At 34.4% G+C, this 69952-nt stretch overlaps 7 protein-coding genes across 13 annotated transcripts; 5 read left to right on the top strand and 2 right to left on the bottom strand.

Moving 5' to 3' along the window:
• The first annotated feature begins 902 nt into the window (after positions 1-902).
• Positions 903-4597, top strand: LOC109014261. The gene is made up of 4 exons (XM_018996654.2): positions 903-1266; positions 1524-1627; positions 1700-1784; positions 4250-4597. Exons 1-4 carry the CDS (start codon positions 1033-1035, stop codon positions 4337-4339), a joined length of 513 nt encoding a protein of 170 aa, XP_018852199.1. The 5' UTR covers positions 903-1032; the 3' UTR covers positions 4340-4597.
• A 3059-nt stretch (positions 4598-7656) lies between these two features.
• On the top strand, positions 7657-10653 carry LOC109014263 (protein BASIC PENTACYSTEINE7-like). Of its 4 annotated transcripts, XM_018996658.2 has the most exons (3): positions 7670-7844; positions 8657-8682; positions 9616-10653. In XM_018996658.2, exon 3 carries the CDS (start codon positions 9695-9697, stop codon positions 10394-10396), a length of 702 nt encoding a protein of 233 aa, XP_018852203.1. In that variant the 5' UTR covers positions 7670-7844; positions 8657-8682; positions 9616-9694; the 3' UTR covers positions 10397-10653. The 4 variants fall into 4 exon arrangements, with proteins under 4 accessions (XP_018852201.1, XP_018852203.1, XP_018852202.1 ...); XM_018996656.2 differs by lacking the exon at positions 8657-8682 and having other exon boundaries at positions 7657-7844; XM_018996657.2 differs by lacking the exon at positions 8657-8682 and having other exon boundaries at positions 9541-10653.
• Positions 10654-12336: 1683 nt separating this feature from the next.
• On the bottom strand, positions 12337-15181 carry LOC109014262 (phosphoribulokinase, chloroplastic-like). Its single transcript, XM_018996655.2, has 5 exons — positions 14332-15181; positions 13727-13811; positions 13544-13628; positions 13181-13425; positions 12337-12813 (listed from the first exon to the last, which is right to left on the bottom strand). Exons 1-5 carry the CDS (start codon positions 14898-14900, stop codon positions 12562-12564), a joined length of 1236 nt encoding a protein of 411 aa, XP_018852200.1. The 5' UTR covers positions 14901-15181; the 3' UTR covers positions 12337-12561.
• A 3433-nt stretch (positions 15182-18614) lies between these two features.
• On the top strand, positions 18615-32876 carry LOC109014264 (secretory carrier-associated membrane protein 4-like). Of its 3 annotated transcripts, XM_035694082.1 has the most exons (13): positions 18615-18826; positions 19894-20007; positions 20192-20254; positions 20498-20531; positions 20673-20795; positions 21686-21748; positions 21846-21939; positions 22691-22736; positions 22832-22899; positions 24212-24260; positions 24639-24704; positions 25274-25296; positions 32506-32876. In XM_035694082.1, the coding sequence occupies exons 1-13, from the start codon at positions 18767-18769 to the stop codon at positions 32612-32614; spliced, it is 912 nt and encodes a 303-aa protein (XP_035549975.1). In that variant the 5' UTR covers positions 18615-18766; the 3' UTR covers positions 32615-32876. The 3 variants fall into 3 exon arrangements, with proteins under 3 accessions (XP_035549975.1, XP_018852208.1, XP_018852210.1); XM_018996663.2 differs by lacking the exon at positions 32506-32876 and having other exon boundaries at positions 25274-25617; XM_018996665.2 differs by lacking the exons at positions 18615-18826; positions 19894-20007; positions 20192-20254; ... (7 more) ...; positions 24639-24704; positions 25274-25296 and adding exons at positions 29693-30082; positions 30912-31088 and having other exon boundaries at positions 32423-32876.
• Positions 32877-38828: 5952 nt separating this feature from the next.
• LOC109014267 (26S proteasome non-ATPase regulatory subunit 13 homolog A-like) lies at positions 38829-44214 on the top strand. Its single transcript, XM_018996667.2, has 6 exons — positions 38829-39098; positions 40340-40786; positions 42126-42206; positions 42752-42948; positions 43078-43177; positions 43656-44214. Exons 1-6 carry the CDS (start codon positions 38946-38948, stop codon positions 43839-43841), a joined length of 1164 nt encoding a protein of 387 aa, XP_018852212.1. The 5' UTR covers positions 38829-38945; the 3' UTR covers positions 43842-44214.
• Positions 44215-47863: 3649 nt separating this feature from the next.
• On the top strand, positions 47864-53958 carry LOC109014266 (26S proteasome non-ATPase regulatory subunit 13 homolog A). The gene is made up of 6 exons (XM_018996666.2): positions 47864-48205; positions 50053-50499; positions 51466-51546; positions 52486-52682; positions 52811-52910; positions 53396-53958. Exons 1-6 carry the CDS (start codon positions 48053-48055, stop codon positions 53579-53581), a joined length of 1164 nt encoding a protein of 387 aa, XP_018852211.1. The 5' UTR covers positions 47864-48052; the 3' UTR covers positions 53582-53958.
• Positions 53959-57998: 4040 nt separating this feature from the next.
• Positions 57999-65529, bottom strand: LOC109014268 (extra-large guanine nucleotide-binding protein 3-like). Of its 2 annotated transcripts, XM_018996668.2 has the most exons (10): positions 65312-65529; positions 64839-64924; positions 63712-64681; positions 63444-63581; positions 62743-62847; positions 62472-62651; positions 61575-61752; positions 59720-59967; positions 59181-59353; positions 57999-58828 (listed from the first exon to the last, which is right to left on the bottom strand). In XM_018996668.2, exons 3-10 carry the CDS (start codon positions 64675-64677, stop codon positions 58237-58239), a joined length of 2580 nt encoding a protein of 859 aa, XP_018852213.1. In that variant the 5' UTR covers positions 64678-64681; positions 64839-64924; positions 65312-65529; the 3' UTR covers positions 57999-58236. The 2 variants fall into 2 exon arrangements, with proteins under 2 accessions (XP_018852213.1, XP_018852214.1); XM_018996669.2 differs by lacking the exon at positions 64839-64924.
• Between the last annotated feature and the right edge of the window lie 4423 nt (positions 65530-69952).

Here is a 69952-nt window from a genome sequence, read left to right as displayed (position 1 = left end):
AGCTTGGGATTCTGCAGCTCGAGGATGAAGCTGACGGTGTTTATTTCATTTCCTGCTTTGCATTTTGTTTCCGTTCTTTCTTTTTTCTTTTTTCTTTCTTTTTTTTTTTTTTTTTTTTTTTACTCTGGAACTCAATGAAGCTAGGGAGAAGACGATCTTTGGGCCAAGACGAGTTGAAGACAAAGCTTGGGATTCTGTAGCTCGAAGACGAAGCTGACAACGTTTATTTTCATTTCCCGCTTTGCATTTTGTTTCCATTCTTTGGTTTTTTTTTAATAAGGCAACTGACATGGCCGTATGCCACATCAGCTGCGGGGACGCACGCGGTTGTCCATAGAATTTCTCTAAAAAATATAACCGATTAATTAGGATTCGGTCAAAAAATATAGAAATAATATTGAAGTAGAATTCTTAAAATTTATATAATAAATTTGGTAATAAGATCATGAAATATAAATAAATATATATATTTAGATAAAAAAAAATTTTATATTCAACAGTAATACACCACACAATCATTTTGAAGTAGAACTCTATTTAAGGGCTAGTTTGGTTGTTGGAATTCATTCAGCTCAGTTCAATTTAATTTTAATTTGAATCTAACATCTAAATATATAACTCTTAAAATTACTAAACTCATCTCAATTCAAAATCTCCTTAAACTTGAGATATATAATATTTTTCAACTCAACACTTCTTTACATTAGGGACCAATAATTTTTTTCAACTTTTCATAAATAATACGAAACTCACCTCACCATCTCAACTCATTTCTATTTATAAAAAATTAAACTCAATTCAGCTCACTTCAACGTCTAAACGCAACCTATATATAAGCTGCGCTTGTACAGACTGTGGACAACTTAAAACCAAAGCAAAAATACTCTTAACGCGGATACTTGAGCACACTAACCAGATCCCCAAACAACTCTCGTTACAGCCCCCAAATCAATTCCGTGTCTTCTTCCAAACAGCGATACATAAAACCGTACCTCGGTAAAACCATTCCTATAAAGGCAATTCCCGACGAAAATGATGCAGAGATGGTGTGCGAAGCTTCGGACTCTGGCCCTTCAGTCGTCCCACACTCTTTCGTCTCTCTCTACATCTACTTCACGTCGCCTTATTCACTCGTCCACACAGCTCCATCAACCCTTCCGTTTTGCTTCGAGTAGATGCAGCTTCAGGCACCTCAATGCATCTTCTACGACCCATTATTCGATAGTTTTGCAGCCCCACTTTGTGTCTCCCCAAGTTTCTCCATCTGTAAGTTGGGTTTGTGTTTATTTTTGTTTTCGGTTTAATTTTTAGCCATTTCCCTTATTGTCTGTTTGATTACTGAAAAAATGCCCCTGATAGGAAGATTCTGAATTTTGAATGCCATCGTTTGTGACAGAAAATATTAATAAAAAAGCTTGCCTTCGTTGAACTGGCCGATTCATTTTCACTATTGAAATTTGAAGTTTGATTGTTCTTGTGCTTGGAATGGAGAATCTTATCTGCAGTTGTTGATATGTGTGTAGGTAATTCAAGTGCGGCATGTCTCTTCCCGAGAGCGGAAGAAGAGGAGAAAGCCAATGACACCGGTCACGTCTAAGATAAAGAAAACTAAAATGAAGTTCTATTCGTAGGTTCACTCTCTTCTAGCCCTTCTAATGAAATGAATGTCATTCTTTAATGGTTGGTATCTCTTTATCAGGTCTTACAAGTCCAGGTTCAGGACAATGAATGATGGCAATATCAGGCGCTGGAAGGAGGGAAAGCGGCACAATGCGCATTTGAAGGTTTGACCGCTTTAATACCATTTAAAATGTAACTATCAACTCTATCTGTTATGGAATTGAATGCCATATAAATCCCATCAAAATAATTAGCACTTGTGAAAATGAATTTACATATAACATTATGCTCCACTTCATTTGGAACTGTATATCGACTCCAGCAGTCTTCTTCAGGGCTGTAGTATAACCGTGTTAAATTTTTATTTCAAGAGGGCTTGTGTCATTATGGTTTCTCTCTTGGTTTTATTGACCCCACAGTATGTGTCTCGTCAAAACAATTGATATGAGTTCGAAGTGTGTTAAAGTCTCTGTGTTTACCCATTCAAGGAAAGTATATTGTAAAATCACCTTTAGATTTATAACCTGCTAATGTCACTTGTGCCTTTTTTTTCTTTAAGGTTGTGTTTGGTTGTTGAACCAAACTCAACTCATCTCAAATCAATTACTGATGGAACCCACTACTTTTTCAACTTATCATAAAAAAGTTAAACTCATCTCAACCTACTTCATACATTTTAACCTAAAAAGTTAAACCCATCTCAACCTAAAAAAGTTAAACCCATCTCAATGGTACCTACAAAATACTACTATTCACAACTCAACTCAACTCATCTCAACTCAACTTAAAAATCTAAGGAGTGATGCTGGATCTCCATTTCCTTTGGGCCTTGATAATTAAGGAGATACTTGTTTTGTAGCTTATATCATCACGTACATGTGACTTTCGAATAATGGTATGCTAGAGTTCAACATCAAGTGCTGCTCACTGATTGGGGCTTATTATGTAAATTGAAAATGAGAAACGCACTGCTCAATCTTGCTGCCTTACCTTTCTAGCTAGCTAGTACTCCAGTGCCCAGTGTCCTTGTGGCCTTTACTAGATTGCTTCAGAAGTCTTATCCTTCAGGCTAGAGCTGGTGTTGTCAGAGGTTGATTTTTGTTCTTGAATTTGGTTCATACCTTTCTCTGCCTTTGGACCAAGAATGCTGAATTTGCTACCTAATCCAAGGATGTTTTTTTTTTTTGATAAGTTACCTAATTCAAGGATGTTTCTGTTAGAATGTTTGTTAGAGTATCTCAAAATTCTATGAATAGTAATGGAATGGTTTGAGTTAAGATGTTTTATTGGGTTTTGGAAAAGGAGAGGGAACAAGTTGGATAAAAATATTATAAAGTTAAAATATTGTTCGAATATAATTTTTTAATATTACTTTTGTTTTGAAGTTTGAAAAAGTTGTATTTTTTTTGTATTTTGTATTTTGTTTTGGAGTTTGTAAAAGTTGTATTCTTTTTTTTTTCTTTTTTTTTTTTGAGTGTTTGGATAATGATTAGGTAATAATTAGATGAAAAAGTTAAGATTTCAAATTGAAAAAGTATTTTGTGTTTAAGTGATGTTTGGGAATGAGATTATGAGAAGTTTTGATAATTTTGAGAATTTCATATCTCGTCTCCATGTCCAAACGTCCCCTTAGTACAGTATTAAGATATTTTATTTACTGTAGCATTTTCTAGGTTGGGGTTTTCCCTTCCTCCAGAGGAGGTGCTGGATATCCTATTTGCTTTTATTTTCTGTGTAGATGGGGAAGGTATTAAGCAGGATTTATGCAGAGAAAGGGAATTGATTTGCAGTTTGAAGGATAGTGAAGGAATACCTGAAATTCAAGTTGAATTTTGTTGGTAGCAATGTGCATGGGAGTGAATCTTAACATTGAACAGTTGCAAAGTTTTGAACTTCAGAGCGAGAGAGTTGCCTTACAGTTATCTCACCTTTGCATTTGGTGCTGAAGTAGATCCAAGATGGTGTGGAAACCATCTTAACGTTTAGAAGTTTTGTCCAGTGTCGGTGGAAGTCTTGCTACTAGTCAAAAGTTGAAAAGAATGTTCTTACTAGGAGCTCCTCGTTGAGTGTTTTTTCTTTCTTTCGTTCTTCTTTTTCTATTTATTCACCTTTTGAAAGAAAATTCAAGAAGGGAGATGAATCTTAATTCTATCTGATTCATCAGTAGGAGACTAGGCGTTTCTTCTGTGAGAAGGGGGTTTGGCCATTTGATGCTATGCGCATTAGAACAATGCATGCAACCCTTCCAAATAAAAGCTTATAGAACGCTGCAAATGAAGATGTGATGTTTTGGGGAAGAATTGTGAAATGTGGGGATCATTAAGAATGTGTGGGATGAATGTGCATGGGAGCATCTGCTCCTTACTCAATGTTCGGAGGGACAATTGCATGAATGCCCTAAAATGCACTCAAAACATTGACCCAATCTTAAGATTGAGACATTGAACTGTTAATAGTTCACTAATGTGTGATTTTACTTTTATATTTTTGCATATTGTTAACATTTGACAGTGTTTCTATCATTCTGCCGATTCAAAAAAGAAAGCTGCAAATCATGGCTTGAAGATATTTGATTTTGGAGCAATGAATTCAGTTGATGAAATTAATGAACTGGTGTTGTTTAATGCAGTCAAAGCAGTCAAAACGCAGACTCAGACAACCTGGCATCGTCCCTGTAGCTTATGCCAAAGTGATGAAGAAGCTGAGCTTTTGTGGTTAACATATCTGGAGTCTTCTATAGGTTCTGCCAGCTCCTTCAATGAAAGAGGAATAAGTTCACCTATGGTCTTTGCATTTTTTTTCCTCCCTTTTTAATATTTGCATCTCAGAATCCATCCCTAGAGCCCGCAGGTTGTGAAACAAGTTTCTGTAGTTGGCTGATTGCTACAATTGATATGTTCAATTTGAGGCTATGGATCAAGATGATTAACGGTATCTTATTTGATAAACTAATTTCTTGAAGAATTGTCTTTGATGGGAAAATTTTTGGGGGATGAAAATAATGTTCAAACTAGATCTGACGGCTGGAATAACATAATCCCTGATATACAACATCAAAAAGGTGTTGGAGGGGATTATACTATGATTAACAGATAGCAGACTAAGCTGTTTCTCTAATGGCTAATATGGTATTTCATCTCTCCTCTTACTGCTGTGGGAAATATATATTTCTCAAGGAAATAGTGAGAGTATGCAAGGGTTCAATGAGCAATGATCATGTGTATTCCACCAATGCCTTGACTTATCCCACCAGAATGAAAAATCAATTAATCACTACCAGTCAAACACGAGATGCGTCAAAAAACTGATATGTAAGAATAAAGGGAGTAGATTAGATTTTAGAAATCTATTTAAGACATGTTACTCTCTTGAATTTTGCTATATATAAGTCGGTGTATTAATATAATATTTGTTATGGAATCGGCCAATTATTATTTTAAAGGGTGCGGCTACTATGCCGCCCCATCTTGACCGTTGGGCATACCGTCAAGCGTAAAAAAGTTTTTATTTTTTATTTTTTTAACATATTTAAATATATTTAAATAAATAAAAAAATACATCAATATATTTAAAATTATTTCTTTAATCATTAAATAAATAAATAAAATTTGACTAGCAGCCAAATAGAAGTATCAAAAGCATAATAGTATTTTCCTGTTTTAAAACAATAAAAAAGACGAATAATTTTTTAAGATAATTGATATAGAAGATTTCCATGTCACGTAAGTGTCTTGAAAATTGGATTTTTTTTGGTGAAGAGCATTTTCTAACTCGAAATCCAATTGGCTTTTGATCCTCAAGTTTCTTGGGCAACCCTCCTAATAAACTGTTTACGACGGTTGGCAGCAAAATGAAACTCCCTTTTATGATTTTTTTTTTTTTTCCTTTTCCTTTCTTAAAATTTTTGTTGAATTCAAAACTCACCTCAACTAATCTCAATTCATCTCATCTCATAATTATAATTTTATCAAATTTCTACATAAAATATAATAAATAATTTTAACTTTTATTATACTATTCACAAACTATTTCAACTCATCTCTGAATCCAAATCACTCATTAAAATTAAGCGGAATATGCATGGGTCTCATATTTTATTTATATGTTTTAAATAAATATAAATATTATTTATGTAAATAGTAATTTGTATGAATATTATTTATCATATATAAATGAATCTCTCGAGATAGATTATTATTATTATTCGTATGCATATTTTATGACTGATTTGTCGCTAACTCCTAATGTTCATATAAGAATTTTAGAAAATTTTGATCGTTGAAATTTTAGGGAGAGCACAAATACTCCTTTCAGCCCACACTCCAGATCAACTGTAGCTTTTGAAAGTCTAGTATGGTATATTAGGTCTCGTTTGATTATGTAAATCATATAAAAATTAAATAAAATATTATTTTTATTTTATAATTTAAATTATTTATTATATTTTATATAAAAAATTTTAAAAAATTTAATAATTAAATAAGATAAGATAAAATGATTTGAAAACAAACTAAACCTAAGATCCAACTCCAAAAATATGTAAATAAATCCTAAATAGTGGTGTAACCTTTACTAGAGAGGCTGTCACTTTCCCATTATGTATCAATCACTAAGGAGCACTATTTCACTAAAAGCCAGAAAATTATTAGATATATATTTACAGCCTTAAATGTACACGTATTTTTTTGTAAACAAATTAATAAATATAAAATCTATATTAAGTGGATCTTAATTATTTTTAAAATAAATATGCAGTACTTACACAATCTATAATTATATATAGTATTACTTTAAAATTATTTATTAATGCTACAAACCACCGTCATGTCACTCTTTCGTTTGATTATGCATTTTTATCACTATTGAATTTTTCTTAATATTTAAAAAAAATTAACGAGTTATGTCGCTTCGTCTAAGCGAAATAGGAGTAAATTGAATATATAGTATATAAATTTTCTCAAAATTATTTTACAAAAAGTTTAGACTTTGTTTGGTTATACAGTTCAGATAAGATGAGATAATTTGTTAAAAATTGAATAAAATATTATTAAAATATAATTTTTATTTTTAGATTTAAAAAATTTAAATTGTTTATTATATTTTATGCGTGAGTTTAAAAAATTATAATGATGAAATGAAATATTTTGTATATCCAAACAAACCTTAGTTTATGATTTTCTATCAGTGAGCTAGACTATTATTATTTTGATTTGTACTATCCACCATATTATATAAACTTATATAAAAATTATATCAACTAAAATATTATTATTTTAAATTAAAATCCATCAAAATTAAATAAAATTCAAATAAATTTAATAAATTTAATATTTTAACTGATAGTTGCGTAAAAGTTATAGGTTGTCTAGATTAGATATCATTTTTGCTATATAATTAATTAAGCTTCAGTTTACTAAAATCACATACTTGATACATCAAACTAAGCTTGTTTCTAAAGTAATTATTTATATTTTTTTAAAACTTAAGATTTGTAATTCCGAAGAAGAATATTAAAAGAGTACTATTACAGTTATAAAGAGATTAATTATATAAAAAATATTTTATAAATTAACGTGACTTTATGTAATTTGTTAATTTTTTTTAAAATAAAAATAATTTTATAATCTAACGAAATATATCATAGCACATCAATTTATGAAATTATTTTATATAATTTATTTATGATTAGAATATTTTTTTCATATTAGAAAAAATCTTATTTTTCTAAAAAAAAAATATACTCATCATTATTGCAATATATATAGCATATGATTTATTTATTTATTTATTAAATATTTAATGTATGAATGATGATTAGAAAATTTTAATTTGTTTAATAAGGATAAAATAAAAGAATATTATGTGTGATAGTGAAAATGACGTGTAGCAAAGTTTACTTTATAATTGCTTTATAAATGAGAGGGCGGTTAAAATACAGGCGCTACTGACTCTTCCTTTTCAGCTGGCAAGATCCCATGCTATTGGAGCGTGTTTCGCACGTACTTATCTGATGGCGTGGGCTGACCAATTCACGGCAGTAAGAACACAGTTCTTTGAGATTTGAGAAACTGGCTGAGTAGTGGAGTCCCGGTCTCTTGAGATATGAGCAACCCATCCCCTGATTCTGAAACCAATATTTCATACACAGGGAGAGAGTGAGAGAGCAAGCATTTCTTTTGGTCAGCTGCTGCAGTGAAGCATAGTACAGGGAACTGCTTTTCCAGGTAAAATGGTTATGTTTTCCCACTTAAAATGCAGCATTGAAAATCTATAAAGAGAAAAAAAAAAAAAAAATGGTTTCCCCTCTGGTAGGTCTTTCTACCGTGTGAGAAGCCCCTCTGCTTGAAGCTTTCGTGTTGATCTTCTTCTTCTTTAACTTTTTCTTTCGTTCCAAAGAGGTAGGGTCTTTACACTATCTACTGTTTGAAGCTTGCTTTGACGTTTGGCCTTGATGGGTTTCCTTATCTCTGTCTAACGTTTTTGAAGACAAGTTTGGGTATGAATGGTGTTTGTGAGTGATGGTACTTTTTTTTGGTGAGGTACTTTACCTTTAATATTCGATCTTAGAGTGGGTTTCTGATATGGGTTTTTTTTCCACATCTTTTCTTTCTTAAAGTTCTTTGCTTTTCGAAGCGTGATTTTGTTGTGATTTTGGGGTTCTTTTCTGCGTGGTAAAGCTTGCAACCTGCTGCATTTGGGCACTTGTTTCTCTTTGAGAAAGCATTCTGGAGAATTTGACTTTCTAATTTTAAGTGCGGCACGAGGGTGGAATAGTGTCTCAAACGAGTCTTCGAGTTGTTTTTCGGCCTGGAGATCCTTTTTGCTCTGAAATTTTCGTGCTTTTCTTCGTAAAATTTTGATGTAATCTTTGGCCCTTTGGGTTGTGTTTTTCTTGAAAAGTTTATGCCTCTTGCTCCTATGGCAGTAGATTTTTCATTCTACTACTTTTGTAAGAGTTGCTCATCAAATTACAGGTTAATTTGTTTTTTTAATAATTTGTTTTTAATATTCTTTTTTCTTTCCATTTTTCTATTAGGGCGCATTTCAATTTGTCGACACAATGTAAGTCATTAGTTAAAGTTTTCAATTTTTTATATTTACGTTGTGTACATGCGCGTGCATGCATGCCTAGTGTGTTTGCCGTTTGTGTCCATGTGCATGTGTTTGTCTGTATGTTTGAGGCTTGAGCACGCTGGCTTCTTCTGGGCTCAGAACTGTTTGAATATTTGTGGGAGTGAGATTGTGGTTGATTATGTGGTTAAATCCCACGTCGAGTAACAGTGATAAGTGTAAGCAGTTGATATAGACCTAAATCCTCTGGCTTAAGATTCTGGGTTAATAAGGTGGCCTCTCATATTGTACCATGCCCTCACAAAGAGATTCTTCATGATGTTAACTCACAAATAAAAAATCCTCTTGCAACTGTCGAATTGAAAACTTCTATTACAGTATAATTCGAACAGTTTGTAAGAAAACTGTGCGGAATGACTTGGGGATTTTACTTATTTATCATTCCAAGTATTTGTAAGGAGCTCGAAATCTTAAGATCTCGTGCATTCAGCTTCCGATGTTTCTTATCCTTAGGAGGTCTTCCTCCACTAGCAGGTTTTTTCAGAAAACTTCATTTATTGTGTTGTGGATGGTAGGCAGGTCTATATTTCATTAATAATATGGTACTTGTAGTAATCGTGCAGAGTTAATATTTGTTATTCAAAGACTTTCTCATATTGTTGTGTGATTGAAAAATCCAAATGCCAACGGTAGTTTCAGTTCCTTTGTTCGAATATATTTTTTCTAGGTTCGTATTTGGGTTGGGTATAAATAATTCTTGATTTGCTTTTGAGTTGCCGATAATTTTTCTCCAACTCTTTGATTCTGCCCTGCTTGTTGATCTAGACTGAAGCATTTATTTTTATGCAGATTTGTGTTTCTTTCAACAAAAAATACTGCCAAGGGCTGGGAATTTCATTATTTTGCTCACTTGTGTTGATACAGATGGCAGATAAGGTACTAGTATTTTCTCAGAGCAGTCTTTGGGTGTAGAGCAGAGCTGATACATCAAGTTGTTGTGAAGATGGGTACCTACTCCAATAGAAACACTATGATACCTGAAGCTACTGCAGGGGCATCTGTTCCACATTTTACCTGGTTTTATCCAGGGAGTTTTCTCTCTGCATCAAAAGCCAGCTCAAATCCTTTTCAAGGAACTCAAACCAACCCTGAACCCGGTCTTCCTGTTGGTCCCATCCGAACAATTGCTGCTACAACTGAACCAATGAAGAATGTCAACTCAACAACTAAAACTGCCAAGGGTAGGAAACAGAAGAATTCTATGAAGGGTCCTAATCAAATTTCATCCAAGGCTTTCAAGCCAAAGCAAGCCAAGAAGACTCCCAAGAAGACAAAGGGACAAAGTATGCCTGACGGAAAACGTGAAAAAAGGATGATGATTAATATTGATATGGACAAAGCAGGCTTTGATTCTTCTGAAGTGCCGCCTCCATACTGTTCTTGTACAGGTGTTGCTAGATTATGCTACAAATGGGGTGCTGGTGGATGGCAATCCTCATGTTGCACCATTAACATATCTGAATATCCTCTGCCTATGAGCTCTACAAGGCCTGGGGCTCGCATGGCTGGGAGAAAGATGAGCAATGGAGCATATGGGAAACTTCTACTGAGACTTGCAGCTGAAGGTCGTGATCTTACTCATCCAGTTGACTTGAAGGACCATTGGGCAAGACACGGTACCAACAAGTTTGTCATAATCAAGTAGATCTGGTTTGTTGCTGTATCTTAAAAATAATCACATTAAGTGGTATGTATATGTAGTTTCTATGATCTTTCCTACTTCTAGAACTTATTTGGAACAAATTGCTGCTTTGAATGGAGGAGCCTTCTTATGACGTCACTTTCTTGCTTTGCCCTTGACTGTTGTTGCTTTCCTTCCATTGTCTTGTTGGCTTGTATTTTCCACGAGATTGTTAATATTCTTTCAAATACAAAATCCGGTAATCAAGATGTATTTCTACTGATTACTTGCACCGTTGGCTTGATTATGTGGACTTAAATTCCATTTATGAATTTGTTTTCATGCTTTTGCTGTGTTATCATTCAAATATAATGTTCTGAGTCCGCGTAGGATATGTATAAATGAGAACTGAACAACACTTTTATCTCCTCAGTTTGTTGCTCAGGTTTCTTTGGAAGGGGAGAAAGGAAATGTCTAAAGACTTCTAGTCCTTTCTTCTCTAGTACACTTCCCTTCCCTCATTTATGTTGACAAACCAAAAAAGTAAAGGTATATAAAGTTAAATCCTTTCTTCTGTAGTTCTCTGACTGCTGTTCTTTGTTTCTTCTACATTCTATAGAACCACTTTTTTTATTTTTTGGGTGCCATCCACTGTTCCACATACAATACTGATTCAACTCTCTGTAGCATGAGTTTCAACAGTAAAAAGCGGGTCGTTTGGCAGTTTCATCTTCAGTGATTTTTATGAGATTTCTTTTACATTTTTAGAAGGTTTTGTCGGTATAGTCTGAATGTATGTCGTACCATATTCACCAGGTTCGAGCTAGTAGGATGATTTAACCGTTAAGCCTATATTCCTCTTACTCTGATCTATGTTACTTAATAGAATGCCTTGGCTAAGAACATAGATTCCTGTAAACGTATCTCTATTGGTTACAAAGATCCTTTACTTCGGCAAAACATAGGAATATCAGTTTAATCTTTTTGAGTTTAAAGCTGGAAAAATAGTTGTTGATTATTTCTTGTTCGTGGTTTTAAACTCAAGCATTAAACCCCAGCCTCTCTGCCTCCAACTTTCAGGTTTTTACACACACAAATAGATAGATAGATAGACAGATAGGCAAACATTGTTTTTCATCTCATAGACCTACACATCGATGCTGAGATTTATTTATTTATTTATTTAAAACTCTTATTATTTCAGATTCACACAAAATCTTAAACAAAGGATGAACTTATTACTTAAAATATTACATGTAATAAACTATGTGTAATTTTCTATTTTCAAGCAGCTTTGCTTGCAAAATAAAAGATTTTACATAAGAAAAGCTGTGCCATGGATTTTGCAAGCATAGGACATTTTGTTTCTTATGACTATTTTTTTTTTCATCCTTTGTTACCTTTATTGTTGTGGTGCATTTCTAGTGGTTTCATGCGTCACTAAATCATTTATATAAAGTCACTTAAAATGTGTTACATAAAATGTGTTACGATGATGTGGTCTCTTATGTTTTCACAACTTCTTTCAACTCATCTCTAATCATTACAATTTTTTTAAATTCTCGCACAAAATAAAATAATTCAATATTTTCAAATTCTAAAATTTTAAAATAAAAATAATATTAAAAAAATATATTCTAATAATATTTTATTTAACTTTAATCTCATCTCGTCTCCGAAAATAAACGAGAAAAGGATTACAAAATTAGAGTACAAAATTAGAGCGAAGAGTAGCATTGTTGTTGGAAGGATATACGGTTTTTTTAGTATGCTAAAATTCCATCTGCCTTCCTTGCCTGGCCATTTCAAACCTCTTGGACCGTCCAAGAAACTTAACGACAATACTAGCTTTTTGTGTCGTGTTTTTGTGCGTGAAAACAAAAGTGAAGACAACCATGAGGTCAACAGGAAAAAGAAAAGAGTGTGGTTTTAATGGTGATGCAGTACAGTATGAGAAATTCATGGGAAAAGCAATGCCAGAAAAGGGTACCCAATCTTCTATTAACTTAACAGAACTTCATGTCTGTGTTCACTTCTCTATAATACACGGCTCCACAGCATTACAATAAGTACTTACGGAGTGTTGTCTCTCCCATCAATAATGGGCTAACACTAAACTGAGACATGGCTACGAAAGTGGAAGATGATTTTAGAGGCTTGCTGCATTGTCCAATACACAAGGCAAGTTTTTAGGCTTTTGTTGCTTCTACGGGAGTTTTAGTCTTGCTGGATATTATCTGCTCGTAAATGTCTCTTATTTTCAACCCGACAATGGTTTGGAAAAGACCTGTTCCATTGTTACTGCCTGGGAAATCTGAAAGCTTCAACATTTGTTGGGTGACTTCTCCATAGAACTTGGTAGAGATGTTGCTTAGATGGCTTTCCACGTAAATTAGCTCATCTAATCTGTCAAATTGGCCATCCATTTCCAGCACTGACACCTAGAAACAGGCACACATTACTGTTAATTAAGTCATTGGCAATATTCTGCAGCATCCATGCATCACAACCAGTTTTATATGATTCTGCTGGTTGATATGCTTTCTTCTGAGTTTTAGCAAATACAATCACTTCATCAAAAGATCATTAGAGAATCAGCCTGTAATTAACTGAGTTTTGACAATGATTTGTGCAAGAAATTAATTAATGGGAAGTGCTAGATTTATAAAGAAAATTATGAAAAGAAAGCTTGCAACTGACGTGGTTTGAGAGAAAAATCTGACGTACTACATCGAGTCCAGTCAGTTTTACAGCATTCTTACTGTAATTCTCATTATGAGCTAAACATTTCACTCAAGAGATGGGTACCTCGTGGCCGAAATAAGAGTCAGGGATATAGGAAAACTTGATGCCAGGGTAGGAGCAAGTAAGCTTTCTTCCACATGGAATCCATGAGATGGAAGAACCTTCATCGAACAGGTAAACTGGGCTGAAAAACTCCACCCCTTCCTTCATTATCAACTTTACTCTCAAAATCTTCCCCTCGTTGTCGTCCGGGATGAGTTTGGTAGGAAGCACTTCAATCACTGCATCTGCATATTGCTTTTGTGGGTCTGCACGCACACCCACCCACCAGGCACAAACACAAACAGTGAGTTTCCTTTTTTTGAGGAATAGCAAGGCAAAGCACAGTTTTGAGCTAAAAAATGTGCACTAGCTAAAAAAGACTACCGATATATGCGTCAAAATCAGGCTTTCTGGCTTCGATACTAGCTTTGATGCTTTCGAGACTGTGTCCTCTCTCTGCCATATCCCTCTGAAATTTACATAACATGGTCGTTCGGTTCAAAGAAATCAATTGAAAAAATTGAAAAGAAACTTTGATACAGATATAGACTTTCAGAGAGTGGTTACCTGAATTTTCCATGCAAACTTAACCTCATTACTGATGTCCAAGTAGATACTGAAATCCAAGAGGTCCCTTACTCGCGCATCATACCTAAATGTGGACAAAGATAACTGATTTATTGATCTGAGGACGTGCACGGACATAATTATCAGAGAACTACTGCTTTCTTCTCATATGTTTCCTTGTTTATTTGTTTGTCAAATGTACAATGTAAACGAAATACAAAACAACAACATTCATAGGCTTCGACACATACGAACTTGGATTACATAGAGTGGCCAGTTCGCAAACTGCTTAGCCCAAACACATAAATGGGATTGATTACTGGAGTTCATGTAAGTTTGTCTATGCCCTGCCTGCCCCCTGCTCGGCAGTTGCCAGGATAAGAACAGAAACTTTTTTAAATTAAAATAATACCATAATGTTCTCCTTTAAAAAAGTAAATAAAAACAGCTTAAAAATTAACCCACATTCTCGTAAATTCCAAGAAAACGACCAAAACGGTTACAGGAATCTTCTTTTTCTAAACGATGCAAGAATAATTCCAGGATTTTGTGAATATGTTTGTGTATGAGAGAGAAAGAGGGAGGGAGATAAATTTTATACTTACATGGGGTGCAAACCTTCAATGACTAGGATCTTGGGAGGCTTGATGAGCTCAGGAGGATCCAAGAGACCAGTAACATGATTATAAATGGGTTTGTCAACAGCAATCCCGTCCTTGAGTGCCTTAACCTGCTCATACATAAGATCAAAGTTGTTGGCTCTTGGGTCAAGTGCAGTGACTCCCTTCTCTTTCCTTCCAGTTCTATCCAGAGAGTGATAATCATCCAAGCATATCACAGTTGTGGTATCACTAATGAGGGTGTTGGAGTCAGGGTTGCCGCCCTTGGGTGGCTCTGCTGCACCTCCAAACACATTGGTCAGCCTCCTCATGAAGGTGCTCTTCCCACAACCTGAGTCTGCTGCCAGACCAATCACTACTGTCTGCGAGTTACCAACCGAGCATGTTATCACATATGGGCTGTTGGTGCTGCCCGATCTCTTGCTGGTTTTCCAGCCACTAGTGGTGTAGAAAACTACCTGTTTTTGGTGAAATCCCAAGTGGGTTTTTGATGGTGCGGAGATTGAACATGTGGAATGGAGGGACTGAGGTTTGTAGACTGCACAAATTGCCATTCTTTTCCCTCTGCACAAGAATTAACAGAGACTCTCTCTGAGAGCGGAAGAGATGGTTGAATTGGCTTTTGGAAATTTTTAGTTGGTTTTGGGAATATACATGAAATGGGTTTGGATTCTTGTATTTCTTCTGATTTTATATGAAAGCTTTGGAACACAACTAGGAGAAAAAGGTAGAGGTTGATGAGAGCAGAAGGCAGTCTAGAAAGGAAGGAAAACGTTGGATTGGAGATGGGAGGCTGATATGTCTTTTTGTTCACAGCCTACAGGTTTATGTGACTACCCCTGGTTTTGGACAAATTTGGAGGTAATTTTAAGGTGGTGTGAGGGAAGACATGGGTGGCCTACACCAATGGGAAGTGGGTAAAATAGTCCAATTTTATTTTTGTTTGCCCAGCAAAACAAAAATCCTGGCTTAAAAAATATTTGAGATAAAAACTGGCATGGAGAAGCTTGGTGGTGATGAAATTGTATTTTGGATGTTTGGAATGCCACGTGGAAACAAGAGAGTGGCTGGTTGAAGATGAGGGGTGGAGGGTGTGGAAAGGAGGAGAGATATGGGGCTTATAATCTTACATTTCAATCTTGGACTATTCTTCTATGAGTGTGTCTTTGTGTGGTCCTCAACATGGCTCACAAACTGTGAGATTAGGAAAAAAAAATGAAAAAAAAAACAACAAATAGACGAGGATATAGAGATAAATAATAATAACGAGTAATGTTATATATAATCGTAGAATGTGTAAGCGTTGTGCAATCGTTTTGAAAAATAGTAGATTTTATTATTAAAAAATTAATTTTTTTTTATGTGAGTTTAGTATTTATTCACATTTTTTAAAATGATTACACGATTCTTGTACACTCACGACTGTAACTATTATTTATAATAATAATAACAGTAATGGTAGATATAATTCTTTTCAGAATTATTACCATTAACATGGAAGACTTCAACGTCAACTATCATAAAAAAAAAAAAAATTGAATAAATCAATTGTACTCTCTGTGAAACTTTGGTTTTAGAATAGAGTTTCGATGCAGTTGTATGGTTATATGTTGGTTTTGGAGAAGTATTGCAGTTGCTGTGGGTGAGGCAGTTCCATGATCCCTCCATTTGCAATAGAAAATTATCTTTGACATTGGCACAAGGTGTGAGACCACTCCTTTGACTACCCACGTAGACGGGGCTGGCCCATTGTCTCGGACCTCTTTTGGTGCGACTCTTTTTTATACCATACCATTTAATATCCCAAATAAAGCTTTATTTCGCATTTTTAGTGATGAGTAAAGTTATATATAATATTATTATAGTTAAATTTTATGCCCTTCCTTTAAAAAACAATAGGATTTATTATTAAAAAATAAAGTTTTTTATGTAAGTATTAGATTTATTCATTTTTTTCAAAAGAAGTTTGCCGAACTTACATATTTTAAAGTTATACAGATCATTTTCGTTCAATGATTCTTTTTTTTTTTAATACTAGGGTGAGAGAGTTCGAACCTAATTCTTTTATTTAAAGACCATATCTTATACCATCTGGTCTAAAAGACGTTAGCTTGCTCAACAATTGATGAATGTTACAAGGAGTATGCCATACCTTACACTATTTCTTTCCCATTTGAAGCTCCATCCGACCGAAACCTCCTAACTATACGTGGAGGTATAGAGCGCACTTTATTGTAATCCAACAAAGTATTCATATGAAGAGCATCTAGATTTAAAGTTTATAAAAATGTCATCCAATCTTGAAAAAATTATAAAATTTTTCTATTAAATAAAACACCTTGAATGAGACAGAATTTAAAACAAAACGGATTGTGAATTGTGAATGTATAGTGTACTGGGTAATACATCGAAACGAATTGATTGGGTGGGCGGTCATGATATTCTAAATTAATAAACATTATTTAAGTTTGTAAAATTTTGAAGTGGCACTTAAAATGATCTCGAGAATAAATGTTTTACTTTTGGGCTCGTTTGTTTTTAAAAATTAAATGAGATGAGATGAGTTAAGATTAAAGTTAAAAAATTGAATAAAATATTGTTATAATATATTTTTTAATATTATTTTTGTTTTAGAATTTAAAAAAATTGAATTATTTATTTTATTTTGTATTAAAAGTTATGAAAGTTGTAATGATTAGATGGAATGAGATGAGATGAGATAAGATAAGATATTTTTCCAAAACAAACGAGATATTTGGTCCAAGGGCACGAAAGCATTGATAAAATGAGTGAAAAGGAAATGGACAAAGGAAAGAGATTGGAGGATTGCTCATTTAGGTCAAATGGTCAATGATCTTTCAACATGATTAAATGTTGTCACCTTATTAATTTCATGAAAAATATCTATATATTGGTTCCGTTTGGATAATAAAAATATTTTATTTCATTCTATTAATATAATTTTTTTAAATTTTTATAAAAAATATAATAAACAATTCAATTTTTTCAAATCTTAAAATAATAATAATATTAAAAAATAATATTTTATTTAACTTTCATCTCATATCATCTCACTATCCAAACCGAGTCTGAATCTCCTCTTATTGCATTCCAATTTAAATGGAAGAATTTACACTTTCGTTCTTACCTCTTTCATTACTCTTTTATCTCTACTATTTCCTCTAAAGACAGTCACCGGAGTTTCCGTTAGTGTATTTTAAATATTTTTTTCACATGTATTTTTAACACTTTAAAATAATTTTTTTTAAACAAAAAAATCCCAGCAGCGGGGGGTTCCGCGGGAATAGCAGCATTTTCCTTCCGCCAAATTTAACGGTGCCAACTGGAAAAGGAATATCCTGAATTATTTAGTTGCCAACCCACCACCATCCGTCGGTTGAGGGGTATCTTTTGCTGAAGAAACATATCTTCTACCGTTTGGTGTGTAAAATTACGACAAACCCAATTTACCATTTTTTTTTTTTTTTAAATTTTTGAATGCAATTTACCTCCTGGCTTCTCAGTTGGCTAACTCTCTTCAACAAAATTCTTTCCTTTTGGTGGGAGATGTTGTTATCTCAGCCAGAGAAAATGTCGATTCTCTCCCCCACCGGCAAATAACTCAAATTAAAATCTACACTTTTGCAAATAAAAAAATCTATTCATCATCTTAATTTTCATCATTCTCCCATCATTTCATGATGTGACATTAAATAATAAGTTCATAAGTAAAATATAATAAATAATCTCTAATCATTTAATGTCACATCATAAGATGATAGGAAGATGATAGAAGTTGAGATAATGAATAGCATTACTCGACCAATATATCATATACTCTTAAATAATATTCTTAAATGTATTTTGTATAATTTGTATTAGTTTTTGCTTTTATTAATACGAAGTTTTTATAAACTATATCGTCACATTTTATCTCAACTAATTTAATTATTATAATTTTTTTAAATTTTTATGTAAAATATAATAAATAATTAAATTTTAAAATAAAATTATATTACAAAATTATATTTTAATAATATTTTATTTAAATCTTTAAACAACGGCTAAAGCGTGCTTATTCCAGTAGAAGTGCAATTCCAGTCTCGTAGCTGAAGCGCAAGAAAGTCAGCCCAATTCCAAAATTCACCGCCAAAACGAGAAAGGGCAGCCAGCGTAAATATTTTGACATCTCGGTGCATATGTTTAAAACCAAACTTCCATTACAAGAAAATTTTCCAAAACTAATCCCGCGTAGTAAACAAGCCGAATTAAAAGTGACAAGTGCTCGCGCACACTCCGGTTGTCTCTCTGTCTCCTTCTGAGAAGTAGTGAGAATTTGGCACTCTATTCGGAGCTTTTCTCTGCAAGATTTTAGTGATCTGAAAAGTGGGAGTGAGAGAGAGGGGGGGAGAGTGACACAATGAATCGGAACCACCACGACCCCAATCCATTTGACGAGGAGGAGGTCAATCCCTTCTCGGTATCTCTCTCTCTGTCTGTCTCCTTTCTTTTCGGGTTCGTTTTTCAGTTTTTGCCTCTTGGATCACCCTCATTTTTATCTCTTCATGACATTTTTCTTTTATCTTAATTCTATAAAAAAAAAAAAAAAAATTCCTTGTTTGCCTGTGTGTGATTGGGCTGGTATTCGGTTTTTTATATGTTTGGAGATAGTTTGGATATTTTTTTTGTTGGCGGTGGGCGGTAGCTTTGATCTGGATCTGGAAGTCCCGGTTTTTGCTCCGTTTGGTTGCGAAGAAAATTGAGGAAAAGAAAAGAAAGCTATATAGATGGGAGGTTTTGTGCTGTTTGAGGTTTAAAACGAGATCGAGGTGCTACTCGGATATTATAGTTGTAAAGAAATAAATAATGTGTACCTGGGGGTTGGCTGAAGTGGTAAAAAGCAGTGGGCTTGGGGTATGCTCGCAGGTTAAGGTTCAAATTCCCTGGTAAAAAATCTTTAGACGCCACGGGATTTTTCTTTGAATTATAGGTGTATTTGCGAAACATAGCTGTTTGGTGGCATTCTGTCCCAGAATTGATCATACAATATGTAACCATTGACTATTGATATAACTGTTTCATTTGAACTCTCTAGACAGATTAATTGATTGTTTAGAAAGTTAGATGAAATGAAAATTTTATAAATAATAATAAGATAGTTTGTGAATATTAGTGATATAATTCGAATTGAGTATTTTTTTAATTTTGAAAAATGAGAAATAAAAAATTAAATAAAAAATATTATAAAATTAAAATATTGTTAAAATATAGTTTTATAATATTATTTTTATTTAAAATTTTGAAAAAATTAGAATTATTTTTATTTAAAAGATTGTAAAAATTATAATGATAAAATTGAAAAAGTTGTAATAATTAATTTAAAAATATTTATATTTAAATTATTTTTAAAAAAAATTATATGAGATAAAATGAAAATGTTAAGAATAGAAGTATTTTCATACGAAATCAAATCACTTTCAGTAAAGAGACGTGGTTAAGTTAATTGCTTATCCATTGTGTCGTCATATGGGACTTTTTCTTTTGCAGAAAGGAGCTCCCGCTCCTGGATCAAAGCCACGCATTCCATCATTGGGACCTGAAACCTTGGGCTTTGGTCAGAAGCATGATGCGACGGTGGACATACCATTGGATACGATGAAAGTACTGAAGTTGCTATTAGCTTTACTATTCTGTTCTGTTCATTGGAACTTTTTGAGAGATTTGAGTTAGAATAATAGATATGATTACTGCCTTATTACTATTTATTTACAATTCTTTTTATATTTATTTATTTTTTTTAATTTTTTATTCTTAAGTTATGTACTTGATGGTATGGCTTACGTAGGACTCTAAAAACAAAGAGAGAGAACTTGCAGCTTGGGAATCAGATCTCAAAAGGCGGGAAAAGGTTAGTGCCGCAGTTCTATGATTAAGGTCTTTTCTGAAAGTGTTTTTTTTTTTTTTTTTTTTTACATTGGAAATAATGGCCTATTAGCCTTCATTTCTAAAATTGAAGATTTTGTTGTCTTAGGTAACAATGATTTTTATAGCTTGTGATATATCATTTTTTGGTTATGGTCACACTTAAATGTGATTTAGTCTTTGACCAATCATTCTTGTATTTGAATGTACTCTAACTTGCCTTTCACAGGAAATAAGACGGAGAGAAGATGCTGTTACTAAAGGTAAACTATGATGCCACAACATTGTTTCTATAAGTAACTACGATGTCATACAGCATCTACAGGTCATTATGCATTTTTAAATCTGTTTTTCTATTCTCTATTTCTCTAATTTGGTAATTCTGCTTTCAATTTTGTGTTCAGCTGGTGTCCCTAATGATGATAAAAACTGGCCTCCATTTTTTCCAATTATTCATCATGATATATCCAATGAAATACCGGTCCATGCTCAAAGGCTGCAGTATCTGGCTTTTGCAAGTTGGCTAGGTATGGGAGGTCATACATTTTAATGCGTAAACTTATGTGTTCTGAAACTATATTTATATGGATGCGTGTCTTGTAAGTAGTATTGTATAGCTCTTAACAATCACTGCCTTTTCTTACATTTAGATCATATTTTTTCATTTATATCGTCTACTAAAATTTTGTTTTTTCCTATAAAAAAAAACTTAGATTGTCTACTGAAATGAAGGAATTGGCAAATGTGATACTTTTTTTTGTTCTTTTCCTTTTTTATATCCATATCACAAAATTTCAATTCTAAAAGAAGTTACAGCAGAAAAGATTTAAACTAATATATCTTGTTTATGACGAGGTGATGTGGAGGCAAACTCCATCCATGGACAACAAATTTCTTTCCAACAAAGAGGATTGTTTTGGTTCCATTTACTGTTTAATTGCTAGCGAATTGTTCTTTTCTTTCTGTATAATTTCTTCATACTTAGTTTGTACTAATTGGCACATTTAGTGGATAATAGAGACTAAATGGTTACTAGAAAAAAGACTTTATTTTTCCACTTGCTTTTGTAATATAAGTAAACGATTTTATTGTTACTAATAGAAGAGTAGGCTTAGAAGTGTAAAACATTTCCACTTGTTCTTTCCAAAAAATATCCTAGTTTCTCTAGTTTTTATATTTGTTTTTAAACTCAGCTTCATTTGTGTCATTCCCTCTTATCTTTGGACTCTTTTTTCTGCTTGTTTTTTTGTGTTATTTCCTGTTTCCACTTGCCAAACTGCCCTTTTTCTTCAGGATCATAAATTCCCATTATAAGGCTCCAGTTGTGGTTTTTTACTTGCTAATAACTTTGCTCAAAAACTATTTATTGTGGAAGCCTGCAGCTATATGTGATATTGTTGTAGTACTCTTTGTGCAGGTATAGTTCTTTGTCTGGTTTTTAACATGATTGCTGTGATGGTGTGCTGGATCAGAGGCGGGGGTGAGCTTCTTTTGTTCAATCATATCTGTGCATTCAAGTATGGTTAGGCATTGGTTTCAGTTCAAACTGACTCTTCTGATGAGGTTCAGTCTCTCAGGTGTCAAAATTTTTTTCCTTTCCACAATTTATGCTCTACTTGGATGCCCAATGTCATATGTGCTATGGTACAGGCCTCTGTATCGCGCTATGAGGTTAGTGTTAATAATGCAGAGAAATAATGATATGGAAACTAATTTTCTTGTCTGCAGTCTTCTTTCCAAGTTGTGTTTTGACCTTCCTTGTTAATATGGTGGTCTCTCTTACTTGAACACTAATCTTATAAATTTCTATATATGGATGTCTTCTTAACTGAACATGCATATTGATTCGTGGCTTAGCATGGGTGTTGATAGGCATGGTAGTGTGTGGAGGTGATAGTGGTTTGATGGTGGATGAAACTATTTTTCTGCATGAGAAAAGAAAAGCTCCAGTCTTTCCTTCTATTTGTGAAGAGATGATAACATATAATTTTGAGTCTATTTCCCCTACTGGAGCTGATAAATAGAAGTCACTGTCGCTAATAATTGGTTGGGACATTTATCTCTTCAATGACATTAGAAGTAGATACAGCTGAAGGCACATGAGGCTGGATCAGTGACCTTACCCTCCACCTGTTTATTGGGGAGAGGATATTTTCTGGTCTAGAGACTATTGGCAATATCTTTTGTTTTGACACTATTGTTTATTTGTAATGATTTTCTTTTGTTTCAAAGTTCAGCACCTCAAATGTTTGCTCTCTCTCTCTCTCTGTCTCTCACGTGTGTATGCGTGCGATTCAACCTAGTCAGAGGAAACACATTTAACTGTTTGGTACTAAATTCAAATAATTTCTGCAGTCATTTCATTGAAGTGTGGCGTTGAGTGTGCTGATGGTTATTGTGAATGGATTTGTTTGCATTGCAGGACAGATAGTGCTCTGAAATTTGGTTGGTTTTTCCTATTCTACTTGGTATGTGCCATATTTTATATCATGCTCTCTAAGCCATTCTCCTCATGAGTGGGTGTCTCATTTTTCTGTCCATCAATCCATTTGGCATAATGCAGATTCACATTGGGTTTTGTATATTCGCTGCCATTGCACCTCCAGTTGTCTTTCATGGGAAGTCATTGACGTAAGTTATTGATTTATGGGCTGTATGAACTTAAGCTTGAAATGGTTTTGATTTCTGATTAATATATCAGACAAATATGTTTGTAATTAAGTATCTTGTGAAGAGAATTGATGAAAAGTTGGAGAGGGTTAAGTGCCAACCCACAAATTGCAGCAGGATGGTTCTTTATGTGCTTCATATGGTGTATTTGAAGGGAAAAGATGGTAGGAAATTTAAGGATCATGAGTGGACCTGGAGGAGTTCAAAACTTTCTTTTTTATTACTTTTTTTCCTTTGGACAACTTCCATAGACTTTAATAGGCTTACCGTTCATGATTTTCTTATATCCTTTTCTCCTTCTAGATGGATGTTTCTCTTGTATACTTCCGCTGGACCTGGGGTGTACCTTTTGTGCTTCTTAATGAAGTTTTATTACTTATCCAAAAATAAATAAATACAGATGAAAAGAATGCTTGAGCACTTTAGTTGCTGCTTTACACATGTTTAGCGACTGTATAAAAATCTTTAGTTAACCGGACAACGTTACAAATTATGTCTAAAGTTAACCAGGCCAAAGAAATAAACTTGTCCTTGGTGAACATTGAGCAGGACTTAACCTTCTTGATATAGACCTTTCAAGAACATCTACACCAATAGGCCTTTTATGAGTGGCAAATATCCTTGAAAATGAATATTCTGTAATGTCATAGTAAAGAAACTAACAAACTTTAATGGGCCGTAGTCATCCTTCTTTTTGCAGAATTTTCATTGTTGAATCTTCCTCCTCTTAACCCTTTTTAATTAAGGCCTCGTTTGTTTTTGTAGATGAGATGAGATGATTTGAGATGGAAGTTGAAAATTGAATAAAATATTATTAGAATATATTTTTTTAATATTACTTTTGTTTTGGGATTTGAAATAGTTGAATTGTTTATTTTATTTTGTATGAAAATTTGAAAAAGTTGTAATGATTAGATAAAATGAGATGAGTTGAGAAGTTTTGTGAAAACAAACGAGGCCTAAAGGAAAGGGACTGGGTTATTACTTAAAAAAAGGAAGTAAAGGGAATGGGTTTTTATATGGAATTTTTTATCACCATGTTATTAAATTGTATAAAGTAACTAGAGAGAGCCTGGTGCTGTGGTGAACTTAATTTCAATCATTTAGAAATTGTGGTACCGTACATAACATGCTTGCATCTTTTCCATGGTGTCTTTGTAATTTTGATACAGGTTTGTTGATAAGCTTTGAGCCCTGCATGTATGGTGTTTTTCTCATGTCATAAATTTTTAACTAATATGTCTATTTTATTTTATTTTTATTTCTAATTTAGGGGAATCCTTGCTGCAATTGATCTCTTCAATGGTCATGTAATGGTTGGGGTAAGTTGTTTAATGTATGCATGCCTGCATTGCTGTTCTTATTTTCTACGTACATTTGAAAATAAAACTACACAAGTCATGAAGTTGTTCGTATGATTTTAGGGTAGTTATAATTGAATTCTATATCTGTCTAAAAACTGTTTCTTTGTGACCATTTTCTGATCTGCATCATGTGATTCCTTTAACATGATGCTTGCTTTCTGATGCTTACTTTAGAAAGCAAATTTACTCTCTCAAGGCATCAAACAGTGAAGACCAAAACGCTATTGAGAGCATTGTGTAACTTTTGTTGAACTGCAACATTAACAAAGATGGTTTTTGTAAGTTATCTGATTTGGTGCTAGGTTTTGCCTAATGTGTCATTTGGTTTTACTGCAGATATTTTACTTAGTTGGCTTTGCCTTATTTTGCTTGGAGTCTCTTCTAAGCTTATGGGTACTTCAGGTCAGAATCAGAACACATACATTGTCTTTTTCCAAAGTGAGAGTGATTATGGTAGCCCCTCTGGGTGCAAATACTATACATATTCTTGCACTTAAAGTGGCTCATCTGTCGTGAGTTCTTTCTGTCTTTTTTCTTTTTCCCCCTCCTCTCTTACGTCTCTTTTCCCCATAGGCGCTGAATTTTTTGTGGCCAACATAGATACAAGTAGAAAACATGATATAATAAAGGTGAATGCTAGTGAAATGAAAACAAATTGTTAGAGATTCAGGTAGAAATAATTGCAAAGGGCATGCACCAAGAAATATTAGCATTTAAAGTGCTTAAGAAATCAGTGAAGGTTCTACTTATCAAAAGAGAAACCAGTGAAGTTCTTACTCTACATATATGCAATGTAAATATCAAATGTTGACTTTTACTTGTAAAAAAAAAAAAAAGATCAAATGTTGACTTTGATTTGTGTGCATATATTTTTTCTTGGGAAAATGACAAGCAGGGTAATTATTATGCACATTTCTTATAGAAAAATCTCTGACTTGGTTTACATCCTTTTTCTTCTTTTGTTTGTGCAGAAAATTTACTTGTATTTCAGGGGGAATAAATGATGGGATTCTGGGTTTGTGATCCATCTTGAATCATATAATACCGTTGCTTCTCAGGGGTGGCTCAGTATATTCTTCATTCTCCTATTTACATTGGTTTCTTTGTGAGAGTTGATTCAAAGATTGGCATGTTCTAATGATCCCAAGTTCCAACAATCCATATATATATATATATAGATTCATTCTAGGGCTGCCACCACCGGAGTGGAATGCCACTTTGGTGATCTTATTGAAATCAGACTAGACAGCATTGATCCGACACTGATACGAGTTTTCTTTGTGATCATATTGATATTGTGCTTGTTTTCTATCAATACCTTTTGTTTGATGGATCGAATGTTGATTACGAATTCAAAATCAAAATAACAAAGTAATGGAGGAATTTCTGGGGACTACATAACTCAGATTTTCACCATCCATACTCAAAATTTAGAAAATCAAGGTGAAGAGAATGATGAACATGTGTCATTTAAATAGTAAGTTGAGATGAGATAAGATTAGGGGTGTAAATTTAAACCGGGAAACCGGAAAACCGGACCGGACCGGACCGAACCGGACCGGTTGGTCCGGTTTTGAACCGGTCCGGTCCGGAACCGGTTTCTATTTTATGAAAACCGGCCGGTTCCGGTCCGGTTCCGGTTCCGTAGTTTTTGGGACCGGACCGGACCGAACCGGACCGGTTGGAAAAAAAAAATATAAAAATTAATTTATATATTATACAAAATATTTATATATATAATATATAATTATATGTTAAATTTTTATATATAATATATATAATTATATATCATATATGAAAAAATTTTATATTATAATTTATAAATAATATCATAAAATGTTAATCTTAAATATGAACATTTGTAATTTATTTGATCATATGTTATTAATATAATTATATATAAGATAATGTTGTTATAATTTATAAAATAAAAGTTTAATCTTAAAGATAAAAATTTAATTGATCATATGCTTTAAACATAATATATATATTAAATTTTTAATAATATTTTATAATAAGAATTAACATTTTATTATATGTTTTTTACATTTAAAAAAAACCGGAAAACCGGACCGGACCGGACCGGAAACCGGTAAAACCGGAAGTACCGGTTTAGGAGGGTAATCGGGGCGTAATCGGTTTTGAAAAATACAAAACCGGTACATACCGGTTCGGTCCTAGATTTTGTCCAAAACCGGACCGGACCGGACCGGTTACACCCCTAGATAAGATGAAAATTGAATAAAATATTATTTTTTAATATTATTATTGTTTTGATATTTGAAAAATATAAAATTATTTATTATATATTATTTGATAATTTGAAAAAAATTTAATAATTAGATATTGATTTTGCATCCCATTGGTGCATAGCCGAAGGAAGCTGTACGGACACCCATGTTAGTTGGAAGGCTGAATAAATGAGGCTAGGCATTGTGAACTTCATTGGGTTTGCTCTGTGCTCTTTCATTGTAAAGCCCAATTTAGTACATAAAAAAAAAATGTGCTGCTAAATTCACCATCATTAATGCCTTTTTTTAAAAAAAAAAAAAAAAAATTATACTCATCATTTTTACATATCTACTATTATATATAATTTTTTATTTTTTATTTTTTTCTCACTAAATATATGATATATAGATAATAAGTAAAAGAACTCAATTAATTTAAAAATAATAAAATAAAAAATAAATTTTAAAAATAAAAAAATAAATAAAAATAAGTGTTATGTGTAAAGATGATGAGTAGCTAACAAAGCTCTTTGCTAAACCATAACATGATTAATCTCTTAGTGCATCCTCATTTAATTATGCAAATGCAAATCTATTGAAGAGTTTGGCTAATAGACCCAAAAATAATCTATATTGGATTATGCAACTTTAAAAGGATATGACTTTTAGCTATAGTAATTTGAGATTTGTGGTTATATTTGGTGGTCATTGTAACTAGACTAAATTGATTAAAAATTATTTTCAAGTACTTGTTATTTCCTTTGCTTTTCTTCTACACTAAATCACTATTTCTTATTTCGTTCCTTTGCTTTTCTTCTGCATCATTTATTTCGTTTACAATTTTTTTTTTTTTTTTTGCCTCTAATTGTTGGGTTCAATCTTTAAATTTTAGATTTTTTTTTTTTGGATTTGTGCTTTGTTTTAGTGCTTCCAAGGCTGGGAATTGAGCTAGAAACAAAAATAAAATTAATGGGTGTTTTTTTTAGATAAAAATGTAATAGACATATGTATTTTTTTCAATGATGTTGTATTAAATATTTAGAATGTATTTGCTGCACTCCAAAAATATTGCTCTACACTTGTATTAATGTATTTCCAAATAGTTCTTAATTTAGAAAAAAAATTAATAGAAAACAAATTGAAAAAACAAATTGTTAAATTTATAATATTTTATTATTATTTTGACTAATAATCCAATGTGAGAATAAGTTTTGAGTAAAATAACCAAATGTAAAATCATGTAATATTTTGCAAATTTTGCATTATACAATGCTAATTTTAGAACATTAGCATTGGTTTCATCAAAGTAAAATTCAAAATTTGATGATAAAGTACATGTTTTCCATAAATCTAAAATCTCTCTAACCATAACCCTATATTAAATTAGTCAAAATAATAATATAATAATAATTTTTAATTTTTTTTATATTTTGCAATTACAATAACTATATTAATTAATAATAATATTTTTTTTCTTTTACATATTTTAAAACTGAACACAAAAATTAATATAAAATGGCATTCGAGGGAAGTGAAATTGTGAAAACTCAAAACTAAAAATCAAAACAATTGAGATAATTTTTACAATAAAATATTACTTTTGAATATGAATAGTATATCTTTAAATTTAAAAATATACTTAAAATTACTGTAACTCATAATTCAAATTGTTACTTTTTGAATAAGTTAATGTAGATCATTTTATCTACATTTCTTCAAATTTTAAAAATGAAGAAGCTAATGTCAGTGCTCTAAGTCATCTAAATGCCTTCAGCTGGAATAAAAATGGTTTAAAGTAAAAGTAAAAATATCAAAACCATTGATGGATTTTTCAGCGTTATCGGAATCAAATAATATGATGATGGCTTGGGTGTCGTTACAATTCTCGGATGTTTGCCTATAAAATAAACAAAGCATATAAAATGTTAAAAAAAAAGAAGAAAAAAACACAGAGATTTATGTGGGATTTAGTATAAAAGTTTGTCTATGAGCCGTTTAGGGAATCTTAAAAAGAGAGTCCCACCAATTGTAAAGTAGTAGTCTTTTTTTAGAGTTGCTATATCTTCACCTTTGTAGTGTTCCTTTTATAGATGTCTCGTTATTTCTTTTAAGTAATTGAGTCATATTTACCTTATGTTAGTAATTGAGTCATATTTACCTTATGTCACTTTTATATGTATTTTAATGAGTTTCCAATAAATTGAATCTGATTTAATATATCCTACAAAAATTACAAGCATTATAAATAATAGGGGTGGCTGGCAGGACCCCGCATCCCGTTCTCCTGCCCCCACCGCCTCGACCTCACTTAGTCCTAGGCCCTGCGTCGTCGCCATGCGGGGGTTGGCTGGGCCCAGGCCCACTATTATTTATAATTATATATACAATTAAAAAAATATTTAATAGAATGATATCGTTTTAACCTAGATTTTATTTTTAAATAATACATCATAAACAACGTTTTTTAAGATTAGGTTTTAATTAATCATTATTTCTCTCTCTCCTTTGGGGTGTTTCTCCATCATATGATGTATACATTGTTTTGATTTTTTGTTGCTTTTCGATTTGATGTGGATGAATTTGTGATTTTTTTTTTTATTTTTTGTGTTTTTCAATTATTTTTCATTGTGGGTGGGCGGTGGACTGATTGACTAGAGGGCCAATCCATCTCCTGGCATGCAGATGGGGCACCCCGCCCTAGGGTGAGGAGCTGGATTTTGAGGGGCAAAACTAACCCTCCTCATGTGGAGCGGGATGTGGGTAGCACTCCTAATAAATAAATATAATAGATATGATTTTACTTTTAATTATTCTCAATTTCTCAACTAGGGTTTGAAATTTCGCATGTAAAAATGAAAAATATGACAGTTCAGTAGTTTGGAATATAAATTATTAATTTTGATAGTTTAGAATATAATTTTTCAAAGATATAATAGTTTAAGATGTAAAATAAATTATAAGTTTTATGGGAATAGAAAACGAAAGAGTTCATTTGTTTTTTCTCCTTGAAATATTTTTATATTATCTCGCTGTAGCCGGTGGCTGTTGACTTTAATGGGATTCTCTTAACCCTTCCCACTCACAGCTTTATTTGCGGTGACTCAGAAGTGTATGATTTACTGCAAAGAGACAGAGAATCCAAGTGGACAAAACCCATTAAGCCAAGCTACCTCAGCAAAGCCACTACCTTATCATCTCTTCCCACACGCACTTTTTGCCTACTCTCTCTTTCCAAGTCTAGAAAGATAGAGAGAGCTGTGGAGAGAGAGAGACGGTGGAATTGGTTTTATAGGACAAATAGAACCCAGATTAGAACACCCTTTTGCGTCTGAAAGGCGATTTGGAAGCGACTATTCGGATTGTCTTATGTACTGTACTGAGACAGAGGCGATAGAGCGAGATAGAGGTTCTTAGGACGAACAAAGCCAACATCCGAGGACCGTTTTGTCTCAATTTGATAGTTTTTTGGAGGAAAGGGATATTATGGTGGGTATTTTCTCAAGGTTGTCTGTCAGCAGGGCTGGACATCGTCGAACTCAGAGTGCCCTTGTAAGAATACAGCTCTCTCCTTTGTAAATGATTGGTTTCTTCTTCTTTATTTGCATTCCTGTAATCTGGTCTTTTTTTTTCCTGGCCGGGCCTAAAAGATTTTCGATGCTGGACTGGGGTTGACAGTTAAACCATTTCAATGGGTCCTACGATTTGTGAAGTTCCGGTTTGATTTGGTTTTACGTTTTGGAGATATTGTCGGGATCTGCCCCTTATGTTTGATGCTAAATATTGTTATTATTAAGCTTCAAACTTTCTGAAATATTATAAATTTCTTCTGTTTGGATCTGATTTTTTGGGCGTATTGTATATTTTCCTCTTCTTTTCTTTTTCTTTGAGCTGGTCCTATTGTATCTAGCTGGCCTGATCTCGGACTTCTGACCATTCTCCTGCTGTCAAATGAATTACCCATAATTCTCGATTGAATTTTCAATCCGCTTAGAGGACTTGGAATAACTGAATAAGGAATGTGCTATTTAGGGTTTATCAGGATGGGATTCCGTTAGTTAGCTGCCTATAGCCTAGATCAGACGATTGGTTTGAACTGTTTGACTGTCGGAGACCTTGGTCTCCGAAAAATTTAGGACCTTAGTTTTTTTTTATTGAGCTGTACGTGCTAATCCTTTTTCTACGTGGAGGAATTGTTCTTCCTTGTTACCTTTAGAATGAAACACCTTATCCTGCTTCAACTGTAGCATATTTATATGATTTTCGTCCCCTCAGCTTTTTTATGTGTTTTCATTGGTGCTGTTTTTGCGACATGGTTTGATGTTTGTACATGGGAATTTTTTGTAGATTTTTTGGCTTAATAATGCTTTATCCGATGCAGGATGAGAGGGAAGCATTGCCTCCAAACCCAGGAGTTACAGGTGTAGCTACCGGTGCCATTACTGCTTCTCATGGGATTGAAGTAGCAGTGGAGTTTAAACCGGTAGAGCACCCGACTGAGCCTCGTGACAATGATAGACCTATTCAGTGTCCATTACCTGAACCTTCAATTCTCAATGTAAGCTTGAAACTTGTTGTATCTTTTACTATTTTTTGTTATACACAGCAAAGGATGTAGGAACATTTGTTTCTGTGTCTTTGTGCAGTGTGGTGGCTTGCTCTAGATAGTTTGGTTTGATTAGTGTATACCAGACCAGTTTTTTATTTTAAATTAAGTTGCAATTAGACACTTTTTATTACCCTTTAATCAGTGGTAAATTCTCTAATGGAGATATGCTCATAACATTTCTGAATAATAAAAAAATCTCAATCAGCATGCATAATGTATTAATTGCTGCAGATTCAAAAATCCTTTATGATTTCACTCCTGGTCAATAGGCCCTAATCTCCCCTCTATGATTTTATTCCAGTTACATTTACACTTTGTCAGACTGTTTTGGTTTTCTTCCGTCTCAATTAAATGACAGCATTGCTGGTTGGCATTGTGAGAGAAATGTAATCGATTTCTCTCTCTCTACCTAGAAAAGTATGCAAATCCAATTTCTGAAACGATCATAACCCATTGTTTTAATCAAAAATTTTTCTCACTCTTATTTTATTTATTCTACTCGTATTGCTTCCAAGATAACTTAAAGACAAAAATGTAGATGTACTCTCCACCATGGTCCAGACTCCAAATCCAATCTGGGTTTTACAAAGCAAAGGATGCGGGACCTATTCTGTAGAGCTAAAGCTCAGACAAAGCTCCTTATCTCCTTTAATTGGTAATATATATGTTTCATAAATCCACCGGTGCTGCAAGACAATCCGCATTGTCACCTGAAGTCTGAATTCTTATTTAGTATTTTATGTGCGTTTTCACATCATGGTTCATAAGTGGTGAAATTATATGAAGCATTATGTATGTATTCCAGTGTCAGCTTCACTTGCACGATAATGGAAAGTGTAGAGCAGTATCCAATGCAATTATGGATTGCACAGGATAGCTTATATAGATCATGTTAATTTGTACCATCTAGGATGTCCTTTTGATGCTGCATGCGCATGTTGCAAACTAGGATTTGAAAAAAAGCATAATGGGCATAGGTTTACTAAGACTTGGATAGGAGAAAGACAGTACATTCCTTCTTCCTTCTTCCTTCTTCATACATTTTGTTCTACCAAAATTACTTTGAATGGGTCATGTAAAGTGGCTTTTATTAGAACCAAGAAATGTTCTGGAATTTGTATAGAACTATGGCATGACTGATGGAAATCAATGTAGGTGTTGCATGCATTTTTGTGCATGACTAAATAACAGCCATATTTTGTTAACTCATCCCTAAAACTTATCAATGAAGACTGTTACATCCTAACTTCTTAAATTTTGATATCTACTTCCACTGTCATCAGGATGGAAGAATATGGAAGGAGAGAGCATCTGCAGGCGTGCTAAGGAAAACTGATCTGCCAGTGATGAATGAGGATGCTGCTCTTGCATCTGAAGCTGCTGAGACAAAACAAAGGTCAACCCGTTCCAATCGCATGATTCTACCGTCTCTCAGTGCTCCTGAACACAATCTTCTAAACCTACTTGAAGAGTAACGCATCTGGGATTCAAAACCTGGTATTGTTTATTGATTGTGACACAATTTCGATTCAATCATATGCAATTTCACCTTCTTCTTTTTTTTTTTTACCTTTTTGTATCTTTCTTGTAATATCTATTTTCCCTTTTTTATATTATTGCTTGAATATATTTGTATGTATTTCCAAATGAATTATTGCAAAGTCACACCCTGTGTACGTATATTTACGAATTATATGGAATTGTCGGTATACACTCAGAGGTTCCAAGTTCCTTTTATTTGATTGTTTTTTATTTTGCACAAGATTTATTAGTTGATGCTGGGATCATTGAGTTTTCTTTGATTTGACTGAATAATTTGGGGTCCTTAACTCGATGCTTAATCACCATATTAAGATATAGCTTACCATGCATCACCACCTGTTGTTAAATATAGGGTTATTTGCATATTTGGTCTTTGTTTTCTTTTTCATTTTGAACCATGATGATCATTCCATCTATCCTTTAGTATTCCATTCACCAATTGTACTCACTCAATATGGGATATCACACACAGGCGTGCCATATCAACGCCGATAGAATCGCGATAGGTGCTAATTTACGTCTCAGATTTGTCAGATCGAGTATCTAAAAATAACTGAAGTGTTTAAAATTGAGAGAGCCGACGTTGGTACCAACCCTTGCGAGATGATTGTGCCATCTTGCAATTCAAGAACCAAATATGTGTATAACAAACCAGCGTAGAAATGAGATTGGATTTCATGGCTCAACATTTTGGAATATATCGCCATCATTATCCATGAAAGCACATCCCAATTCGTGTTTCTTATTATATTTTTTGGTAATTCTATAGTAAGTCGCAAGTTTGATCTTACTTTCGGATTTAGTTCTTAGTAGTTAAAACTCTTTTTTAATGATTTACATCATATTTTTGCTACCAAAATTTCTCTATATAGTGAATGATCTTCCAGTCAAAAGACATATGTCTCTTTCTTTTCCCATAAGAATGTCAGAGAATCGAGTTTTGCTACTTATAATCCCTCGTCAAATAGAAGAAATCTTTCCTTTCAGGTTATGGGTGATGCAATTTGTCCCGTAAACAAATCGTACAAATGCTTAATCGTTTGTATACACAAACTAATTAATGAAGGTTTTTTGTTCTTGGGTGTCAAAGGGCTCACCAAGTAGCTAACAGGGGACTGTCCGAGGGTTCAGATTACAATGATTTTGAAACTGTTTGGTGTTCATTATTGAAAATTTAAGGTTTAATTTGGAAAGAACATCAAGCTGTTGTTGGTATTATTAAGATTATAGATTTACTTCCATCTGCAAGTGCCCTGTTTGAGGCTGACCCTGCTGTGCACTTGGCATATTTCCCAGCCTTTAGGTTGAAGTCCTTTTCTTTGGCCGTCTATCTTTGCTTCTTGCTTCTCTCGTGAATCAACAGGATGCAAATCGTTACCCCCTCCATATCAATTTTCAACCCAAAACACAAAAGAAATGAAAAAAAGGATGATGAAGAGTTCACTATAATTCGGCAAAGAGATATAATTAGTCAGATTGCTACTCAAAACTTGTTTATTTCCTTTTACCTTTTCCTAATTAGTGAGCTCAAATAGCAGGAAAATCACGTTTTAGAGGGGAGAACTGTTTGGTTGTAGATTGTAGTACTTTAAAATACATATGGTTTTCCCAAAGTTTCTGCTGTTGGGTCCTTGAACTTCGTCATCAGAGGCAGGACTTGTTTGATTACGCCCCCACTTCTCTTGATCCTTGCCTTTTTAATTAATAGACTTCTCAAAAACATTGCAGATCAAAAAAACCTATATAAATGAAGGCTCTCTCTCTCTGTGAGTCAGAGACTCACGCAAGCAGAAAATCAGAGTTCAATTCAAAGTACAGTCTTTATTTTTCCCGTGTACCAAACAGGGTTAGGAGTTCCACAAATAAGCAAGTCGAACATAACATGAACATCAAATAGTAAAACTAATATCATTACAGAAAAAGGAAAATGAAACTATACAGGGAACTCTCGTGCTTGAAAGGGGTGCTGGACAGTAGGGTTGACAAGTTGCTTTCGAGGGCCTCGGAAACTTCCATGATTCATCCAAAGCTTCCTTTGCCATTTTCCATGCAATTCAATAACCCTGACATGGTTGCCTTCCTCCACAACTGCACCATCACCAACTTCAATGGCAGCTGAATGGGTGGTCAGGATTATCAGGGTTGTGAAACCGAGGAGGAAAAGAATAAAGGGTGCTGCTGCAGATAAAGCTCTCAACTCCACCATCTTGCTTGCTTTTTAGTTTCTGCCTTTGTGTCTCAAGAGTGTGGGGTGGGAAGTGTTTGCATGTTTGTTAATAAAGTGTGTTAAAGAATAACTTTGCTTTGCAGGGAAGTCAAGTATGGAAATCATTGAACCACTCACTGCAGAAAATTGATGGATTGGCTCCTCCGGCGCCTATTCCACCTGTGGTTTTGGTTGCGCCTCATGGTGGTGTGGTTGGTCGGTTGGTGTTTCCTTTTTTTTTTGTTATGATTCTACTAGAAGACTAAACACTCATATATATATATATATATATATATACAAAGCTAAATCAAAAGCACTAAGAGCAATCACACTGGTTTTCTCATTTTAAATGAAAAATGGCTAACAATGTTTCAAAAAAAGATAATGATAGGTTTATTACTTCCTACCACTCATTTACTATTTCATAGTGTATTTGAAACTTTTATTTTTTTATTATTTTCTTTTAAATATTTTTTTAACATCCTAATCATTAATAAAAAATTAAAAAAAATACAACTTACTAATAATTAATTCCTTAACCATTAAGTGAAAAAAATAATAAAAAATTAAGAAAATAAAGAGAGTAGTAAATAGGTGGTAGAAGGTAGTAAATTAGTAACCTATCATTATCCAATTTTTTTTTTTGTTTTTTCTCTTCTTTATCTCTCTCTTAATATTTCTTGCAATCATATTATTTGCTAAAATGAATATATAAAGAATAAAAATTAATAAATGATATAAAAAAAATAGAAAAATATTATCTATACTTAATTTTATTTACATAATTATACGTGCTTATGTTTATTAAAAATGATAAAAATTTTAAAATTTAAAACTTAAACTTAAAATTAAAATAAAAAACATTATTTAAAATAAATAAAGTGATTTTTATTATCTACTCTAAATAAATAAATCATAAGTGTCTTTCAAGCATCCATCATGAACCTTGGCTAACTAATAATTACCATATTAGAAATGAAAAACATCATCATGAAATCCCTAAAGGCAAGGCTGACACGTGCACCTAAAGCACTGTCATCATTATCCATCTTCCAATCCCATGAATAAGTACCTAATCAATTTTATCATTTGTGATAACATTATGGTCTCCTCTCTTCCATCATTTTTCAGCTGCAAATTCAAAATTAGGGTTACATTTAGATAATGAAAGTATTTTATTTTATATTATTTTATAAAAAATAATATTTATAGTTATAAATATCTAAACGTTGTGTAATTATTTTTAAAAAAATAAATAAATACAACAATTATATAAAAAAATTAATTTTTTAATAATAGATTGAACTCTTTTTCAAAGTGATTGTACATCGTTTATGCTCTCTATGATTATATGTAACATTACTACTATTTTATTTCATTTCACCATTACAATTTTTTCAAATTATCGCATAAAATATAATAAATAATTCAATTTTTTTAAAATCTCAAAATAATAATGATATTAAAAAAATATTATAATAATATTTTATTCAACTTTTAACTTTCATTTAACATTCTCTCGTCTCATCTTACCATCCAAACCGCACCTAAAACATGTCGTAGCTCTCATCTTCAGATTTTAATAGATATAAGCATCTTGAAAAAAATGCTGGAAGTCTTAAGAAAAATTATATAGACTTATACCTTGTTCCTCTCATATTTTACTGTGCTGGTGTGACATTATTCATTAATTTAAAATTTTATAATTTAATAAAAAAAAAAGAAATTTTATAATTTAATAAAAAAAAGATTAATATGATGGTTGATGGGCAATACCGCAACTTCGACTCCGTGTCATGGAAATAGGGTGTAAGCATGGTATTTGACATAGATGTATGGTAACAATACATTTTTTAAAGAAATTCATTCATTTTTCACTCTCAATTCAAACATTAAAATAATTTTCATTTTAATTTCTTTGACAGATTAAAATCAAAACAACTTTTGTAAAACTTTTTAAAAAAATTATTAAAATAAAATTTCTTCCTTAATTATTTTCAGCCAATCCCAATAAAAACATGTCTCAATAGATTCACCACATTCAGAAAAATCTTAAAAACTTCTGATTCCTGAAGGTTTTAATTTTTTTAAAATTTTTTTACGTCCAAACATGTTAAAAACCCATTCCAGTTCTAACAAACTTGGGCCCATCAGCCAACTTTCGAACCCAGCCCATTTCTCTTCATTCTGGGACGACAATCTCTCCTTTGGCAATGAAGGCTATGCAAGTTTGCAACCTAGAGTAACTACAGTTACTAAATAGCTATCCGAACTTGAGGGGATGAAGATGAATTAACTACGAAAGTGTTACAAGAGATATAATAAAAATAAATTAATAAGTTGATGTGGTTTTATATGATTTGTTAAATCTATTTTATAATAAAAATAACTTTATAATCTAACGTATCATATCAAACTATACAAACTTGTAAATTTACTTTGTATAGAATTTATTTTATAGTTAAAGCATTTATCTTAACTAAATAGCTCACTATATTATTTATTTAATACAATTTATAGTGTTTTGAACTCTTTATTGAATTGTCAGATTCAAGACTGTTGATGGTTTAATAATTGTAATGAGATTTTTCCCTCTCTTGGCCCTTATGAGAAGCCCATGAGGGATTTTTGAGGAATGAGTCAAAGAGCCCAACAAAGGCCCAATGACCCTCATTTGAAAGGAGTTTGTGGGCCTCTGCAGAACACTCAGCCTATGAGCAAAATTTATCCATGAAGTAACCCACGAGTGGGAAAAGCAGCCGGTAAAGTGTATATGAGACTCGTCACCCTGACACCCCCTGTTGATACCCAATCTTAGGGAACCTGTGCAGGTAGATGAGCGGAAGATATGGAAAATCCTTAATCTCCTGACAATAGGCATGAAGAGAGTTGACAGGGAATGTCCGTAGGGTAAAGTGAGTCAGGAAGCCACAGTACATTAATGGCGCCCCCCTAGGAGTCACGTCTTATTAAAGGATTATGACTAAATGAGCAATTGAAGTGACATGAACTCTCTGAGGTCAAGTATGAGTTGTTTCCACTAAGAAATCTAGTATAAAAGCTGACTTTCAGATACAAAGAACTCTCTTTAATTCTTCTAAACTCATGCATAACCTACTAAGGAGATACTGACTCAAATATTGGAGACTCACTGGCCTCCACCAAGGCCTCCCACTCTCTATGTTTTTTTGGTGTAGAAGTGAAATATTCAAGACCTAATCCAGCCCAAAGGTGTACGAAATACCTCCTTAACAATAATATTTCACTCTTCTACTTACGTATTGCCATACATCAAATAGCACATATATGGACCATGGTTAAAATTAAAGATTAATAATTATGACGTGCCAAATTATTTTTTTAACATCTTAAAGGATAAAATGATAAGAAAAATGATAATTTGACAATGTAGAATGTTATATTTGAAGGTATTTATACTACGTGATATAATTTGATAGAAAATAAATAATATTTTTTAGGGTATGCAAAGCCTGGGTACCCTCTTTGAAAAAAATGATTAAATCTAAAATCTATAAAAAAAATAATAATATTAGATACAGGTCTATGATGCACAAGCTCCTAACACTTCTTTTAGAAATGGTAAGATTCATTATTAAATAAATAATTTTTTTATATAGATTATAGATTTGATAACTTTTTTTAAAGAAAGTGCGTATAATTTATACATTTTAAGATTATAAATATTATTTATTTATAAAAAAATAATTTTTTTAATAGTATTCTCTATTTTAAAAAAATAAGATCTTCAAAAGAATTACTCTGTATAAAAATAATATCCCTCGTAGATAGGTAAGAATTGTAAAAACGTTTTCCTTGCTTTCTTATTAAGATAGAAAGGTCTCCAAAGATGGAAACCGGGTTAATCCAGAAACGAACCGAAACAGCTGATAAAACCAAAGGCATTCCTGTATTTTCAGTATCTTTTGTTCTTTTCTTTGAACTCAAGAAAAAGAAGCTTCTCTCTTATAAAAACGAACCGGCTCTCCCCTCTCTCTCTCTCTCTCTCTCTCTTCTCTCTCTATCCGTGCGTCACAGACATGGCTGCGCCGCTGCAATACCTGGAGTCGCTGCGCAACGCGCATCCGGAGCTTGCCGACTGGTACGCCTCTCTCGCAGATCTGTATCAGAGGAAGCTCTGGCACCAGCTTACCGCCAAGCTCGAGCAGTTCGTCGCCCTCGCCGTATTCCAGGTCTGTGTGATTTCTTTCGCTGCCCAATTCTTCTGCTCCAAGTATATTCGTGCGTGTATGGGTTTGAGGATTAAGATTTTTGAATCTCAAAACGCCCCTTTTTATATGTGAGGCGGAGTTTTGTTTTTTTTCTTCCTGGATAATTAGGGTTTCCATTGAGAATGAAGATTGGGAAACTGGGTTCTGCGTTATGAACTGAGGTTTTACGTGGGAATTAGGGGTTTTAACGTGCCGCTGATCACAACATTGAAGAAACTTTTTGTAGTGTGCATGACAATTACATTATGTTTTTGTTTCGTGTTTAGCTTATTATTGGTTATCCTAGATATGAGTGGATGATGTAGGCAGGAGAGAAATTGAGTCTTATCTCTAGAATTGGATGTGAGAGATTGAAATTAATCTGCAAAGGGATTCTCCCGTGTAATTGGGCTAAGCCTATTATCATTATCATTAAAATCTTGTTTTCCTATCAATAAAAAAATAAAAGGGTGAGGTGTGATTGGGCTATCAAGGTCTTTGCCACGAATGCATCTTGTGAACTGTGCACCCCAAGGGTGGAGTATCATTGGTATGGGGCATTAATTATATGCAGAAATGAGTCTGTTAATATTTTTGCTATGAATGGATCTTGTGAACTGTGCTCTAAGGGTGAGGTGTGATTGGGCTCTAACATGCAGCAAAGGCATATTAGTTTTTATCTGGTCATTTACTAATTCTCCTATTCTTGCGTAATGACCCCAAGCCCTTAGTCGTTATGATTGCCATGCAAACTTTTGGCTATCATTGCTTTGTTTGTATCCTATACAAACGATATTGATAAAGAAATTCCCCGGCTTAAGGACCTATGAAATTTTAGTTGCTGCATTATATAAAATGTGATAAGGTTATGTTATTAACATGCGTATGCTTAAATGAGGTTAGATTGCAGACTGTCATGTTATCAATGACTAACAACAAACATTATTATAGATCCAGTGCTATATATCCTATTCAAATACATTTTGATGCAAAGTATCTGATTCACTTGCCAAGTGAATTAAATTGTCCAAGTGATTAACCATGATTTTGCACTACTACTATTTTTTTATTTATTGGCTTGGGTACCATGAATTGAACATTGCTCTCCTCAAATGTGGTTCCCAACTTGTTGGACTTGGAAAAGATTAAATTTGATTTATCTTTGTCTATGTTTCCTTTCCATATGCATCTAATACTTTTTTTCCTGTTAAATTCAATTTCAGGCCGGTGATGCTCTGATACAGTTATATCACAATTTCATCACCGACTTTGAAACTAAAATCAATCTTCTCAAGCTTGCACACTTTGCTGTCATAGTTTCTAGACAGTATGCAGAGAAAGAAGCTGCAATTACCTATCTTGAAGGGGTGATAGAGAAACTTCGAGCCACCAGAGAGCAGCGTATTGAAGAGCCAATACTTTACATCAACATGCAAATCGCCACATTTAAACTCGAGCAAGGGAACCCAAAAGAGTGCAAGAAGCTTCTAGAAGATGGAAAGAGTGCCCTTGACAGTATGACTGACATCGATCCATCTGTGTATGCTAGCCATTACTGGGTTTCATCTCAGTACCATAAATTTCGTAAAGAATTTGCCGAGTTCTATAAAAGTGCTCTTCTTTATCTGGCATATACATCAGTGGAGTCTCTCTCAGAATCATTTAAACTAGTATGTGATTTTGATTGTGCTCTTCTTTCTCTGGCTTACATGTCAGTGGTTGCATAAAATAATTGTTGGTTTGCTTTCTCTCGCCTAGGTCATTTTGGCATGTCATCTTACATTCATAATGGAAGGTTTGAAATGTGTGACTGTGACCCATTGATGGTTTGATAAGTTGTGATCCCTATATGATAAGGATAAAAGTAGGTGATGTATGAAATCTCACATTGCTTGGGAATGAGAAGTTCTTACTCTTTACAAGGTTTAAATGGGGCTCCAATTGTATCATTGAGTAGTATTTTTTGAGTATAGGCCATGTGGTTTGGGTCTTCCATTGAGGTTTTATAAATGGTATCAGAGTCTATCCCAACCAGAAACGTGATACTTGAGTTGCGCCACTTACGAGGGACTGGCCCGACGAGGACGTTTGGAATTTAAGATGGGTAGATTGTGATACCCCATATAATAAGGATAAGGGTAGGTGGTATATGAGATCTCACATTGCTTGGAAATGAGAAGTTATTGTTTTTTATAAGGTTCAAATGAGGCTCCAATTGTATTATTGACTAGTCCTTTTGGAGTATAGGTCATGTGGTTTGGGTCTTCTATTGGGGCGTTACATAAGTTACATGCCAGTGGTTGCCTGCAGGATCTGTGGAATTGTAACTAATAGCACTGTATGAAAATAAAATGTGTTTTGCTCTTTGGTCAAAGTATTGTCCGTGGAAGGTAAATCAAGATTGTGTCCTGGTTTGATTGGTATAGTTAGATGGTGATTATGCCAGGCCCATGTTCAAGCTGAACGATGTGTGAAAACCTAGTGGCGGTAATGATTAGTGTATGAAATAAATAAATTTAAATTCAGGGCCTGAACATGTTAAGCTTTTAATTAGCTAGGATCTACTAAGAATTTGTTCATCATACTGCTTCAGATAATTGTTCTAGCGGCTCACTTGGCCCAAAATCTACTGCCTGAGGTCATCATGGAAAGAAATGAGGCTAATGCAACTAGATATTACCTAAATCTCCATTTTCTTTGAATCCTGAAGCACTTCTCTATGTTCAATCTTTTTGAATGCTGGTGTTCCTTTTTCTAAAATAATTTTTATGTCGTTTGATTCATATATTCAAAATTTATTGTAATTAGTGCACAAATGGTAACATCTATTGACATCCTGCTTAAACAAGATCATTATAAGATTCATTAGAATATATTTTATTTTATTTTTTATTTATAAAGATAATCTTACTTGCATATATATATATATATATATGTATAAAGATTGTTTGCGCATTTTTGTGTCTATTATGTGATTCTAACCTTTGGATCCCGAAATTCATATTTTAGGATTTGGCATTCGATTTGTCCCTTTCTGCACTTCTGGGCGATAACATCTACAACTTTGGAGAGCTCCTTGCCCATCCTATTGTAAGTGTCTTCGGTATTGTTCTTATCTTCTGTAGCACTTTGGATTGAGTATAGGAAGAGCTGTGAATCGAATGATACCATTACCTGGGAGGCAAAAGTATAAAACCTATATGTGGTTTGGAACTTTCCTTTCGCTATACTTTCATACTGGTTTATTACTTTATTTTCCTTGAATCAAGTAGTATAAGGCTGCTTATCCATCCTGTTGGCGAAATTCTTTTCCTTCATTGATGCTTATTACAATGCTTCAGCAAACTCGATTATATTATCTTTCATTTATGGACACACCAAAACCAAATTAATCAAGATTGGAATAGTAGTAATATTAGAATGTATTGCAATATTTAAAGAACGTTCCTGGATGTTTATATAGATTCCTTGTAATTTTTAGAAATAAGAGTACATTTTGATATAATGTTTACTGCCTAGGAAGCTGGAAAAACAATAGAATGATATGGATTAGTTTCAATACTTTTAGGATTTTCTCTTACCAAACTTTTCTGCAGCCTTCCATGTTGGGGGATGACATCTTTTAACTTCTGCAGATTAAGAGTCTTCTGGGGACAAAGGTTGAGTGGCTTTATTATATTCTGGAGGCATTCAACTCTGGTGATTTAGTTCGTTATCAGGAACTATGTCGGGTGCATAATGCTGCTCTGAGGGCTCAACCAGCATTAGTTGAGAACGAGAAGAAGCTGTTGGAAAAGATAAACATTCTCTGCTTGATGGAAATTATTTTCAGGTTTAGAACCTTTATATTTTATGTTGTTTTACTTTTGATTTGTGCCAGTGAAGATAAGTTTCTTGGTTTTTGGCTGTATAGATTAGTATAAATCATTGTTGTACTGAATTGCTACATGTTCCCTTGTAGCCGGTCATCTGAAGATCGAACTATACCTTTGAGTATTATTGCTGAGCGCACAAAAATTTCTATCGAGGATGTAGAGCATCTTCTTATCAAGAGCCTATCTGTAAGTCCATGTGTCTTTGAATATCATTAATGTGCAGTTGAGATTCACATGCTTTGCGAATCATATTAGCTTTACTAAGCTTCCTGCTTTGCATTTGTATCAGTCAGTTTATTTTTTTATTAATTTAAAATATTTTAGGTTTCTAACTTATAAGATATTATATGTTTCTCATTAAGTTTGGTGTAGCTTTTCTAATTTTCTGGGGACGGGGAAAAACTTATGCTCACTGTTATGGTTGGTGAATTTTCATCATCAAAGAAGGAAAATCCAGTGCTTTCACACTGACGTAATTTGTGTACGATAAATGTTGGTTATTAGTTCTCTACCCATAGACAAGCATTGTAATTGTAATTGTAATGAAAAAAAAGAGACATGCTTTATAGTTGATAGGTTTGCTTTTTTTTCCACTTTTTATTTTTTTTTATTATGGAAATTTTTATATTTGATATTTAAACCTCTGGGGGGATGCATACTGCAGGTTCATCTAATTGAAGGTATAATCGATCAAGTTGAGGGAACCGTGCATGTATCCTGGGTGCAGCCAAGAGTTTTGGGTATTCCACAGATCCAATCCTTGCGTGACCGTCTTGACAATTGGTTGGATAAAGTGCGCAAAGCTTTGGTATCCATCGAGGCAGAAACACCCGATCTTGTTGCATCCTGATTTTTGTTTACTGATTTGCTCGTGCCCATTGTAACAACTCCATGACATAAATGGGGGAAAATTGCAAAGGCGACCAAAAAGAGACAGAAACTTCTTAAGTCACATGGTCAGTACCGCCAGTTGTATGCTTCCTTTCTTTTTGCCTATTTTTGTTTTAATCATTTTCCTGGAAGGAGCCCCTATTGTAGTTCACTTCAGGGTCATGGGTTCTATAGTGGCATGCCTAGAGACATGGTGCATCAAATGAGAACGAACGGCTGTTCTTACGCTTTACAGTGGTTATTAGACTACTTATTTGGAATTTTTCTTAAATACAATCAGATGTGATCTTCTTCGTACTGTTGAAATGCATTTCCTTTTCTTTGATGGTTTTCATTTACTGCTACATCTGAATAGGCTAAGGTTATGCAATCTTTGAAAATTTGCAATAAGGAGATCTTACAATACCAAATTTATTAATAGATGTGGTTTAATGTGATATGTTAGATTTAGTTTATGATGAAAAGAGTATTACAATTTAACATAGTATATCAACTCACATCTGTTTGTAAGCTCATTTTTATAAAAATTGTTTGTACATAAAAGCATTTATCTTTTCAAAAACAGTATCTTCTTCCTATTTATCTTTGAGAAAGGTTAAAATCTACATCACACATCATCCATATGGTATAATTTGATTTGTAAGATTCAAATTATTGAGTAATGCTACGTACAAGTTCTAAATAGACAAATCTCATACAAGTCATTTGTAAAAAATTGGATCCAACTAATAAAGAATAATTTTTTTTTACACTTTTTTAAGGTGATGTCTATTTTTTTACAAGGATTTCCAAGGAGTTTGTTTATTTAGGATTTGTATGAGACTTGTCTATTTGGAGTTTGTATAAATAATTTCTCTTTTCCTTTACGTGCAAGTGTCGATGTAATGTATCTTACTTTAGTAATGCTAGATACAAGTCCCAAATATAAAAGTCTTATACAAATATTGTAAAAATGTGGGTATCATCAAGAAAAATTGAGTTTATCACACTTTTTCATAGTGATGTCTACTTTTTTATAAAGGGTTTGTGCGAAACTTGTGCATTTGGAGCTTGTATTTATCATTTATCATCTTACAAACATTTCAAAATCCCTAACTTGCCATGAATTTTTTTATCTGTAGTTTTTCCTTTCTTTCCTTTGCCCTTACCAATGTTCTCAAGTGTCTCAACGAGAGTAAACTCTCAAGGTCTTTCTTTTGGGTTGATTAATTGGAAGCTAGACTTTTGATAAGATCTGGGTCTCAAATCATGCTATCATCCTACTTTTTGAGTTGCTCCTCTTCTCAAGTTTCAAATGAAAGTATTTTGTAGTTCTCATCTTAAGATTTTATTAAGAGTATTAACTATATCATAGCAAACCTTTATGGTCTAAGCATCTTGAAAATCTAATCGCTCGTAGTCCAAAACATTAGACAAGAAAATTGATATAACCTAATTCCCCCTCCCCCAGGTGGAAATTTTTTTAAACCTGCATGAATATGAGAAATTCTCAAAATCCTTCTAAATTACATCTTTGGCCCCTAAGATAAATTATATAGTCTAGTCTCTTCCTATGGTAAGTTTTTTCCCTTTTTAATTTATTTTTTTACAGTCAATCATGTACAATTATTCTATTCACCTAGGTATAGGTCATGTTGAAATTGCCTGAAGAAAATAAATTATTTAATCTAAAAATCTAAAACTAACAAAATATATTATCTTTTCTTATTCCTAGCTGCCAAAAAGTCACCTTTAAGTTTTCGTGTAACCTAATCTTTTATATTCCGATATTATGCTCAATGACTCTGACTCGTATTCTTGTTTGTTTATTTTCCTCCTTGCATATTTCCAACGATCCTAAGTTAATAGTTTTTCTTGGATTCTTCTTATTGCTACTATCGAGCGAGCATTTTTTGTCATAAAATTTATAAAAATTAGATTGTGTACTCGAATGAAAGATGAGTTTCTTGTCGATCATTTGCTAGTTTATATTAAAAAAAATTGTCAAGAATTTCATTTCAAAAAGGATAATAGACGAATTTTATTCCATAAAAAATTGTCGTCGAGCTTAATTTGAAGGGGAAATATTAAGTTCATATTTTTTTTTTTTGTAAATAAATGTCTCTATCAAAATAGAAAACTTTTTGCATTTATAGACATGTATTTTTTGTATACAAATTCATGATCTATGATTATTGTTTTTTATATAATTATGTGCAGAAAATACATATTACTTATACTGACACATTCAACACACTTTGCTAGTTATCCCCCTCCCCCCCCCAAAAAAAAACCAAATCCTAGTTCCACCTTGTATATCAACATAGTGCAATGAGAATATGGTACAAGTACAATATGTGTATAAGGTACAGTTTGGATAGTAAGTTAAGATGAAATGAGTTGAGATAAAAGTTGAATAAAATATTGTTAGAATATTATTTTTAATATTATTATTATTTTGGGATTTGAAAAAGTTGAATTGTTTATTATATTTTGTGTAAAAATTTAGAAAAATTATAATAATGAGATGAGATGAGATGAAAACTTAAATGTTGGGGCCTAAATCTAATTTAGTCACTATATGTCTTTAGATTATCTAAGAATTTTTTTTTAAAAAAAAAAAAAATCCCAAGAAAATGCTGCAAACCTAAATGTTGGGTAATAAGAAGTTTTTAAAAATCCTTCGATTTTTTTTTTTCACTCTCAATACAAACATCGTTCCATCAAAATAATTTTCATCTTATGTTTTACAAACCAAATAAAAAGCGACTAAAATCAATTTTCTTCCTAAATATATTTTCAACAGACTTCACCACTTTTTCCGATCCCAATAAAAACATTTCTCAATATATTCACCACTTTCAGAAAATCTTATAAACTTCCTACTCAGAATTTTTTTTTTTTTTTTTTTTCTGAAGATTTTAATTTCTTTTTTTTTTTTTTTTTTAATTTCTTACGTCCAAACATATTAAAACCCAATCCAGTTCTAACAAACTGGCCCATCAGCATACCATCCGACTTTCGAGCCCAGCCCAGCCCATTTATCTTCATTCTCGGACGACACTCTCCGTTGGCAACAAAGGCTATGCAACCTAGGGCTAAATAGCTATCCGAACTTGAGGGGATGAATTGACTATATTTCTCTACAGAGAAATCATATTTATAATGATGGAGTTCTTAAGTACTATATAATTTATTTGAAAAAATATATATATATATAAGATCTATATGAAAAAAAATTAATAGTAGATTTTATTATTTTTTTAAACGATTATACGGTATTTATATACTCTACTATTATATATTATTCGAAATAATAATTTGATAATATAAACTGTTATGTTTATAACTCGTACTTAAAATATAAGATAGTTTGATAGTTTCGGGATGAAAAAATGTATTTATTTGTTTTATCAATTTAGATATTTTATTTACACAATTAAAAGTATAATTTTACGATACCAAGGGTTCAAATGATACAAGACCATTTTTATAATTACGTTATAAGGAGAGGGTTTTTACCTAAAGTGATATTATTTTTAGAGAGATGATATTTATAGAAAAAATGGGTAAATATGAAATTCAAGAAAAAAATTCAAATTTTAAGAAAAAGTTATATTTGTAATTGTGCAAATTCCCTACAAATTATATAATTTTATAGTGTACAGTCTGTACATATTCATCATTAAAAAAAATGGGAGTCACCATTAATAAATAATTTTTTCATCTAATCATAAGATTTAATTATTTGTAAAGGGATACGAGAGAGCAATCAAACACTGCAAATATCATTTATAGCAAAGAATTTAAAAATGTTTTTCTTGTTCTATGAATAATGTTATATATAGTCGTGAAATACGTAAATGCGATATAATTATTTAAAAAAAAAAAAATCTATTCATAAAAAATTAATTTTTTTATTATATAAATCTTATATTTATTTTTTTTTTCAAAACAATTATATAACATTTACATATACACGATTAAAAATATCATTCCTCTATTAAGGTATAAAGGTCTTCAAAAATAGAAACCGGGTTGATCCAGAAACGAACCTAAGGCGTTCCTGTACTTTCACTCTTTCAGTATCTTTTGTTCTTTTCTTTGAACTCAAGAAAAAGAAGCTTCTCTCTTATAAATACAAACCGGCTCTTCTCTCTCTCTCTCTCTCTCTCTCCGTGCGTCACAGACATGGCTGCGCCGCTGCAATACCTGGAGTCGCTGCGCAACGCGCATCCGGAGCTTGCCGACTGGTACGCCTCTCTCGCAGATCTGTACCAGAGGAAGCTCTGGCACCAGCTTACCGCCAAGCTCGAGCAGTTCGTCGCCCTCGCCGTATTCCAGGTCTGCGTGCTTTCTTTCGCTACCCTATTCTTCTGCTCCGAGTATTTTCGTGCGTGTATGGATTTGAGGATTAGGGTTTTTGAATCTCAAAACGCCCCTTTTTATAGTGAGGCGGAGTTTGGTTTTGTTTTCTTCCTGGATAATTAGGGTTTCCATTGAAAATGAAGATTGGGAAATTGGGTTCTGCGTTATGAACTGAGGTTTTATGTGGGAATTAGGGGTTTTAACGTGCCGATGATCATAACATTGAAAAAACTATTTGTAGTGTGCATGACAATTACATTATTTTTTGGTTTCGTGTTTAGCTTATTATTGGTGACCCTATATATGAGTGGATAATGTAGGCAGGAGAGAAATTGAGTCTTATCTCTAGAATTGAATGTGAGAGATTGAAATTAGTCTGCAAAGGGATTCACCCGTGTACTTGGGCTAAGCCTATTATCATTATCAATAAAATCTTGTTTTCCCATCGAGAAAAAAATTAAAAGGGATTCAGTTTTGGTTGTTTGTTTTACAACCGTCATACAAAATATATAGTAGTTTTTCTCGAGTTAGAATACTTATTACATATCACACGTGATTAATACTTTTTGGTGTAAACTGGTTCAGTGTGTGTGCGCACGCCATGGACTTATATAATTATATTAAGATGCATGGTTAATGGATCAAAGTTATCGGAGTATAGTTATAGTGTTTACTTGATTTGTAAGTCATTATTCTGAATTTGGAGTAATTGAAGGAGTGCCCTTTCACCTATGTGTATATTGTAGGTCATGAGGTTTTTCTAAACACGATAAACTCCAACAGATTGTGCAGTATTCTATGGATAGGGACAACCATAGAAGTAAAATGAGTCTGTCAAGGTCTTTGCCATGAATGGGTCTTGTGAACTGTGTACCCCAAGGGTGGAGTGTCATTGGTTATTAGACATTAATTACATGCAGAAATGAGTCTGTTGGTATCTTTGCTATGAATGGATCTTGTAAACTGTGCCCAAAGGGTGAGGTGTGATTGGGAATCAATGACATGCAGCCAAGGAATATTATTTATATTTGGTCATTTAATAGTTCTCCTATTCTTGCATAATGACCCCAAGCCCTTAGTTGTTATGATTGCCAGTCAAACTTTTGGCTACCATTGCTTTGTCTGTATCCTCTACAAACAATATTGATAAAAAATCCTCCGGCGTAAGGACTTGTGAAATTTTAGTTGCTGTATTATATAAAATGTGATAAGGCTATGTTATTAGAAAAAATCTATACAACCTCCCAACCTCCACACACCACACATTTTTTAATTTTTATTATTTTTTTCTTTCATCAAATTTTTAATATATGAATAATGAATAGAAAAATAAAATTATTTTAAAAAGAATAAGCTCAAAAAAAAAAAATTTTTAAAAATATTAAAAAATATAAAGATTTAAAAAAAAAGGTGGTGTGTGGAGGTTGGGGAGGTTGTGTAGCATTGCTCATTGTAGATCCAGTGCTATATTTCCTATTCAAATACATTTTGATGCAGAGTATCTGATTCAATTGCCAAGTCAATTTCATCGTCTAAGTGATTAACCATGATTTTGCACTACTACTATGTTTTTATTTATTGGCTTGGGTACTATGGATGGACATTGCTCTCTCTTTTTTTTTTTTTTAAGAAGTAATTGTGTTGATAAAGATAGGCATAGCCCAAGTACACCGGAGGTATACATATGAGATTGGACATTGCTCTCCTTAAACATGTTTTCCCAACTTGTTGGACTTGGAAAAGATTAAATGTGATTTATCTTTGTCTATGTTTCCTTTCCATATGCATCTAACATTTTTCTTTCCCGTTAAATTCAATTTCAGGCCGGTGATGCTCTGATACAGTTATATCACAATTTCATCACCGACTTTGAAACTAAAATCAATCTTCTCAAGCTTGCACACTTTGCTGTCATAGTTTCTAGGCAGTATGCAGAGAAAGAAGCTGCAATTACCTATCTTGAAGGGGTGATCGAGAAACTTCGAGCCACCAGAGAGCAGCGTATTGAAGAGCCAATACTTTACATCAACATGCAAATAGCCACATTCAAACTCGAGCAAGGGAACCAAAAAGAGTGCAAGAAACTTCTAGAAGATGGAAAGACTGCCCTTGACAGTATGACTGACATTGATCCATCTGTGTATGCTAGCCATTACTGGGTTTCATCTCAGTACCATAAATTTCGTAAAGAATTTGCCGAGTTCTATAAAAGTGCTCTTCTTTATCTGGCATATACATCAGTGGAGTCTCTCTCAGAATCATTTAAACTGGTATGTGATTTTGATTGTGCTCTTCTTTCTCTGGCTTACGTGTCAGTGGTTGCATAAAATAATTGTTGGTTTGCTTTCTCTCGCCTAGGTCATTTTGGCATTTCATCTTACATTCATACCAGAAGGTTTGAATTGTGTGATTGTGGCCCACTGATGGTTTGCTAAGTTACATGCCAGTGGTTGCCTACAGGATCTGTGGAATTGTAACTAATAGCACTGTATGAAAAGAAAATGTGTTATGCTCTTTGGTCCAAGTATTATCCGTGGAAGGTAAATCAAGATTGTGTCCTGGTTTGAGTGGTATAGTTCGATGGTGATTATGCCAGGCCCATGTTCAAGCTGAACAATGTGTGAAAACCTAGTGGCGGCGGTAATGACTAGTGTATGTAATAAATAAATTTAAATTCAGGGCCTGAACATGTTAAGTTTTTAATTAACTAGGATCTACTAAGAATTTATTCATCATACTGCTTCAGATAATTGTTCTAGCAGTCCACTTGGTCAAAAACCTACTGCCTGAGGTCATCATGGAAAGAAATTATGAGGCTAACGCAACTAGATATTACCTAAATCTCCATTTTCTTTGAATCCTGAAGCACTTCTCTATGTTCAATCTTTTTGAATCCTGTTGTTCCTTTTTCTAAAATAATTGTATGTTTTTTGATTCATGTATTCAAAATTTATTGTAATTGGTGCACAAATGGTAACATCTGTTGACATCCTGCTTAAACTAGACCATTAAAGATCATTAGATTATGTTTTATTTTATTCTCCTTTCTATTGTAACCTCTAGCTAGGCCTTTTTTCATGTATACTTCCTGTGTACCTGGGCCTTGCCTAGTTCTATGAATACAATATCTTTGATTACTTATAAAAAAAATATATATATATATAAAGATTGTTTGCGTATTTTTTTTTGTGTCTATTATGTGGTTCTAACCTTTGGATCCCGAATTCATATTTTAGGATTTGGCATTCGATTTGTCCCTTTCTGCACTTCTGGGCGATAACATCTACAACTTTGGAGAGCTCCTTGCCCATCCTGTTGTAAGTGTCTTCAGTAATGTTCTTATCATCTGTAGCACTTTGGATTGAGTATAGGAAGAGCGTTGAATGGAATGATATTATTACCTGGGAGGCAAATGTATAAAACCTATATGTGGTTTGGAACTTTCCTTGAATCGCCATACTTTCATACTGGTTTATTACTTTATTTTCGTTGAATCAAGTAGTATAAGGCTCTTTTCATAGCAAGTAGTTTGTAACTAGGCCCTTTCTTGTATACTTCCTGTGTACTTGGGTATTGTCTATTTACGTGGATTAATAAAACTTCTTATTGTCTATTTACTTGGATTAATAAAACTTCTTACTTGTCAAAAAAAAAAAAACAAGTAGTATAAGGTTGCTTATCCATCCTGTTTGCAAAATTATTTTCCTTCATTGATGCTTATTACAATGCTTGAGCAAACTCGATTATATTACCTTTCATTTTTGGACACACCAAAACCAAATTAGTCCAGATTGGAATATTAGTAATAGTAAAATGTATTTGCAATATTTAAAGAACTAAGAGTACATTTATGAACGTTCCTGGATGTTTTTATAGATTCCTTGTAATTTTTAGAAATAAGAGTACATTTTGATATAATGTTTACTGCCTGGGAAGCTGGAAAAACGTTAGAATGATATGAACTAGGCCTCGTTTGTTTTCGCATATAAGATAAGTTGAGATAAAAGTTGAAAGTTGAATAAAATATTGTTAGAATATATTTTTTTAATATTATTTTTGTTTTGTGATTTGAAAAAGGTTGAATTGTTTATTATATTTTATGTGGAAATTTGAAAAAGTTGTAATGATTATATGAGATGAGATGAAAAGTTTTGTGAAAGTGAATGAGGCTTTTGTTTCAATACTATAGGATTTTCTCTTACCAAATTCTTCTGCAGCCTTCCATGTTGGGGAATGACATCTTTTAACTTCTGCAGATTAAGAGTCTTCTGGGGACAAAGGTTGAGTGGCTCTATTATATTCTGGAGGCATTCAACTCTGGTGATTTAGTTCGTTATCAGGAACTATGTCGGGTGCATAATGCTGCTCTGAGGGCTCAACCAGCATTAGTCGAGAACGAGAAGAAGCTGTTGGAAAAGATAAACATTCTCTGCTTGATGGAAATTATTTTCAGGTTTAGAACCTTTATGTTATTATCTTTTACTATTGATTTGTGCCAGTAAAGATAAGTTTTTTGGTTTTCTGCTGTATAGGATTAGTATGAATCATTGTTGGACTGAATTGCTACATGTTCCCTTGCAGCCGATCTTCTGAAGATCGAACTATACCTTTGAGTATCATTGCTGAGCGCACAAAAATTTCTATAGAGGATGTAGAGCATCTTCTTATCAAGAGCCTATCTGTAAGTCCACGTGTCTTTTAATATCGTTAATGTGCAGTTGACATTCACATGCTTTGTGAATCGTATTACCTTTACTAAGTTTCCTGCTTTGCATGTGTATCAGTCAGTTTATTTGTTTATTCATTTTAAATATTTTAGGTTTCTAACTTATAAGATATTATATGTTTCTCATTAAGTTTGGTGTAGCTTTTCTAATTTTCTGGGGACGGGGAAAAACTTATGCTCACTGTTATGGTTGGTGAATTTTCATCATCAAAGAAGGAAAATCCAGTGCTTTCACACTGACGTAATTTGTGTACGATAAATGTTGGTTATTAGTTCTCTACCCATAGACAAGCATTGCAATTGTAATTGTGATGAAAAAAAAAAAAAGAGAGACATGCTTTATAGTTGATAGGGTTTGCTTTTTTTTTCACTTTTTATTTTTATTATTATGGAAAATTTTATATTTGATACTTAAACCTCTGGGAGGATGCATACTGCAGGTTCATCTAATTGAAGGTATAATCGATCAAGTTGAGGGAACCGTGCATGTATCCTGGGTGCAGCCAAGAGTTTTGGGTATTCCACAGATCCAATCCTTGCGTGACCGTCTGGACAATTGGTTGGATAAAGTGCGCAAAGCTTTGGTATCCATCGAGGCAGAAACACCCGATCTTGTTGCATCCTGATTTTTGTTTCCTGATTTGCTCATGCCTATTGTAACAATTCCATGACATAAATGGGGGGAAATATCAAAGCCGAACAAAAAAGAGACAGTGAAACTCCTTAAGTTGCATGATCAGTACCGCCAGTTTTATGCTTCCTTTCTCTTTGCCAAATTATTTTGAATCAGTTTCCTGGAAGGAGCAGCCCCTATTGTAGTTCACTTCAGGGTCATGGGTTCTATAGTGTCATGCAAGCCTAGAGACGTGGCGCATCAAATGAAAACAAACGGCCGTTTTTACGCTTTAGAGTGGTTATCAGACCAATTATTTGGAATTTTCTTCTTACATGCAATCAGATGTGATATTCTTCATACTGTTGAAATGCATTTCGTTTTCTTTCAGGGTTTTTATTTTTTACTTTTTACATATTCTGCTACATCTGAATAGGGGTTATGCAATTTTTGGAAAACTTCTATACCTAAAAAGAGATTTTACAAAACAAAGTTTATAAACAGACGGAGCTTAATATTATATGTTAGATCTAGTTTATGAAGATTATTGTGGGAAGAATTAGCTGCAGTATATAACTAGTGGGATCTCTCTTGGTGCATCGGGGAGACTTTAATGTTACAAGATTTATAAGTTGAGTGTTCGGGGAATAGAAGAGTGAGGTCAACAATGACAGTTTTTCGAGTGCATCTTTGATTTGAATTAGGTGGATTTGCCTCTAGCAAGGGGTTCAACCACATGGTTTAATAATTAGATTTGGTCTCGATTGGATCGTTTCTTAATATCACCAAAATGGAAAAGTCACTTTTTGGATATATGGCAAAAGCGAATGTCTCGTCTTTGCTCGGATCATTACCCTATCATGCTTGATTTTGGTGGTCTCCAAAGAAGGCGACAATATTTCAAATTTGAAAACATGTGGCTGAAATCAGAATGCTTTGTAGATAGGGTGAGACAATGGTGGTCCTTGTATCAGTTTCAGAGTACCTCTACTTTCATCCTAGCGGGTAAATTGAAAGCACTAAAAAAAGATCTGAAGTTTTGGAATATGCAATCTTTTGGAGATATAGGGGAGCGCAAGAAAAGCGAAGTGATAGAGATTTAGGAGTTTAAGAGATTACAAGAGACTCGGCCTCTTACACAGGATGAGCTAGCACAAATGACAATGTTGGTTGTGGACTTTGAAAGGATTATATTATTAGAAAAGACATCATGGAGTAAAAAATCGAGAGCCTTGTGGTTGAGAGAAGGAGATTGAAGTACCAAGTTCTTCCATAGAATTGTGAACTCTCGTAAGAGAAACAATAACATTGAGATGTTGAAAATTGACGGTGTTGAGTATAAGGAAGACCAGGTCATCCACAATCATGTAGTTGATTTATTTGAGCAGCTTCTAACCGAGCAAGAAGGATGACGACTTACCATCGATGGTCTTGTCTTTGACACCATTAGGCTAAATGATGTATCTCAGATGGAGAGGGCCTTTGAGGAGGTGTAGGTTTACGATGTAGTGAGGAAAATGGTTAAAGACAAGGCACCGGGGCCTAACGGTTTCTCTATGAGCTTCTTTCAAACTTGTTGGGAAGTGATAAAAGAAGATCTTATGAGGGTGTTTCAGGAGCTATTCTCGGTTGGAAAATTTGAAAAAAACCTTAACACCACTTTTCTTGCATTGATGCCAAAGAAGATGTGGGCTATGGAGGTTAAGGAGTTTCGGCCCATAAGCTTAGTGAATGAGGTATATAAAATAATTTTGAAAGTGTTGGCGAATCGTCTAAGTGAGGTTTTGGAGAAGATCATTACAAAATCCCAAAATGTTTTTGTAAGAGGGAGACAAATTCTTGCTGAGGTTCTTATTACCAATAAATGTCTGGATAGTAAATTGAAGGTTGGCACAATAGGGATCATTTGCAGGTTAGATATGGAGAAGGTATGATCACATTAACTGGGATTTCCTTCTCTACCTTCTTAGGATGTGTGGTTTTGGGGAGAGGTGGTGGTCGTGGATCTGTTGGTGCATATTAACGGTGAAATTCTCAGTGTTGATAAATGGCAATTCAATTGGTTTTTTTTTTTTTTTGCCTAAGATAAGGAGATCCGTTGTTGCCATTGCTGTTTTTTATTGTGATGGAGGTGCTTAGTAGGATGACCTCGGCATTGGTTAATGATGGTTTCGTGAATGGCTTTTCGATCGGAATCTCAGAGAGAGGAATCATTAACATATCTCATTTGTTATTTGTAGATGATACACTTATCTTTTGTGAGGCTAATCAAAATCAGATTCGAGCACAGAAGGCCCTGCTCCTTTGTTTTGAAGCAGCATTCAGGTTGAAAGTGAACTTCTACAAATCAGAGATGGTGCCAATTGGAGGTGTTCTCAATTGACGACAGGTGGCCAACACGTTGGGGTGTAAGATAGCCTCACTTCCTATGACTTACTTGAGCATTTCGTTGGGGGCTCCTTCAAGAGTGTCCTCTTTATGGGACACAATGATTGAGAAAGTAGAGCAGAGATTGGCATGATGAAAAATGATGTAATTGTCAAAAGGTGGTAGAATTACTTTGATTAAAAGTACTTTATCTAGCCTACCATTTTATTTTTTTATCCCTGTTCTCTATACCTGCAAGTGTAGTGGTTTGAATTGAGAAATGCCAACGTGATTTCTTGTGGAGTGTAGTGGGGGAGGAGTTCAAGTTTCACCTAGTCAAGTGGGAGAAAGTATGCCGTCCCATTTCTAATGGTGGTTTGGGCATTAGAAGTCAGAAGCCCAATGAAAGTTGGTGATTAAGAGTAAATATGGAAGTTTATGGGGGGATGGTGTGCTAAAGAAGTAAGAGGGTGTATGGAGTGGGTTTGTGGAAACACATTCGAAGAGGATGGGTGGTATTGACTCGACACACTAGACTTCATCTGGGTGAGAGCTCTAAGATTAAATTCTGGAGAGACATTTGGTGCAGTAATAGTACTCTACAAGAGATATTTCCTTCATTGTTCAATATTGTTAGTGCTAAAGATGCATCAGTGGTGAAAGTCATGGAGATATCCAGGGGGCAGATTCGTTGGAACATCATTTTTATTAGGGCGGCACAAGACTGGGAAATGAACAGTTTTACAGATTTTTACAGTCTTTTGTACTCCATAAAACCGAGCAATCAACAGGAAGATATATTGTGATGGATACCCGATGGTAAATGGGTATCCTCGATTCGCTCTTTTTATAAGGTTCGCACATAAGAACTTTAAACTTAGTTTCCATGGAGAAGATTTGGGAGACATAAGTCGCCTCCCAAAACTGCTTTTTTTGTGTGGACAACCTTGTTGGGGAGATTCTTATAACCGACAACTTGATGAAACGAAGGGTAATCATTGTAGATTGGTGTTGCATGTGTAGAGAAGGGGGAGAGTCTGTAAACCATCTCCTACTACATTGTGAGACAGCTAGGGTGTTATGGAATGAGGTGTTTAGTAGAGACTTGTCTTGGATTATGCCGGAGACAATGGTGGCAGTGCTGGCTAGCTAGACAAATCTAAGAGGCGTGCAACAAATTAAAGATGTCTGGAAGATGATCCCTATATGCATGTGTGGTATTTATGGCAAAAGCGTAATGACATGACATTTGAAGACAAGAAGAGATCGCAGGAGGAGCTGAAAGATTTATTCTTTAGAACACTGTACTTGGGCCATTGTTGTTGACTTTAATGGCATGGACCTACATGATTTTCTTGTCTATAATGCGCCTACTTAGCTTAGGGCATGCCTTTGTTTTTTTTATTAGAATTTTGTATTGGCTTTGCCTATTCTTTGATCAATAAAATTTGTTTACTTATAAAAAAAAAAAGATCTAGCTTATAATGAAAAAGAGTTTTACAATTTGTTGCGGTATATTAAGCCACACGTCTGTTTGTAAATTTACTTTAGTAACATTTCTTTTTCAAAAACTGTATCTTCTTTCATATTTATGTTTTCTGCAAGTCACGTGTCAATGTATCTATCGTACAAAAATCTCAAAAATCTTCAACTTGCCATGAGCAAATGGAAGCTTAGGGGCTCTATTTATGGGGGACGCACCTGGATTAAGCTTACAAGGGCAATTTCATGTTTCAGAGAAAGCATGAATGATTCAGCAGTCTTCTTTCTTTTCCCATCCTTTTTCAAAGGAAATTCACCAATACCCTTTTTAACGGTAATAGCAAACTTTACTCCTCTCTTTTCCATTTTTTATTTTTAATTTTAATTTTAATTTTGTAACGGGTTATTTGTTTAAAAATCTTATTTAGCGGATAAATTACAATTTCTAGGGTGAATGCCAAAATTGCTTGGGGCTGACTTACAAATTGGATGATGGTAATTTAAGAGGTGATCTGTGTATTTTTCCAAAAAATAAAAATAAAAATAAAAATCTGAAATATACCTCCACTGAAGCCTTGTGATCAAGGAATCTCAAATCCGCGTGTATACATAAAATCAATCAACAGTCACCACATAAAATGAGAAAAAAACAGCCACCAAAATTCCAACATGAAGCAGCCCAATCAAAATATCATTGAAACTTGGTGATTAGAAGTGGAAACATAACCTGAGGAGCAGATGATGGCTTAGCATATTACATTCTTACCCTTTTTCACTTGCAGCTGTAAAGCCAATACAAATATGATCCCTAAAAGCATATCACTCTTGCCTGACAAAAGGCGAGGAGCTCACATCTGTACTATAAAACGAGTCCTCTATTCCAGCATAGTTGTCATCCTTCTCTTCCTCCCACTTGAGAACCTCTCTTATATACTTGAATGCCTCGTCAATGGTCACCCGATCCCTTGCCCTAGCCTGCCACACAAAAAGCTTTCTACCTGTGATGGAAGCATAGAGGTCTTTGAACTTCACTGCGACGTAGAAGTATGCCTGATGGGCCAACGACTGGTTGCTGTGATGCGTCTGCACCGGACTGAAGTCATTGAACCACTCACAAGAACTTAAATGCACCCGATTCACCTTGTCCTCGAAAAGATCATACTTGTTTAATATCAACAAAAATGGGGTGTCCTTAAAGCAAGGGTGTCTAACCATACTCTCGAACAGTTCCTTGCTTTGCATCATTTTGTTCTGAAGCACGGGTCCACTGCCACTACTTTCTGAGGTTAGCCCCATCTGATCATAGTCACTAAGAGCAACACAGAAGACTACCACGCGAACATCTTCAAACATTTCCACCCACTTACATCCCTCGTTCATGCCCTTGGCATTTACCCTTATAAGTTGGTATCTGTCAAAACACAAGAAAGTTCAAGATTCTTTCAAATTCATACACCACAAATAATATTAATTAGATCTTATATTAAACAAAAAATATAACCTTCCAAAACAATAATTACAATATGAATGCCCATATTTTAATAATAATAATAATCAATTAGAAAGGCTCTTGGTAGGTGCAACTTGGCCACATGGGATCGGAGATTAGGTTAGTGTGGTAGCTTTTTACAATACTCATGGAAATCACTAGATTGCCATTCCATAGACAGATGCCACACCAGATATATTCAGACTGAGTAGAAGGATCAAGCAGGGATTTTGTATGACCATACACAGAATAGTGAGTAGTGAGATAAAATTACTTGGTCATTGGTGGAGGTGGAGCCTCTAGATTGTCTGTATAGCTTTCAGACATTGGACTACGATCATCAAGCGAGAATTCTATGAAAGCCAAACCATTTCCTTGAGTCACCCCTTCTGCATAGATTATGTCTCTCTCTGAAGGCTCATATTCATTGCTCGATATCTCAACAGCCTGAAAGAAACAAGATTAATTTATGTAGCCATCCAAGATGAGTAATGCTTATTTACTTTATCTTAATCAGGGAGATTGTTCAAAATAATAAGAATAAATCTGATTCACATCTGGCCAGCAACCACTGCAAAAGGTCCCAGATTGACCCACACTGATGGAAGACACAAACCAATACAACATTTTTTGAATGGGAAGGAGTGGGGCACACTTGATTTTCAGGAATAACTCAGTTTTTGCCAAAAATAAACGAACAGTTAAACATATGGTAACTACATAAACATGTAGCAAGGTAAAGATTTGCAATGGAAGGTTGTAAAATGAAGAATAAATCAAAACAAGATATCAATGAGAGTCTAAATGAAATACCCTGCTTAAGAAGTACTCTGCAACATCCGGGAGGAAGTGAAGCTTATCTTTTCTTTTATATGTTTCCTGTATAGCAGGATCCTTCCACACATCTTCAACTAATGGAGCATACTCCCGAGTTGCTGCAGGGAAGAATGCATCCAAATCTCCAGTGGCTATAATATCCAGAAGCCAATCAGAGAAATGCTTCAACTTCGGGTTTATGGAATAGATACATTGACTCATTCCGTTAGGATCAACTTCTCCATCTGAAACAAGATTGAGATCAGATGTTACACATTCGAAGCACTGTAATGCAGTTAAGTAACGCCTTCTTTCACTTTGCATATGGCCTGATCAACATAATCGTGACGTCAACATTAAGGCCTCATTTGTATTCACAGTCCATCACAACTCATCTTAACTCATCTCAACTCATCTCACTATTATTCACTACTATTCAGCAACTTTAACTCACAAATCTCACTACTATTCACAACTCATCTCATTACTATTCACAATCCATCTCAACTCATCTTCGAATCCAAACGACACCTAAGAAAGAATCACTTGACCTTAACAAAGTTTAAGACTCTAATTTGAGAAGCCTTGGACTCCATACCACCTCAACACACCTATTCTATTTAAAGTGACTTGTCGACGATAATACATAATAGAAACTTCTGAATACTTTCCTTGCTTTTAGGCTTAAAACTATTGGTAAAAGTTGAAATCAAGATTCAAGGCTATTCCTTTCACATTACTGGCAAATTCAACCATTTCCTTCAACTGAATTTAGTCTAAGAAAAGTTCTTTCTGTCAACTCTGCTATTATGTCCAAGCTTAAGCAAAAATAACGTGATCAATAAGATTCCCATCCCGAAAACCATCCCACTGACAACATTTTATTCAAATATACACTCAAGTTTTCTTAAGTAGAAGAGAATGGGAAGCTCTTTTTCTCTTTTTCTTTTTTTTTGTAAGTATGGGAAGCTCTTTTTGATAAGTAAAGATGGGAGTTTCTTAAAGCTACAAAGATTTCACACATAAGTACAGGAACAATTCACTATTGCAATGAATTTAAACCTTATAGACATGCAATACATCGCCAACAAGTCTTGATGCATAGGCAGCCGAAAGGGCTAATAACTCATAGGGCAGTCTGCATAAAAGTTGCAAGTTGGCAATAACATTTCTTGGAACTAAGAAAAATCATGTGTAGTGCACCCTCTACTTACATCAAAGATTTGAAGTTTCTGGACTTCACCCAAATACTTTCGTAAAGAATGGTAGTGAGAGATGTAAACAAAAATTTCTATAAAAGTATATCTCCTGGCAATGTCAAATTCTACTCATACAACTGAAGTATCAACTAGGATAAAATCTTCTACGCTTTAGGCTAACTCCAAGGTGGAGTTCTTATAATCATAACAGTAATTAGGATCCATTGGCTCTTTCTCAAAGTTTTCAGAGACAGCCAATTTAATAATATAAAAAATAAAAACAATCGGCAGATGGGGCTTTCATGTGGGGGCAGTTGTCATGGCATTTTCTACAAGATCTGAAAATCACCAGCCACCCAAACCTAATTCATGATGAACCCACTGAATCAAGTTATACGTGATTCCCCAGTAGTTGAAATGTTGTCATCTGAACATCTAGCTTAGCAAGAAACAACGAATCAGGGGAAATTTTGAAAATTCTCTTGAGCTGGTAAATGGTGAGAAAATATATGAAGAAACCTTTTAATTAAAAATAATATGTAAAATGGGAGATACCAAAAGGAATCTAGAGGATCTTGATCTGCATATACTACTTTACCTAATTTTTTTTTATACTACTTAACCTAATTAAACATTATATTTGCAGATATTACCTGTATCATTAGTCTGATCATGGGAACCTAGTGCTCTCATCCTGTACACAGCCTCCTCCTCAAAGCGCTCCCGCCCATCAAGCAAAATGCTAATATATCTATACATGTTACTCTGGATCATCAGCTTAATATCCTGCAATTCTTCTAAGGCAAAATTGTTCCCATACAAAATTTTGGCCTGCTCCGTCATTGATAAAGTACCAAGGGAAGTGAGCATCAATAGCAACAAATTATGCAGGGGAAAAAGATGCACATCAATGCAAAAGAGATGTATCGATGAAAGACCTTTGTGGGAACCCAGTGGACATGACATTTGATAAAAGAAACATGTCAAGTAAATATGCTTGTGATTGTATGAGAATAAGTTGGTACCACAGAACGAACCAGGGGGAGCCTAACGTGAATGAATGTGTGCACACGTGTCAAACCCCGAAGAATAAAATCCTTCAAACTTAAAAGTTCATTCATTTTGAAAGCAAACATCCCTGGCCATACATTGTAATCAAATAAACAGACAATATTCAGTCCATTGTGTTTTTACAGCCTATTTTACCAGAAAGGTGCTAAAATGAGGGGCCCCACTTAAGAGAATTCTCAAGCCTGCCCAATCTTTATGAACTTTGTAATTGATTTCTGGTCATGCAGTAAAATAACCATTAATGTACGGTTCTTAGCTTTAAATGTTCAGGAGAATTTCCTCAGCAATTAGGCTTCTAGATCTAAAATTCATTTTGTTATAATCATCACCAGATTTTACAACTTCTGTGATGATTGAAATAAAATGATTATGAAATGTAGATTAAGCGTGAACCCAGCAGTAGGAAAGGTCATACAATATGGAAATGAGTTTGCAGATGCAGATATCATTATTAGTTGTGATGGGTATGGATGCGGTACCTGCTTAAAGATAGTGCTGGTTCCAGAGCCTTGAAGTCCAAGAAGAAGAAGCTTCTGAGTTTTTTTCTGTTCCAGATAATTTGGAACTGTTGTATAATTGCTAGCCTCATCTCTTGGTCCATGAGGCTGACCATGGAGCACAGGCAAAGAAAAAAGGGTACAGATAAACCGTATTGATGCCTGTCTAGCAAAAAGCAAATCCAAACTGTTTCATATAAGGTTCCCATAATCCCATACGGAGAAGTTCAAAACAAACTTTTTCAGAACATACCTTCTCACAAATGTTTCCCCTAATATTGTTCTGACCTTCCTCTTCATAACGACCATCATCATAGATCCAAAAATGAGTGTCACGTGGACACTGCACCTTTGCCAGCTGAAAGTATTAAAAACTAGACTAGTAAGGATATTAGATCAACTTTAAACCCTTCTCTTTTTGGTAAGTAAATATAACTACAAACTAAGGAGTGTAAGCTACCATATCAAAGCATTTAAGGAGACCAAATAAAATCAAGTAAATGAGATGTAGAGTATTAGAATCAAAGCTGGAAGGACTCATCATCATTATGCAATCCCATTCTTGTTAAAGAAAGTGAAGTTGGAACAAAACTGTCATCTCCCGTCATTTTCAGTTACTAGATTTTTAAGAAATTTCAAAACTGACATCCGAGAAGGTTGATAAGTGATGTCCCAAAAAATATACATCCTCAAAGCAATTATAAGACAGGGAACCAACAAGGAATATCACAAGTGCATGCACAAATAAAATATATATATATATATATATATATACGTCATCAAAGCAATTATAAGACAGGGAACCAACAAGGAATATCACAAGTGCATACACAAATAACATGTATCCAATATTCAGATTGAGTGAATATTATCCATTATACGTAAATGCAATGAGTTACAGCTTATGACAAAAGGAAAAAGATACATGTCCTTTTATAAGAACAAAGAGCTTACCCGTAGCACCCTCAATTCGAGCTTTGTGATTTCTCGGCCATTGAAGTAGACTTCAGTATTCCCATTGCTCGCATCAGGGCAAAGTTTCCCAGTGAAGTTTAAGTTGGAACTTATGACTATATCAGGTTTTTCCCCCTCCTGTCAAATCAACAACAATAGATGCTAAAAGAACTCAAACCCATTTGGGAAAAATAAGATTTCTGACCCATGCAATTGCAGAATGCCAAACTAAAAAGAAAGTGAATCAATAGTGTTGAACATGCCTCACCTTTCCCCACAGACCAGATTCCTTGTCATACCAATATCGACCAGGCTTCAACTTTCGAGGAGGTAAAGGACATCCAAGTAGTTCTGCCATCTCTTCTGACTTAAGAGGGAATCCATTGATAATTAGCTGTTCCGGCCGAAGCTGATTAGCAGAACATTCTTTCTCTGCTTTCATAATCTGCTTGACTTCCAAAGGGCTAAGTAATCGGGATAATACCCTTGAATGTCTACCCAATTTCAGCCGCTTTGATTCATCAATCGGCTGACCAATGCAAGTTACACACTTGCGCCCTTCGGGCATTGATCCCATTGCTCTAAGAACACAATTGCTGCAATACTTAGCATCACACACTAGGCATGACTCCTTTGTCTCCCACTTCCCTTTTCCACACCGATAACACACTCTACTCTTCTTCTTCTTCTTTTCTTTTGACACGCCAACATAATTTATAAAATCTGGCTTCTCAACCTCAATCTCTTTCCTGTCAGATCTATTAACAGTGTTAAAAGTGACTACTGGCGCTCTCCTTACTTCATTAGTAACCTTTTTAGGAGGATTATGGACTGAATTTGGAGAAACTGATGGAGAAGCAGAAGAAGAATCAGGGTTTTGCAAGACAGATGCTACAGACTCTGAACTGCCCGAGACCCCTGGGCTGTGAGTAGGCAAAGCCGTAACACCAGCAATACAAGACACTGGCAAAGTTATAGGTTCAACGACTGGAGGACCCGCATTGGCAGCGGATCTTTGCGATTCAGATAGGGGATCTGCAGTTGGGATCGCATGTAAGTTTGCATTCAGAGGTTCCACTCTAGGGACTTCATAAGTAACCGGTGGGCCCTCATACTCCATGGCAATAGAGTAATCAAGCTCACTATCATCTTCAGGGAGAGAAGCTCCTGGTGGGAGCATCTTTGTCACCAGTTTTCTCCAGCTCTCTCCCCCTCTTTGCTCCATTTTCGCCATAACACTACCAAATTAACAGATCTTCAAGAAGGGCCTCAAACTATAACTTAATTTAATATCACCAATAGCATGCAACTATGTCCTATATAATCTGAATTAAAAGCCCAAGCAAACTTAATGTGACATTCAGCGCCAAATATAAGAGAAGCACAGAGAATAACCAGGTAAACAAAGGTGAATTACGACTTAGAACGGGTAACAGCCATCGAGCAGCCGCAACCGACCGGTCATCCTTAAAACCTCCAAACTAGAAAGATAAATAACAAACTAATAAGAAATTTCAGCCAAATTAAAAAGGAACGAAAACGAATTTGCGAACTTTTTTCGACTTTCAAACACTTTATTAGTAGTCAGAAAAGGGAACCCAAGTTGATGTAGCACAATTCAATAAAAGGTTGAAACTTATTCCTAGCCCAAGTTTTGAAGAAACCATAGTCAAACAACTCGTAAACAAAACAAAACAAAACACGAAAAATAAAAACAATAGGAAGAAGAGGCAAAGTCCAATAAACTAGAACAGAGAACAATTCTAAATTCAAAGGAAGATCAATCACCTAAAAGAAAGATCAATGAAAAGGAAGTGATAACTGAACTTTTAAGAAGGAAAAATATTCGATGCAAAGCAAGTACGTACCTGAGGGAGGAGGTGTTGGGGTAAAAAGACAAAATGAAAGCAAGAAAGCCAGATAAAATCCAAGCAGCACTTATATTAGCTTCTCTTCTTTTTTCTTCTTCTTCTTCTACTGTTTCAGTTTTGATGGCCCTGGAGAACCAGAAAGGTCAAAAGCTCCTGCAAAAGCCCACGTTTGCCCAACCCAATTCATCGATATCAAAGAGTTCCCCTGTTTGGAGAGAGAGAGAGAGAGAGAGAGAGCGCGAGATTGAAATAATTGACCCCCCACTTCCCACTTGTCGTCCGGATAGCTCCTTCCCACTTCCCAGTTTGTCTGACTTTCGTGTAGGGATGCGGACAGGTGAGCTGTGCTCCACGCGTCGACTCGGCGCGTGTCTGTAAATGATACGCTCGACAAAATTTTTTAATTAAAATAATTCTAGGACTTTAGAAAATAAAAATACACGGAAATCTGTGGACATCCCATAAATATCTAAAACAATAAATAAAGTTTAGAAAATAAAACTTAAAAGTGAAGAATAAAACTAGACAGATGGTTTGTTACCCTAATCCTGTTAAATCATCACTTATATCAAAAGTTTAAATGAATAAAAATAAATAAATTTAATTATTTATATTATAATCTTAATAAATTCGAAACTATCAAAACATTTATCTGAATAATCTCTTGTGTCATATCTTTTGCATTTTTAAATAAAATTAAAGAGAATAGAGAATAGAAGAGCATGTAAGTACTCGAACGATTCGACCGGGAAGTATAAAGAAGTCGGAGCTCCTTCTTCCACCCAAAAAATGACCACTAGATTCAAAGAGAAAGTTAAGTGCAAAGAATTTTAAACAACACAACTAACGATCAAGGTAAGTTAGTTTGATGATGTTGTGGCCTAAAGCATGGGTCAAATAGGATTGATTATTACTAAGTGTGGTGTGTTGCTTTGCAAGCCAAGACCTAATAAAATAATGTCTCCACAGCTGGCCTTCATCTTTTACTATGATTTTAAGATGTCATATGACACGTTAATATGATATTCATAATTTAATGATTATCAATGTGGAGTGGGAGCAAAGCATATCCTTGGAGGACTTGAGTTAGAAATTGTTAGAATGCACAGCGGAAAAAGTACCTAAAGCTCAGCTTAAAGAATTGCTCAACAAGTTTTTCCAGATTGATAAATTCCAAACGTTTCCTCTTAGTGGTGAAAGTGTACTACGTAGTATAGAACTAGAGTAACACTTAATCAATCCACAACCTAAGTATTTTATCAAGAGAGAACAAAAAAAGAGAGAGAGTCTTTTTCTATTTTTCAGATGGTGCCAAAAACACAATTGATATAGTCCTCCTCTGCACGGCTGGCCTTAAAGGCCAGCCTTCAATATTCATGTGTAACGGCAGTAACGCATGGCTTTAAGCCATGCGTTACAAGCAAATAACGCATGGCTTAAAGCCATGCGTTATACTACAGGAGGGGGTCAGCCCCATGTGGGCGCCCCTCTATTTAATATCTCTCACTCGCACACAGTGGGCATGACCCCAGGTCAGCATCTCTCTAATGTTCTCAATCTTGTTCATACATATAAATAGGCCGTGCGACCACCAAGCACATCTGTAGAAAGGAGGGAGTACATACACCAAATCTCTCCCAGAGAAGACCAGCATAGTAACATCCCTAAAGTGTCTGGTAATGTCCTAGACTTATTCGATCGCATCAAGATCAAGCATTTTCGAACCCTCTTGAGTTTAAAAACTCAGAACAATGCTTGACTACCTCCAAATATTTCAATGTGTTCACAACTTTTAGCCGCTACCAAGATGTAGCGTCATTTGTATGACGTCAGCAAACACTATCAAAGATACGATATTGAACAGTCTTCCCTTTACACTCATATCACTCAACTTTGGTTGAACTGCTTTCCCAACAATGCCTCTTTAGACCGTATCAATCATGGCCATAGACAGCATGCCAAAGTAGCAAACATCACAACCTCCATCTAGTGACATAGTTAAAAGTAAAAGACATTTTTTAAGAAAAGACTCACACAGTGAGAAAGAGGGAAACATTTTACTCACTTACTCATAAGGTCGTATAAGCACATATAGTATGAAACACATGCTACGGTGGATTTCTCTTTCTTAAAGAGCATATGTCTATATCAACACCGTACAGATCTCAGTCTAGCCGCTCCTTAAGCGTCTAACCCGAATTCCTCAATTTGCACGTCTCTAAGGCGTCAAAGAGAAACTCGCATCTGGCTTACTATAGGCTACATGGATGGTGGGGTAACCCATGCATAGTCCTATCAATGGACCTCATCTTAGCTCCCACTAAGGCGACATAATTTTGTGTCAACCAACTTATCCCTTTGGACAAGTACCTAGGGACACAATGTCTCATCTCTACTCGCTACTTAAGCGCTAGAGACGATCGTTCGTGTGAGTGAGCCGATCTTAGCCTGTTGACATATCTTGTGTGTGTGTATTAAAAACAATACGATAAAGACAAGAACTGAATCATATTGTATTAATATCCCAAAGGAAATGTTACATCTTTATGTCATTTGAAACACAAATTACATTAATAGTCTACGCAATCCTAGATTCCTAACATGAGCCTCGAAGACATCTCTTGCTATAGGCTTCGATAAGGGATCAGCAACCATGCGACTCGTAGAAAGATGTTTCAGAACCACTTCCTTTTGCGCTATCATGTCTCTGATGTAGTGATATCTGATATCTATGTGTTTGGTTCTTCCATAATACTTTGAGTCCTTAGCATATGCGAGAGCTGCCATGCTATCGCAGAATATTGTCACCGGATCTGATGTATCCGTGCCAATATCTGAATGCTTGAGGAACCTCCGTAACCAAACAGCTTCTTGAACTGCTGCAGAACATGCTATGTATTCTGCCTCCATGGTGGATAACGCTATACAGGGTTGTTTCTTGCTGCTCCATGTAATGGCCCATTGGTTGAGCAGAAAGACATACACAGTGGTTGATTTGCGCTCATCTAGGTCGCTGCCCCAATCGGCATCACTGTAACCTTTTAGCTGCAAATCTGAACCCTGATAGCACAGCACATAGTCCGCAGTTGCCTTGAGATATCGCATAATCCTTTTGACTGCTTTCCAGTGAGCTAGTCCGGGGTTTGATTGGAATCTACTCACTAAGCCAACTGCATAGCATATGTCAGGCCGAGTACACATCATTGCGTACATCAGACTACCCACAGCATTAGCATAAGGGACACGGGCCATCTTTTCTTTTTCTTTTTGAGTCTTAGGACACATCATTTTAGACAAGTTCTCGCTCCTCGCAGCAGGGGTGTCAATGGGTTTACATCCATTCATTTGGAAGCGCTCGAGGACTTTCTTTATGTAAGTCTGTTGAGACAAACACAAAAGTCTCTTTGAGCGATCTCTGTAGATCTTAACTCCCAGAATGTATTCTGCCTCACTCATATCCTTCATCTCAAAATTGAAGGATAACCACTCTTTTGTGACGACTATCAACCCTTTATCATTTCCAGCTAGTAGTATGTCGTCAACATATAATGACAACATAATGAAACTCTTCTTAGACCTTTTGACATAAACACAATGATCCTCTGTGATCATCGTAAACCCATTCGAGAGAATGGCTCGATGGAATCTGAGGTACCATTGTCTAGATGATTGTTTTAGGCCATATATAGATCGTTTGAGCTTGCACACTTTGCGCTCTTGACCTTTGACCACAAAACCCGTTGGTTGATCCATATAGATCTCCTCATCTAGTTCTCCATTGAGAAATGCTGTCTTAACGTCCATCTGGTAGAGTTCCAAATCCATGTTTGCTACTATAGCTAGAATCAGGCGAATTGAGGCAAACCTCACCACTGGTGAAAAAGTCTCCTCATAGTCTATACCCTCCTGTTGGGTATATCCTTTCGCCACTAAGCGAGCTTTATACTTATCTATTGATCCATCCGACTTGCGTTTAACCTTAAGAATCCATTTGTTCCCAATAGTCTTACGCCCTATTGGTAGATCAACCAGATCCCAGACCTGGTTAGTCTTCATAGACTCAATCTCATCATTAAGAGCTTTCATCCACTCATCTTTAGTAGAAGATGAGAGAGCCTCATAAATTGTCCTAGGCTCATCATCATCATGCGGAGCAACCATAAAAGCTTCCCCTTCAATCTCAAAACGACGACGGGGAACACTTTCACGTGTGCTTCTACGCGGCTGAGGTTGTTGTGATTGATTGACAAGTGATGTGCTCCCACTCGGATTCAAATAATTTGTAGGAGCTTGAAGAATTTCTTCCTCATTCTCAACTAAATTCCTTGGAGCACTTTCCTCTTGTTCTACAATCTCATGAAGTTCTAAACTCCTATCAACCTCACCTCTACTTGAAAACTGATCTTCAATGAAATCCACATCTCGTGACTCAATCTCAGTCACACTTCCATCAGATTGTTCACCTATTAATACATATCCTTTAGAGTGTTATGAGTACCTTATAAAGATACACTTCTTCCCTCTAGGGCCTAACTTCCCATACTTATGAGAAAGGTTGTGAACAAAACCCGTTGAACCCTATGGCCGCAAGTTACTCAAATTGGGTTTCTCGCCGGTCCATAGTTCATATGGGGTGGA

The sequence above is a fragment of the Juglans regia genome, chromosome 9 (assembly GCF_001411555.2).
Source record: "Juglans regia cultivar Chandler chromosome 9, Walnut 2.0, whole genome shotgun sequence".
NCBI lineage: Eukaryota > Viridiplantae > Streptophyta > Magnoliopsida > Fagales > Juglandaceae > Juglans > Juglans regia.
Note: the sequence above shows the minus strand (reverse complement) of the source record. Positions and strands in the feature narration are given on the sequence as shown.

Excerpts from the sequence above, each read along its gene's own strand:
- LOC109014264 (XM_035694082.1), top strand. The coding sequence starts at position 18,767 with ATGAATCGGAACCACCACGACCCCAATCCATTTGACGAGGAGGAGGTC. Across the intron at positions 20,255-20,497 it reads ATCTCAAAAGGCGGGAAAAG|GAAATAAGACGGAGAGAAGA; the intron begins GTTAGTGCCGCA and ends TGCCTTTCACAG. Across the intron at positions 24,705-25,273 it reads TAAGCTTATGGGTACTTCAG|AAAATTTACTTGTATTTCAG; the intron begins GTCAGAATCAGA and ends TTGTTTGTGCAG.
- LOC109014263 (XM_018996656.2), top strand. The coding sequence starts at position 9,695 with ATGGGTACCTACTCCAATAGAAACACTATGATACCTGAAGCTACTGCA.
- LOC109014267 (XM_018996667.2), top strand. The coding sequence starts at position 38,946 with ATGGCTGCGCCGCTGCAATACCTGGAGTCGCTGCGCAACGCGCATCCG. Across the intron at positions 40,787-42,125 it reads TCTCAGAATCATTTAAACTA|GATTTGGCATTCGATTTGTC; the intron begins GTATGTGATTTT and ends TTCATATTTTAG. Across the intron at positions 42,949-43,077 it reads TTGATGGAAATTATTTTCAG|CCGGTCATCTGAAGATCGAA; the intron begins GTTTAGAACCTT and ends GTTCCCTTGTAG.
- LOC109014261 (XM_018996654.2), top strand. The coding sequence starts at position 1,033 with ATGATGCAGAGATGGTGTGCGAAGCTTCGGACTCTGGCCCTTCAGTCG. Across the intron at positions 1,628-1,699 it reads ACTAAAATGAAGTTCTATTC|GTCTTACAAGTCCAGGTTCA; the intron begins GTAGGTTCACTC and ends TCTCTTTATCAG. Across the intron at positions 1,785-4,249 it reads GGCACAATGCGCATTTGAAG|TCAAAGCAGTCAAAACGCAG; the intron begins GTTTGACCGCTT and ends TGTTTAATGCAG.
- LOC109014268 (XM_018996668.2), bottom strand. The coding sequence starts at position 64,677 with ATGGCGAAAATGGAGCAAAGAGGGGGAGAGAGCTGGAGAAAACTGGTG. Across the intron at positions 63,582-63,711 it reads AATCTGGTCTGTGGGGAAAG|GAGGGGGAAAAACCTGATAT; the intron begins GTGAGGCATGTT and ends TTGATTTGACAG. Across the intron at positions 61,753-62,471 it reads CCAGCACTATCTTTAAGCAG|GCCAAAATTTTGTATGGGAA; the intron begins GTACCGCATCCA and ends ATGACGGAGCAG.
- LOC109014266 (XM_018996666.2), top strand. The coding sequence starts at position 48,053 with ATGGCTGCGCCGCTGCAATACCTGGAGTCGCTGCGCAACGCGCATCCG. Across the intron at positions 51,547-52,485 it reads AGCTCCTTGCCCATCCTGTT|ATTAAGAGTCTTCTGGGGAC; the intron begins GTAAGTGTCTTC and ends TAACTTCTGCAG. Across the intron at positions 52,683-52,810 it reads TTGATGGAAATTATTTTCAG|CCGATCTTCTGAAGATCGAA; the intron begins GTTTAGAACCTT and ends GTTCCCTTGCAG.
- LOC109014262 (XM_018996655.2), bottom strand. The coding sequence starts at position 14,900 with ATGGCAATTTGTGCAGTCTACAAACCTCAGTCCCTCCATTCCACATGT. Across the intron at positions 13,812-14,331 it reads ATTGAAGGTTTGCACCCCAT|GTATGATGCGCGAGTAAGGG; the intron begins GTAAGTATAAAA and ends GTCCACATTTAG. Across the intron at positions 12,814-13,180 it reads ACTCTTATTTCGGCCACGAG|GTGTCAGTGCTGGAAATGGA; the intron begins GTACCCATCTCT and ends GCCTGTTTCTAG.